Raw genomic sequence first — 72089 nt, 5'->3', positions numbered from 1 at the left:
ACGCAGGCGTTCGAAAAGTCGTTGGCTTGGAGAAGGCATTGGGGACATGAGGTGGGGAGTGTGGAGCCACCGCTATGAGGTCACCAACAACACACTCTGGGTCAAACACACTCACACCCACACACTTACAACCACACACACCCCCCTCCCCTCCACACACACAAACACGAGCAAACACACCCGTATACACAAGCACACTAAGCCCAGGCATTTGTCAGTTTGCCCAGGGTCAGGTGCCTGACAGTGTGTTGGACGCTTCCGTAAGCAGCCCGGCCAGCCACTCACCCTGGGAACAAGACAACTGTTGCGGAGGCAAGGCCACATTCAGACCTTCACTCACTCAGCTGTCTGCCAGGACCATGTGCTGTTATGGTGTGTGTGTGTGCGTGCACATGTAAATACGTGCACCAGTGTGTGTGTGTGCGCCAGCTTCTTTGGATGTGTAAGTGCCAGTGCGTGGCGTGTGTGTGTGTATGTGTGCCAGTGTGTGTGTGTGTGTGTGTGACAATGTGCATGAGTTTGTGCATGTCATTGTGTATGTGTGTGTGTGTGAGTGTGAGAGAGAGCCAGTCTGCCAGTGTGTGTCCCTGTTCGTCAGCCCTTGGCAGGGTGACCACCGCTGGGCTGGCAGAGCCTGGCAGCCCCTCGCTCCCAGGGGCGTCTTGAAAGGAGCGGGAGGGGGGGGGGGGTTGGCGCGATGGTGGCGGTGGAGACTTTTACAATGTGCTTGAGTTGTTTTCTTTATGAATTTCCCAGCTGCACGGAACACAATGAAATAAAGGCAAGGCACTAACAGTGCCCTCTGTTGCCTGAAGGGCTGTTCTAAAGGAGCCATGGGCCAGAGACCGACCAGGTGCATTTCAAACACCTGAGTGTGAAAAGGTTGAGAAATCCGTTTAATCCACTGATGCTTGACCTATCAGCGGGAGTACTGTCCTACCCATAATAACACTGCAACACGTCCTAGAAATACCCTACATTGGGCTTTGTTCATAACCTTTCTAACAATAATCTTCTCTTCTTCTTTCTGAACAAAGGAGAACACAGCATGTTGATCCAAACACAGCATGTGGATCCGAACGAAGAATGTGGATCCGAACGCAGCATGGTGATCCGAACGCAGCATGTTGATCCGAACGCAGCATGTGGATCCGAACACATAAATTGGATCTGAACACAGGAGGTTCAGCCGAACACTGGAGGCTTGACCTGCACCTGGATCAATCCCTGAAGGAGGCGGTGAGGCCATCTTCGATGAGAGGTTTTCTTTTCCAGGAGTACAGTCAGTCACTAAAACAAACATACACACTTCAGACTGGCCCCAAAACGTTCCTGTTGTGGCTGTGCCCGTTTCTTTGTCCATGTCATGCGGATAAAGCGGTGCTAGCCAGCCGGCCACAGCGTCTCTACTCCACCTCAGTTACAACCGAAGCGTGTCATGTGACAACCGCAGGCCTTTCCCGTAAGTTTGCAAAAAACTGCGAGTCCATGTGGGTCTAATCTCAAATGTGTTGAATGAAATCCAGGCTCCCCTGGCTGCTAACAGGCCCAGCCCAGTGACACGGAGTCTATGGAGGAGAATGGAAAACTCCATCAGTGGCTTAATCACCACCATGGGGCTAGTATACCGTGTATATATATATACATATATATGTTTATATATATATATATATATTTATATATATATATATATATATATATATTGATATATGTTTCTGCCCCCTCATCCCATCTACTTGTCTGGGTAAGAGACCACGATGTTGCCTGGCTGCTTGGACCCCAGTTCTTTTGACCAGGCGATTGGCCTCTTGTTGTCATCCTAACAAGGAGCGCTGCCAGTCACCTCAATTCAGAGGACATTCTCCGCATTCAGAGTGTGTGTGTGCGCCTAAGTGAGTGTGTGTGTGTTTAGGAGGGGGGCCCCCCCAGCCGTAAATCCTTGCTCACCCAGGGTGCTTCCTGAAAGTGTCAGTGTGCCCGTCTCCCGTTGCCGAGGTGACGGGATTTATGTTGAGACACATGCTGGTGCTGTCAGGCCTGAATGATGGGATGTCAGCCAGAGGGAGTCCACAGGCAGAGCAGGCATGGGACATACTTCAGGACGCAACATAGCCTGAGTGTTTGTCTGAGATGTGGAGGAGGTCGATATGGGTAATGGAAATGAAAAGCGCGAGAAAAGCTGGGAGAGAGAGAAGGAGAAAGAGGGGGGGAGACAGAGAAAACATGAGGGGGGAAAGAGAGCGACGTAGAGAAAGACAGAGAAAGAGACAGAGAGAGCCAAAGCACAATACGGGCCAAACGTCCTTTCTGCCGTCTCAAGCTATTCCCGGCTCTGAGATGCTGAGCAGACTGTGTTTTGGATGGCTGTAATATCTGGTGCTGTGAGGGGGACAAAGTGAAGGAGTTATGACTCACTGGGCTCTCTGTTGCTGCCGGGCCAGAGGCAGGCAGTACCACTCTTCACTCGGCTGGGGGCATGGCTGTGGATGAAGTACACACACACACACACACACACAGACACACACACACATAACACAAATAATACACCCCACGCACATACATGCACGGGCACACACGAATACACATTCAAAGTTGGGTTTAGAGTGGGCACGCACGCCAACCAAACACGGCCGCCGTTCGACGGAAAAAGGTGTGAGCAGGAAAGTGCTGCGCGTGGGAGAGTGCGAATTTGCGAGAGTGTGTGTGTGTGTTAAGTGTGTGTGTGTGCGTGAAGGGGCTTTTGCAGTTGTGACAGCTGGGCTGAAGGAGTGGAGGCGCTGTGTGTGACGAGCTGAGGTGCCAACAGAGCAAGTGTCTCTTTATTTTTGTCACACGTGAGTGTAACTCTGTGTGTGTGTGTGTGTGCCGAGGCTTATGGACATGAGAGCGTGTGCGTGTGCGATCGTCACTGTTCGGGGCTTCAGTCATGACGGGAAGGTATGTTTCAGCATTCCTACTGCACGTCACGGTGGGTTTGTGTTCACATGTTTGTGTATGTGAGCGCGTGTGCTCGTGCCCGCGTGCGCGTGGACACGTGTGGCTGCTCCGACGGCAGGGTGGCAGCCGGGTGAGGGATGATGAGGTCACTCAGCAAGGCGGGATTAGGGTGACAGCTGTTCGGTGGCCAGTGCCAGGGCAGCGGGCATGGCGGGTGCGCGGGTGTTCCAGGTCAGCCTCTCAGACCACTGTTGTCATTCGCTGGGTAGCTTCCCAAGATGCCTTGCGGCTTGCCCTCAAGCTACAATTGTTGCAGGGCTTTACGCTCTCTGTCTCTCTCTCTCTCTCTCTCTCTCTCTCTCTCTCTCTCTCTCTCTCTCTCTCTCTCTCTCTCTCTCTCTCTGTCTCTGTCTCTGTCTCTCTCTCTCTGTTTGTCTCTGTCTCTGTCTCTATCTCTGTCTCTCTCTCTCTCTGTCTCTCTCTTTCTCTCTCTTTCTCTGCTGTTGTTTCTATCCCCACCCCCTTCTCCTCTCTCCTTCTCCCTCTCATATCCTTCTCTGTGGCTCCTGTCTTCCAGTGAGATTCTGGGGTGAGGTTCGAACACACTCGTTAACTCAATGAAGATGGGGGGGGGGGGGCGACGTTGAGGTAGCAGAGCAGCCAGGACTTAGATGATCTGAGGATGGGAGCTGCAGGGGCCTGATAACAGCCTGACACCAGGGCAGCCCAGGGCTCTCCGGGGGGCCGGGGGGCCCCAGCAGGAACATGATACGGCTGAAGCAGCTCGCCGCAGGGGGGCCCTGTTGATGGACCTCCACGTCCACATCCCCTTCACTCCAAACAAGCGGCTAGCGGTCTGCTTTGAGTTACAGCCTCAACAGGTTTGATGGAGACGCGCACACAGCGGAGGGAGTCCACATGTGCCCGGTCCTTACTGGGTACCCTGACCCGGCAGACTCAGACTGCTCAATTAGGGGGACTTCAGTCTGGACAGGTTTTCTTTTTCTTTTCAGGGTTTTTTCATGCGGGGGTTGTTTTAATTTCTCCGTCTGTCGCGGAATTAATGAAAATGCATAAAACGAGGCAACGTATTGGTACCCACTTATTTTTCGACGGACGCTGGTCGTAAAAGTAAAACCATTAGTGGCTCCGTAGGGACCAATTAGCGAGACGCGGCTAAACAAACCACGCTCCCGCTTTTACGACATGCTCTCCGTTTCACCCCCCCCCCCCCCTCCCCTTTCCCCCCCGCCCCCCCGCCCTCCCCCATTCCATCTCCCGCTGGCAGAGTTGGGCTCAGAGCCGTATAGTTTTAGAGTGTGTTTGGCCTCGTCTGGGTAGGTAATATGTGATTACTCTGTCATACTCCCTACCCCCTACACACACACACCACACCCACACGCGCACACTGAGAGAAGGGATCCAGGGCCTTCTGTTTCGGAGGCCTGTCACCGTGGACTTACTTCCAGATGTGGGCTGATGGCTGGCAGGCTGGCAGGCTGGAAGTTTAAGACAGCGATGGAACAGCTCAGCAGAGTGTCTGCATCGCCTTTACATTGTCTAAGTGTCACACAGAGAGAGAGAGATAGAGAGAGACAGAGAGAAAGAGAGAGAGAGAGAGAGGGAGAGAGAGAGAGAGATGAGAAAGAGAGAGAGTCTACCCTCACATTATTCCAATCCAGCGGGAGAGAACAACGTCCCCATCCGCAAGAGTGGACAGTGGACCTCCGCGGCCACTAGGTGGCGGTAAAACTACAGACTGACCCCACACAGGAAGACAACAACAACCACCTGCAGTGTGCGTCTGTGTCGTGTTTACCTCCAGGCGACGTACTGTACTGTCGGCGCTCTCCTCTGACAGTCACCCACGTGATCCGAACCAAGGTGTGCGTTCAGAACCTGTTCTCCCGGTGTTGTGTCTGTCCTCTGACAGCACGGTGATTGGTGAGGAACCGACGGATCAGTTGTCGGGACTTGAGGGAATTAAGTGTTTTGACCAAAACATTCCAATCACACGTGTGTTTCCAAACAAACAGTAATGACCGACAACAGAGCTATCCTGACCTCCTGAACCTAACCCCCCCCCCCCCCCCTCCCCCCGGCCAGATCGTCTCTCCGACGGAACAGACTAAACGCGTTTGATGTGCCGCATGGCTGGAAGTCCCCTTCAGTCCTAACCACCGCCAAATGACAGACCTTAATCGTCAGTGTGCGCGTGCGCGTGTGCATTGCACGTCATTTCAGAACAGAATAAACCCAGAAGCCTGACCGTGAGGTTTCATCACCACACGAAGTGAGCCCAGGCCGTTCTGCCTTTGTCGAACACACGCTGTCAATAACGAGAGGAATACACAAACAAACAAACAAATCATGTCAGGGAGGGTCTGTGAACGAGGGGCCCGGGGGAGTAATAGTAATAGATGGAGAGTCTGTGGTCTGCCAGCGTCCACAATGTTTCCTCACGTCTCAGGAGGAGGGGAGAGAGGAAGCACGACAATGGAGCACGGAGCGGGAGAAGTGGGATTGAGAGATGAGGGAGAAAGGAGAGAGAGACAAAGACAGACAGACAAAGAGAGAGTGAGACAGACATACAGTTGGTGAGAGACAGTACAAGAGACAACGTGAGAGAGAGAAAGTGACAGAGAGACAAAGTAGTGAGAGAGACAAACATAGAGAGAAGGAAAAAGAGAGAAAGAGAGAGAGAGAGAGAGAGAGAGAGAGAGAGAGAGAGAGAGAGAGAGAGAGAGAGAGAGAGAGAGAGAGAGAGAAAGAGGGAGAGAGAATAAAGAGGGAGAGAAGGACAAAGAGTGAGCGAGAGGAGACAAGCCTGGAATCAATAATGGCGTTTTTCTTTAGTGAGGCTGAGGAGCGGCGCCTGAAGACAACAGACCGCATCCTTCCTTCCTGTAGGAGCAGCAGGGACAGGAAGAGACGCCAGGGGAGGTCACTCGGCCACAGACTCACTTCCTGCCAGCGGTCTCCAGGGGTCATGGCATAAGTACTTCCAGGTCACAGGAGGTGCCACCTGTCTCCGGTTTTTGTCCCCCCTAACTTCCCCACCCTCTCCACTCCCCTACTGCCCTCGTCCAACAACCGTCCCTTGGCTTTCGCCAGGTGGGAAATAGATGTTGTGGGAGTGGGGGATGAGGTGGGGGTGTGGGGTGTTGGCCCTGGGGGGTTCTGGGAATTGAAGAGGGGCTGGGGGATGGGTAGGTTACGTTATTCTGTGTCTCCTCCACCATCTGGGAGTCCTGTTAGTGGGGCACAAAGAAGGAGAGAGAGAGAAGGAGAGAGAGACAGAGAGCGAGACTGAGACAGCGAGGTAGAGAGACAGAGAAACAGAGTGACAGAGTGACATAGAGTGACAGAAAAAGAGAGAGAGAGAGAGAGAGAGAGAGAGAGAGAGAGAGAGAGAGAGAGAGAGAGCACCACTCTGACTTCTGAGGCAGCTCCGTCTCCCAGCCTGCCTGTCAGAGTCTTCTGGCCTCTGGTTGTGGCTCTGGTGTTTTCTCTGTAATCCACCGTAGCGGCTGTCTCCCCTCCCCAGCAGAGGCCTTGGGCTCCAGGCGGGAGACGAACCCACAGCAGCAGAGAGCTGCCTTGGACTGACACGCTTGTCTCTCAATGTGATGTCTTCCACAGCAAATTGTGGGTTTGACAGAGTGCATATGGAGCAGTGGATGGCACTGTGTGTGTGGTACTCAAGCTAGGCAGCAACGTGCACATTATCCTGTTCACATATGCTTATAATATTTTACGATGCTTTGAATGAAAATAGCTTTTTCGCCCCAAGCTACTGAGGGTTAGGGAGGTGAGAAGTGAGACTGGGACAATTTTAACCGTGAGGTCGGACGTGAAATGGTGTGTGTTTGTGTTTGTGTGTGTGTGTGTATGTGCGTGAGTGTACGTGTGAATGTGTTTCTAGGAGTGTGTGTGTGTGTGAGTGTGAGTGTTTGAGTGTGTGCCAAGCCGACCAGAGAGTGCTGGCAATTTCCCTGAGACGCAGAGCCTCACCGCATTCCCCAGAGGGAGACCAAATAAACCTCAGATGTGCAGCGAGGGTCTGTCCTCTTTAAGACTGCGCACACACACACACACACACGCACCAGCACACACACACATACAGAAAGTGGGGAGAGAGAGGGAGGGATTCATGTTTACCTCCTTGGCTGTTAGCTGTCATTGTCGTCAGACCAAGGATGAAGGCAGATGTTTATGGTGTACAAGCGGAAAGAAAAAATAAATCATAAATCGTTCTGCGATGCGCCCGAGGTCACAAGTTCACGTCCATAAAATACACGAATAACCCTGCCAAGCGTAATTGTAGAAGTAGTGGTTTGAGTAGCGGTCTGCTTGGTCTAAACTCCAGGAACCAATCTGCGTCCCACTGGAGAAAGGCTAAGTCTATAGACATGATGTACGGCAAGGACTCGCTCGCGCTGAGACACAAATGTAGATGCACAAATAACCGGACACAAAAGTGCTCAGACACACACTCACACACACACACACTCACACATACACATTTGAACACAAAAACACACACAGCCGGCCCCAGGGAGTCGTGACAGGCCGTGCTGACGACCAGTTAGCGAGGAGAGCATTTTAAAGATAGCAGTGTGTGGGGACATGGGGAGTCAACGCACTGCTGGGAGCAGTGGGGCTTTACACCACAGTGTAATCATGTTTGCATGATAGCTCAAATGAGTGTACAGCTGGTCCTGCCTCTTATCTGCTGGCGAGCTGGAAGTCCCATTCCCGATCCACTCATCTGTGCAGCTCATTGGTTTTGCATCGGGTCGAAGCGGAACATCGTCACTTCATTTGGCTAACCATGTACAGAACAAACACCCCGACGACATTTCCATACCCCCGTATTAAGTTTGCAAATTAATCAATTATGGTCTGCGCAATATGCAGAGAGAGAAGGGGGTGAGGGAGAGAGGGAGGGAAAGAGATTATTAGAAAAGTAGCGATCTGTCGTTAGCAGGGTGTACACACACCCTCTCCACCCTAAATGTGAGCCTTTGTGCCGTTGCCGTCGCATCACACCAATTCCAAAAAAGTATTTTTGTCCAAAGGGCAGGCGGGGCTGAGTCATGACCCCCCCCCCATCACCCTACCTCAAACCAGACGTCCCCTCTCTGTGTGAGCGTTCTTTCTGGACCTGCGCCCCCACCACACCCCCCTCTGACACCCCACCCTGCCTCAGCGGTTCCAAGCCCCCCCCCCCCCCATCGTCCACATCAACAGACCCTGACAGGTAAACAAACACACCGCACTGCAGTTTACCCAGAAGCCATCCTAATGATCTCCACTGGCCTCGCCCCCTGCATCCCACAATCCCTTGGGGCAGGACCTCGCTTACTGAATGGACACAGTGTGGATGGAGAAAGTGTGACGCACAGGGAGGTGTGGGCGGGGAGGGTGGAGGGTTTTGGGGGTGGAGAGAGGACAAGGGGGGGGGGGGTGTTGGTTGGCTGGGGGGGGTGTGTGGTTAGAACACTGTCTGCTGTAGCAGTCCCAGCAGAGCAGAACCACTCTGGAGAACCTCGGGAAGGAACACCACACGTCCTCCTCCATCCAGGGGAGACTCCCCGCGGGTCCCAAAACCGACAAACAAAAACCACGGCAGCACCTTTGCTGCGCTCCCCTCCCCCCGCTCCACCTCACCCCTCTCCGCACTCTGCTTTCTCCATCATCATTTAACGAGTCTGTAAGCGGCCGCCAGGGCAGCGTTGGGGGGGGGGGGGTTAAGGGGGGCGATGCGGGTCCGTGATGGACGTTCTACAGGGTTCCCTGCCACTGCCAGAACCCTGGTCCCGTCGAGGGGAAGTATCTGTTTACCTCCGCTCTCCCTCCCTCATTCTAATTCTGGAGAGAGACCTGTAAACGAAGAGAGAGAGAGAGAGAGAGAGAGAGGGGAGAGGGGGAGAGAGGAAGAAAAAAACACGAGCCCTTTGCTTGTGTGTTTCCATGACGAGTGTTCCACCCCTGTAACACTAGAAGTCTCATTTCGAGGATCCAGTTTTATTAAATCAACGGTGCGACGACGTCGGCCCGTTTCCACAACACGGGCAGGTACTGGGGCGCAGGGTGCGGGGCGCGCAGACAAAGTGCTCTTTGAGTGGTGCGGTCGGGCCGATCGCCAGGCGCCTCTCTGCACCTCGCGCTCTGGGAGCCCTTACGGAGGTGCAGGGGCTGTGCCTTCACCATTATTACACTCAACACATGGCCAAAACACCGTGATCGCTACGCACACTGCTGCTACCACGGAGTGTGTGTGTGCGCGCGTGCGCGTGCATGGAAGGGGTGGGGTTGCTGGTTGAATGGTTTGGCTCGCGTCAGGGCCATTGCCAGGCTCTGGTAGTCGGATGAAACTGCCGACTCTGTCGATGCATAAATACGGCAGCTCCAGTGTGTCCCTGCAGGAATGATTTAACTATCAAGAGATCCGACTCACAGATAGAGTGACAAAACAGGTGTGTGTTTTTGAACGTGTGTGTGATCATGCATACAGATACATGCGCCACTGGTAAATGTGTGCGTCTGATATAAGTCTGTACTGTATGCATTATGCAAAGCGAATGGGAATGTTTATCTGTGTGAGTGTGTGTGTGTGTGTGTGCATAGTGTGTGTGTGTGTATGTGCATGCACCATCAAAAAGCTTCTCAGGCCGATACAATAATTGGGGTGCTATAAATCCCATTGAGAGCCTAAGTAAATAAATCAAAAGTCACATGATTTATTTGGTTCTGGGAAGCCGGAGCTGTAAGTCATGTCTGGTTGCCGTTGGCGTGTGTTGCCGTGGCGTCCTACTCTCTGGGAGACTGGTCATTGCCAAGATGCTGATCTCAGGGTGTGACAACCACCAACACCCTTTACACACACACGCACACACACACACACACACACACCTAGACCCACGTCCTATGCTGAGGAGACAGCATGCTGTCATCACTGCTCCTGATGAAGCGGCTGTGGCGATGACGCACCGAGGGGACCAGCGGACACAGGCCCCATCAAGTAGCACAGCAGGAGTGGGGTTCCAGAGACGACAAACGGGTATTGGAAATCATGTGTTTGTTTGAAAACCAGTCGTGTCGATCCCCCACACACTCGATCTCTCCCTGCAACAGAAGGCCGGAGAGAGAAGCCGTTTGGCAAGCTCTCCCCAGCTCTTCATCCCTCCCAGCCTGTCTCCTAGCCAGCCCAACAGTGGAATGGATAGCTGCCATCTTGGCAGGCCCTGTCTTTTCCCTCACATACTTATTAAAGGTTGATTTTCCCCTGGCCCAGGCCTGTCGAAACAAGGTGTGCTCTCTGACTGGAGGAGCCTCTCCACAATCTGGGGCCAATTTAAGGGAGAATTAGGATGACTGCTTTCCAGAGTGTAAAGAAGTGCTTGGCCGCAAAAGCATGTCATGTCAAAGACAAATATGATGATGATAATCTGGATTAATCTGACCGCAAGTACATCAATACAGATTAGAGCAATCCACCTCTGGCATACACATACAATCTCACACACACACACACACACACACATGCACGTGCCCTTACACACACACACACACACACACACAAACACAGCAAACATCTGGAGATGCCTCTGCTGAGACAAAACTAATGATATGGTTGCTGTGGAGACAAGATGACAAATAGATGTCTGACATAGGCTGTTCCACGTGTCGAGGGTGAGTGTCGAACACACACACACACACACATCTAACACCCAGTGAGACAGCAGCACCCTCAGCTCTGGACTCTGGGGGCGGCCCTAACAATGGGCTCCATTCTACTCCTTCCCCTTCCCTTCACTTTCCTCCTCCACTCCGCTCTCCCCATATTCTCCCCCCTCTCCTGCCCACCTCTCCTCCCAGCCTCCCCTCCTCCTCCCAGCCTCCCCTCCTCCTCCCAGCCTCCCCTCCTCCTCCCAGCCTCCCCTCCTCCTCCCAGCCTCCCCTCCTCCTCCCAGCCTCCCCTGTCATGACTAATGACCACGGGGGTGTTGTCACGGAGGACACAGCACAGCCCTGTTCTCTTCTCTTCCCCCCCCTGAACACTACACTTTCTGACAACACATACATTCCCCTCACACGTCCTGATATTACAAGCATGTTCCAGGGTTCTACGATGGCAAACATGACAAATCAGTGTCTTATAAGAAGGACATGTGTAGCCTGAGGGATTTTGTTCCAAACTCTGAAACACATTTTAAAATCTGATAATAAATAAATTAATCAATAAATAAACTATGCAACCTGATTCTAAAGACAGATTCAGGAGCATAACAGGACAAATTGTTCCATTTGTTAACCTGAAAGACCCTCCATGAGATCGCCATTACTGTAACAGCCACCATAGACATTTGTCTCGGTGACAAATGTCAAGTAATGTTTTGCCGTAAGCCAAGATGATTCATTTAATAATGCTGACCTCAGATAGCCTTTGTGTTCTGTAGATAACGAGCAGGAAGTGGATTGTGTCTTACTGCAGTAACTTGGAAAGAAGGAGGGGCATGATGGGGCGAGGCAGGGGAGGGAGGAGAGAGGCCCAGCTGAGGAGGACGTGTGTGGGGTGAGCAGGCCAGAGCAGCAGCCTCTGCTGGAGCCCACAGATGTGGAGGAACTGATGGATATCTGGAACAGATGCACCTTTGACTGGCTCCTCAACAGCTGTGTTTGTGTGTGTGTGTGTGTGTGTGTGTTTGCATGTATGTGTGTATGTGTCCTGTGTGTGCTGTCTGTGTGTGTTTGTGCGTGCGTGTTTTGCATGTGTGTACAGTACATGCGTGTGTATATGTGTGGGTTTGTAGGCACGCTAAGTGTGTATACATGTGCATCGTAGGGTTTAACAAGTCCCTCAGACTTGAGTTATTTTGTTCCAGCCAAGAGCTTATCCCAGCTCGATATGAGGTCATCACCTCATGCCGTACGGAAGGGCATTGCTACAAAGTAACAGGTAGCAGATGAGAGGGTCAGCCAGGCATGTCCACTCTGAAGCCAGAACAGGTCTCGCTAGCCTGGGATTCAATCATGGGCCAGAAACAAGGGGTAGAAGGAGAGAGTTCACTGGTGTCTCAGCCCTGGGTCCATGGCCACAGTGTGTGTTTGTGTGTGTCAGCAGTGGCTTATGCTGTGCAGGGGGACAATAATGTAGGTTATGGAGGAAAGCACAGAGGGAGGTGTATCCAAACCCTTGTGTGTGTGTGTGTGTGTGTGTTTGTGTGAGTGCGCGCTGGTGGCAGTGGGTGAGCCCGGTGCATGTGTGGATAAGCGCGTGTTAGTGTGTGTGTGGTGGTGGATGACGCAAGGCTTGTAGCGCGCTGCCTCGGCTGGGGTCCTAATTGGGCTGCCCGCCTTTGTCGCCTGATTACAAACAGACCAAGGTGAGTGTGAGAGACTGTTGCCCCTCACTCCTCCCTGTCCTCCCTCCTCCCTCCTCCCTCTGTCCCCCTCCTCTCTCTCACACCCTTCTCTAGCCTCCTCCCTCCCTCCCCCACCTCCATCTCTCCCCCTCCTCCATCTCTCCTCCTCCTCTTTCTCCCCCACCTCCATCTGTAACCCCTCCTCCGTCTCCCCATCTCCTCTTTGTCTCCTCCTCCCATGGCTTCACAGCCCAGCCTAGTGGAGCTAACTCAGGCTAACTCAGGCTAGCTCAGGCTAACTCAGGCTAGCTCAGGCTAACTCAAGCTAACTCAGGCTAACTCAGGCTAACTCGGGCTCCAGTGGGTGTCCAGTGTCCCTCGTGCTCAATGATTACTTAATTTGCCCAGCGAGCCTGATGAAGGAAGTGGCGGTTGGACCTGTTGCACTCCCCTATCCCCCCACCCCCCCCCCCTCCCCCCCAGCCTGACCATCTCCCTCCCCCCTCCAGCTGGCGGCCCAAAGCTGTAAGGAGCGGCAGGGCAGGGAGGACGCGTCACACAGGAACAGCCCTCCCTTCCATCCCACCTTTAATGATGCTTAATAACGCGCACCACGTATGGGTTTTACTGCTGGGCAGCTCGCAGCAGAACCACAATTAGATGTAATATCACTCACGTGGAGCAGTAAAAATACATACAGATTTCAGGGAGGGGCTTGGGGGGCAAGCGTTGCCCCGCCAGACAGGAAACCAAGCTGTTTTTTACAGGGAAGGGGCACCCAGAAGTAATGACTTAGCCTTGGTAGGGGTCTGCAGTAATAAATAAAGCTGGATTACACAAGCAAAGTGGACCGTTAACACAGTGGTTGCAAACTACACCTGAGTTTTCACCCAGCCTGCACACTGGGCCAGGGAACGACCTCATACTGCAACCATGTGACCGGTGAGGGTGGTGGGGGGGGACTGAAAGAGGGAAGGAAAGAGAAAGAGAGTGATGAACAGACTGAGATCATGTATGAGACAGGGTAAGACGAAGAGAGAGAGAGAGAGAGAGAGAGAGAGAGAGAGAGAGAGAGAGAGAGAGAGAGAGAGAGAGAGAGAGAGAGAGAGAGAGAGAGAGAGAGAGAGAGAGAGAGAGAGAGAGAGAGAGAGAGATGAGGAGATAAAAAGAGAGAAAGAAAGAGAGAAAGGGAGAAATGGAAAAGGTAAGTCTGTATGGAGATAAGAAGATAAGTCAAAGAGTTAAGGTGACTCCAGGGCAGGTCATGATATGGTATGGTGCACTTTGGTTCATCCACCATCCAACAAAAACGTTCCGTTCCTTCTCCCGGGGGGCCAGCAAAACAAACAGCACGTTCTCTGCAAACAGAGCAGGACACTCCTACATTCTCCTGTAAAGTGCTTTCTACTCTTTAGTTCCTTCTTCCCCCCTCTCCTGTCTTTCAATAGAAAAACTGAAGATTTTCACATTGCCATGAAGGACTGTAACTAGAATACTCTCTCCTCTCCTCTCCTCTCCTCTCCTCTCCTCTCCTCTCCTCTCCTCTCCTCTCCTCTCCTCTCCTCTCCTCTCCTCTCCTCTCCTCTCCTCTCCTCTCCTCTCCTCTCCCCTCCCCTCCCCTCCCCTCCCCTCCCCTCCCCTCCCCTCCCCTCCCCTCCCCTCCCCTCCCCTCCCCTCCTCACCCAGCAGAGCCAGCAGTAAGAGAAGCTTAACAGGCCCCGGTCCTCTTCATGTTCTTCATGAGCCGTGACTAGCACAGCTTTTACAGCACCTGCAGCACACCCTCTGATCCCACTGACACCTCTGTCCCAATAACGCACGGCTAACGCACGGCTAACGCACGGCTAACGCACGGCTAACGCACGGCTAACGCACGGCTAACGCAGGCGCCCGCCCCTGCTACCTGCCTCCTCACGTCACACACACTTCACACTCGCATGCACAAACACAAACATGTACAGACGCAGACACACACGCCCAGGAGAAGGACAGTGTGACCCGAGTCGTCTTTCCGAGAGCAAAACCAGTCACTCAGTCCATCCCAATCCCTCACAGCAAGGACAACCACACCATTGACACCATTGATTGTTTACCTCCTTATTCCTCTATCTTCCCCCCACCCCCACCCCCATCACCCCTCCACCCACCACCAAGACACAGCACCAACTATGTTCTGCCCATCACTCATGACCAGGGCCAATCAGCAAGCAGAAATCCAATAAAGGTCCAAGCCAGGCCCCATGTCTGAATTACAGGAAGTGGAAACATTGGGATTGGAGACTACAACTGCCAACACGCATAGCAGACCCGGTACAGATGCATGGGCACTCTGGACTAATTGCACATACTGTGATTAAATCATTTGACTGTATTTAAGCGTATTAGTCTAATAGCCCATTTTCGAAGGACAGACGTATGCCAGAGGAGATGTACATAATTGAATGATTTGGGATTCGGTAGTGGGGACGAAGGAAGAAAAACCTCTGCAAATTTTCTAGAACAATTCCCTCCCATAGTTTGCTCATTATGCTTGGTCAATGAGAGCTTTGTCATGGCTATGGCCAGGGGGCTGGGACTAGCAGTCCCTGGTTACAGGAGTGATGTGTTTCCTGGAAGGGGGAGGACAGGAATGATGCATTTCCTGGGAGAAGGGGGAACAGGAGAAGTGCAATTCCCAGGGGCAGATGGGGTCATGGGGTCATAGATGAGGCAGGGAGATTCCTGTACCTGCCGTGTCCTCTGCCAGGGCCCTGGATGTACACTAGATAAGGAAGGAGGAGTGGCCTTTCACTGGAGGAGATGAACACAGTCCTGTCCAGAACAGTGCACTTGTAGTGTACTGTCAAACACTTGTAGGGTACTACTCTTCACATCAAATATTGTGGTTTTCTGAACGGAGGGGGGTTGAGACGGTTTTTACTCAGCGACGGCGATGATGCCAAGGATTGATGACGAGAAGGATGTCGACGCTCAAGAGAGTGGAAGAGGCGTGAGACAAGTGTGATGTTAAGCAGATACGGATGAAGGATGATGGATGACGTGCTGGGGCCTGGAGCCTGCGGCGGAAGTGCGGATGATCACCCAGCAGAACACATTGGGACATCCCGACATGTGGTGGGGTTCAAAGGTGGAGCAACCCCCGCCCCCCCCCCTCCTGAGCAGCACCCCCGCACTCCTGCACACAGGAAGTCCACACACACACACACACGTACAAACACACGTGGGCCAAGAAACACACTCACTGTCACTGCAACCGTCCCTTGGAAACAGCCGCGTTCTGGGCCCAGTGGTGAGCGTGCGCTCGTAAACACGACCACCCAGGGAGGTGCGGTAAGTCGGGGGCTGTTTCCCTCTGGAGAACGGTCACGTACTGTGACCTGACCTACGGACCTGGGGCTGTGGCTACGCACTCCTCACACACACACACACACACACAGGCACACACAGGCACAGAGCCAACACAGAGGGGAACTGGGATGATGCTATTTTGAACGGGGGGTTTTCATGTTATGAGATACAGTTTGAACACTGATGTACAGTATATACCACAGGATAGAATATCAGTCTTCAATTGTACAGGGTAACACGTAGAAAGTCAAAACCATTGCTAGCGCATGTATCCCATGATCAAAGAGATGGAAGTTAAAGACAAATACGGATTAAGTAAAAAAACAGACTGATTCAAAGCGCTCTCACTGGTGGCAGATTTGACCAGTCGTCATGGTGACAAGTATCATTGGAGTCACGGTTCCCCTTTATCTCATCCTGAGATGCAAATAAGCTGTGACAGGTAGAGGGAAAGGAGGAAGTGCACAGTAGCAGTAAACTAGCCCCAGGTGTGGGGCAGGGATGTTTACATCAGCACACAGTGTCCCTGATAAGTAAGTCAGGCCAGAAGGCAGGGTTGGTCTACACTGGGCTGGGCTTGTTGGACTGGAATAGACTAGACTAGGCTAGACTAGACTAGACTAGACTAGACTAGACTGGACTGGACTGGACTGGACTAGACTAGACTAGGTTAGGCTAGGCTAGGCTAGGCTAGGCTAGGCTAGGCTAGGCTAGGCTAGGCTAGGCTAGGCTAGGCTAGACTGGACTGGACTGGACTAGACTAGACTAGACTAGGTTAGGCTAGACTAGACTAGACTAGACTAGACTGGACTAGACTGGAATAGACTGGGCTGTGCTCGACGGCGCTGGGCTGAGACTGGGCTAGGTCTCTATCTAATTCTAGGTCTAGAAGTGGCGTGGGGTCTGAGGGTCAACATAGTGACTTTAGTGCCATGCAGCATGTCAGAGCACACCCATTATCTGAGACACGTGGAGCAGATAGAGAAGTACTTACGTGATTTATTTACACACTGCATGGAAGACCAGCCAGGGGAGAGTTTATTATTGTTTGTTGCGGCCCACATTTGTGTTCCGGATAGTCTTCAAACAGTAGACTCCCTCGTAAACAAACACAGCGAAACAGCCCCCGCAGCTGGGACTGGAACGTGGACCGTCCAAACACAGAAACCAAATATTCCGCTAGCCTACACGACTTTCCCCCAATGGCGGCTTTCAACCCAACCCACCAGCCGTCCAAAACGACGTGAAAGAGAAATGAGATGGACAGAGCGTCGATTATGTGTGCATGTGTGTGCAGGCGTCTGAGTGATGATGGCACACCATCAGATGGACCAACAGACAGGAGCCTGTTTGGGCTGCCGCGCTCCGACAGGCTGGCCTGTGAATGACCCCCCGTCTCTGGGTCTAGGTCAGCGCCCCAGCCAGCAGAGAGAAGACGTTCACACATCTGAGATGAACAACGTACTTTTGGGAAACGCGTCGATCTTTCGCTTGCGGTCCGAGCTGAAGAATCACCACGCCACTTTCGAGGGACAGGGTCCTGAATGCTGTTTGTGTCTGGATGCCCACAGCTTCAGGGAGATGGTCCAGTGCCAAGCGGGCAGACAGGGTGCCAGGGTCAGAACAGATGTGGGGGGCACCTGTAGCCTGCCGTCAGTGCCCGGGAGCTCTCTGGAGCAGCGGGACAGAAGGGTCTGTCTGGGGCAACACAGATGTGCAGGGGTGACACAGGCCAGCCATTGTGTGGATCGCTCCACTCACTCGCATGCGACACACACACGCACACGCACACGCACACGCACACACACACGCACACGCACACACACACGCACGCACACACACACACAAAGCCGCGAACACACTCACACTCCCTGACTTTCTATCTTGGTATCTCTCTCTCTCCCTCCCTGTCCCTCACACACACAGACATACACACGCCTAATATGAGACACTCTCAGTTTCAGGTTGAATGTCGTTCAGCGGGGACGTCAGCTGTTGTGTTCGAGAGAGGGAGGGTGCAGCCGATAACACTGGTGGTGACAGAGGCCACGGCACGGCTAGCGGTGCCTGCACACGGGCACCTTGACTTTGCATCCAGCTGTCATAACTCCAAAGATAAACAGCTTGCACGAATGGCGTTCATTTGCAAGGAAAATCCACTAAACCTATTCCCACAGCCTTTGCGTGGTTCACAGACTGACACCCCATTACTTTCGACGTTATTTTTGGCATTTATCACGAACATCTACACATTGCTCCACACAGCTGCCACAAGAAAGTTAGGAGAGTATTTCTGGTGAGATTCAATACAGCAAACTGATTTCACTCCCTTCTAAATGAATTTATGAATCACTGACGACAGCTGCTATTTTCAACATAATTATTTTTCAAATCAAATCATCAGAAATAGAAAGGCGTGTGTGGCCATGGTGCCAGTGATCTAAATGATACCCTCTGCACCACTGGCCAAAACACTGTTGATGTGGTGGGGAACAGAGATGTCAGCTGGCTTCAAATGGATGCAGATACAAAGTGATGGAATCTCGTCAGAAGGCTTGAAACTTTGCTCATCTGCCAAGACTTTCCCAGGCCACAGAACCCCTTAACTCAATTTCTGTCAATACCCAGGACAGCACCAGAGATGGAAGCTATTTTGCCTTGACTCCGCTGATTGATGTATCATATTACCAAGGAGCCCATTGAAGCAGGATGACCTTTGAGAGTCTTTTGCAAATGAGAGGGCCCGGGGGATTTGTATATTGGCAAAAAACACATGGAGAATGGAGGTTCAGGGAGGGAAAAACTTGAAAAACCGGAGAGGAAAGAAGTCACAGTGAGGAATAGAGAAGGTAGGGCAGGAGAAATTAAAAGACACATGAGAGAAATGGTGTCGGCAAGATGAAGTGATCCAGATCAGAACCGAGTCCGGAACATTCTCTGAAAGTCGGAGAACAAGGGTAAGGGGTGGGTAGTAACGGCATTCCTTCACCGCTCAGCATCCATTCTCAAAATGCAGATGTCAGATATCCCCTCCTCTCCTCCATCCCTCCATCCCTCCATCTCTGATCTACCCCACGGTCGATGTATTCATCTTGACATGCTGGGCTAACAATAGTGTCATTCATGTTCCTGGCCGTAGACCCCCCAGCCCTCTTGCCCTCTGTCCCGGCCCCCTCCTCCAGGCAGAAAGAGGGCCGCCTGAAGGCTGGGCTGGGGGGTGGGTTGAGAGGGGGGGGCATGGAGGAACCCACAGGAAGCCCAGACTTTGCACCAGACTACACAGAACAGGCAGCTCTCACGAAACACAATAAAAAGAGAAGAAGCCTCAGACAGGTCACACATGTGGCTCGCTACAGAGCGTGGCAGCCACTTGTGTGGGGCTTGTCTTGTCTCCAAGAGAGCTGGTGGTTCTGGCTGTGTTGTGTCTCTACGTTTGTCCCTGCTATGTTTCCTCACTGCCCTGAGGAAGTCCACACATAGCAGCCTGATCCAGAAACAGTTTGAGAAGCCGTGTATGATGCACCTCACCCAACACTTAATGTCCTTTACTTTGACCGTAAGCAATTCTTGTCAATAAAGTAGGGCTCAGCTTCAACTATAGCCGGATTGAAACAGCAGGCTGACTGAGATAGTGGGACAGAAAACTCAGAAAGCCTCCGTACGTCGCACACTTTAGAAGTCAGTGAGGTCACACGGTGTGGGGGAGTCAGCAACATCTGAAAGTAATCTTTGTAGGACCCCTGTGTCATATAAACTTATATCAGAACAAGACCAAACATGCTCTGCTCAATCTGTCACGGACTGATGTGAAGAAGTCACCTCATGTAACATATAATTTCCACGTGTCTTCTGGAGCAAGTACGCCTGGACCACTGTGTTTCAACCAGTAGCTGGCAGTTCAGTTGAAGTGTTCCGGCCTTGTTGGGTGGAGGAGAGTGAACTGCACACAGCGTGGTGCGGCTCAGAGTGTGGGAGGGGGAATGTGCTACGGAAAACGAGGGAAGGAACCAGAGGGAGCGAAGGAGGAGGAGAAGGGGAGGACAGCATGCACATGTGGAGGGGGCGCCCAGGGGTCAGGGCCCTCTGTCTTTTTTTTTTTCTCTCTCTCTCTCTCTCTCTCTCTCTCTCTCTCTCTCTCTCTCTCTCTCTCTCTCTCTCTCTCTCTCTCTCTGTCTCTCTCTATCTCTCTCTTTCTCTCCCTCTCTTTGTTTATCTTTTTATTTGCATTTCTGCTATTTGCTGCTGTGTACTGTATATCACATTCTCGTTTTTATGCTTATGTAAACCAGAGACATACAACTCCCCTCCCTCCCTCCCTCCCTCCCTCCCTCCCTCCCTCCCTCCCTCCCTCCCTCCCTCCCTCCCTCCCTCCCTCCCTCCCTCCCTCCCTCCCTCCCTCCCTCCCTCCCTCCCTCCCTCCCTCCCTCCCTCCCCTCCCTCCCTCCCTCCCTCCCTCCCTCCCTCTCTCTCTCTCTCTCTCTCTCTCTCTCTCACTCCTGCCTAGAAAGAGTTTCTTTCAGCTTGGCCCAGGCTAATGCAATTGAAATAAATTAGTGTAATTATGCTACATATTGGAGATTGAAGAGGCCAAAGTAGTTTGTGGGCCGAGGGGTGGAGGGTTGGAGGGGTGGAGGGTTGGAGGGGTGGAGGGGTGGAGGGGTGGAGGGCAAGAGCACAGCGGGACGTGGGGGGGACGTGGGAGGGACGTGGGAGGGACGTGGGGGCAGGGAAGCTCGAGGAGCGGGGGTATTTGCTGACGGGAATAACTAATTCATCAGCTACTTTTTGCTATTTATCAGAGTGCATTCTTGCATTTATGACATTATAAATAATCAAATAAGAGGGCTGCGGAATGTCGCTTCTGCTCTCAAAATGTAATTCTGCTAATGTGAAAATAACCCCTCTTCCCCATCCGTGCTGTCACCCTCACCCCACCTCCACCCCCCCAATCTCACCACCGACCGTCCACCATTGCCCACTGCCCCCAGCAGGGAGGAATCTGCCCAGAGACCCAACAGAGTGGTCTGGCCTGTGCCAACCTGCTCCTAGAGTTGTGTGCTAATCCAAAGCTATTGTCTTGTCACAACAGCAAGCTCTGCAGATGGGTTTAGACTTAGAACACATGGCAGATCAGACAGCAGATCGATCATCCCTACACAGACAGAGAGACAAGTCCCCCAACACTGACATATTTATGTTTAAAAAAGGAACGATACAAAACAAATCCATGTCAATAATATATTTCCACGCTTTGATGCTTTCCACTTCTGAGGGAATCTGGTGATGGGGGAGAGGGGGAGAGGGGGGTGTGGGAGGGGGTTGGGGGGGGGGGTTCTACAAAGGCCTGACCAGAAGTATGAGTTTGCTGACCACAGTTTTCCTGAACACGTTTGCTGGGCCCTGGTCCACTATTATGCACAGACAGGGGAGGGTTATTAAAGAGAGCTGTCGCATGGGGTCACCAGGAGGTGCAGAAAGGGACGGACCAGGAACACAAACATGCATCAGAAGGCAAACACCCAAAAAGCAATCCGTGCACGTGTGTGGGCCTGTGTGTGTGGACGTGTGCGTGGGATGCGGGCATGGGGGCGTATCGTTTTCCAGAGGGGTAGCACGAGAAAGGGGGTCAAGCCCCCAGGGGGTCAAGCACAGGTGCAGTGAGTTGACCTGCATCCCCCACCAACTACCCCCCCCCCCCCCTGCCCACCTACTCTGTCATCCTCTTCCTGCGATCTCTGTCTCTCCGTCCTCCTCCTTCTCCTGCACTTCCTCTTCCCAGGCCCGTTCATCCCGACCCCACCCTGTGGATAGGGGGGGGGGGGGGGGTGTGGAGAGGGGGGATGGTGTTGGGCCGGGGGGGGGGGGGATGCCTCCATTTGATCTCTGCTTAGGGGAGCACCAGACCTACTCATCATCTATATCCTGTTTGGGGAGGAAGGCGTTTGAAACCCATCTGTTCCCTGCTCCCAAAGGTCCCATCACGAGGCATGGATGAAGAGAGAGAGGGAGAGAGAGGAGGAAGAGATAGGACGCGAGAAGGGGTGAGAGTGAGAGAGAGAGGGAGGGAGACTCTCCTACTAACTCTCAGTGGAGTACGACTCAAAGAACAGGACTCTGTAATGTATCATTGAATACATTCTGATGAAAGAGAAATTTGATTCCTTTATTGATGTTTTCACAGGCTAAACATAGCAGACAATCCAACAGAAAAACCCACGCACTCATAAACACCTACAGCACACATCCATAGGCTCCCACACAGGTTTAGACGCTTCAGTGTAAATCAATAATTATGCATCTATATGAAAAGATTGTCCATCTCGATTGAAAGAACATTCTTTATGAGAACAGCAGGCCTCATAAGAAATGTTCCTTATGATGAAGTCTGTCAGGTAGTGTCATTTGGAAACTGGATCCAGAAGTTGATCAGCAGATGTATTTTGAATATAAAATGACCTTCTTCTAAACAAATCGTCATGAACAATGATAAAAATGATTATCATCTAACCATACAAAATGTGTAGTGTGTGTATTTCATTTTTTGGGAACCAAACAGGATTAAGTGTAAATTGAGTTGGATCATGTTTTTTCTTTTTCCAGACATACCTGTGGATCAGATGAGTTGTGACTGGCATGCGGTGCATTGACAGCACCAGCACGTCAATACTCAGACATCTGCTTGTCAGCCAGGAAGGAATGTGTGATAAATCTATTAGTCCCAATTACGCTCATAATTGGTAAAGTGTTGACCATCCCTCGTCCCAGCTGTGCACAATGGAAAAAATTGAGTCACACACTCGGAGGAGGAGGAGGAAGAGGAGGAGGAGGAGGGGAAGGAGGAGGAGAGGGTTGATGAGGAACAAGAGGAGCAGAAGCAGGAAGGAGGAAAGGAGGAAAGGAGGGATGGAGGAAGAGAAGCACACGAGGGAGATAAAGAAATTAAGGAGTTAAAGAAGGCGTTGGGGAACAAATAGGAGCATTAGGTGTAGGAAGAAGGGATTCAAGTGGATGGGGAAGCGAGAAGGAGGGGAGGGTGGATATGCAGGAGGAGGAGGAGGAGGAGCAAGCAAAATATTGGCTCAACCTTCTGGTCCATCTGTACTGTGCATTCAGTATTTTGTAATTGAATTTCAGGAGAACATCATGATGCAGTCATTCAATTAGTCATTCAGATTCAATCTTGGACACATGTTTTATTTGAGGGATGTTTAAATGAAGGCACTTGGATATTTTCATAAATGCTGCCGTTGCTGATGCACAGTCGGTTGGCGAGACATCAAAAAGGAAGCAGAATCTTGGAGAAAGAGATGATTCCCCCAAACCAGACCGCAAATACCAACAAACCAAAGCTGTACTTTTATGGAATCTAATATAAAATGAATATCACACTATGTGAGTCTGTGTAATCCTTCTCTCCCGGTTCAACATGAAACAAGCTAGGGCAGGGACACGGCACATTGATGCCAATGCAAAGTCATAAAAAACGTTTAGAAGAGAGGGCTGAAATTGTCTGAGCCCATAACCTGAGCAGGTTTAGTCAGTCACAGAGGAGAGGGCAGGGGGAGGGGTGGGGAGCGGGGGGGAGACTTGGGGAAGGGGTTGGGGGGTGCTGGAGGAGGGGTGGGGGGGGGCGCTGGGGGCTCCCTCAGGAAGTTATTAGCTGTGTCCAACCAGTGGCCAATAAAACATACAGATTACATGCTACCTCAAGCCTGGCCATGGTAGGGGACCTTGCTGTAATGAGACTGTGTGTGTGTCTGTGTCTGTATGCGTGTAGGTCTGTGTGTGTTTGTGTGCGTGTGTGTTTATGTGAATACGTGGTATGTGTGTGTGTGCATGTATCTACGTCTGTGTAGGTGTTTTTTTCGGGTGACAAATGAATATGTGGGATGTGTCTGAGTATGTGTTTGTGTGCGTGCGTGTATGGGGCCCAACAGGTTGCAGAGTGCCTCCCTAGTGAGGCCCAGTAGCAGCCCAGTGAGGTGTCAGCTTCACCCTCAACACTGCCAGGGCTAATCACACCTCTCCCCCCCTCCCTTGCCTCCCCAGGAAACACGAGTCATCAAAGGGGGGCTGAGCATTTTTACTCGACAGACAAGGAAAAAATCACCGCATAACACGGTATGTTCTCAACCAACCCTGATACCTGAAACACGAACCGCTGACCGAATTTTGTTTTTATGTAACATTTTTGTTAATGCCAAGAGGGGCAAAACATGCAAATAAAAAGCAGTTGTTTACATAAAACACAATAAGACACCCAGGGACACAGGAATAACATCCATCGTTCATTCCCCTGCAGCGTTATGGTCGTTAGATTTTAAACCAACGTTTCGGATGAAATAGTCTGATGTCTAAAAACCTCCACCAATGAGAAGAATGGTAGACTTCCTGACAGCCTGGAGGAAGGGATGGGGAGGAGGGGGGTTGAATCCCCTTGTCCCTAAGCAGGGAACCTGGTCCCAGACACAGAGAAACCTCAACCACCCCCCCCCCCCTCTACCCCCCTTGCCGCAGTCTCTGAAAGGAGCAAAGTAACCATGTCCTCCTGTGGTGTGCTGTGCTCAGCGTTCGATTCCGATTTCAGCCTCACATCCAGCCCTGCCAAGCTCCGACCTCCAGGCACAACAAGACCAGGCTGGAAACTCAAACGAGTCCAGGGAACACCACTTCAAACTCTTCCCTGGGGGTCTGCCGGGGCGAGAAGAGATAGAGGTAGAGGAGGGAAAGAGAAAGGGGGGGGGGAGGGGGGGGAGGGTTGAGGGTAGAGGGAGAAAGACAGAAGGAAAAAAAGCAGTTGTAGTGGATGTAAGTGGAAGCACATTGACAAGCTGCAGACAGGATCCAAGTTATGTACATTTAAAAAGCCCAGTTCAGTTCCAGTGCTTGGTAAGAACCTGTTGAAAAGTGGGTCTTTTGCGTTTCTCCGTCTAAACTCACCATGATAGCAATTAGTGTACACGTTTGTTTTACTCAAAATGTCAAGCTCCATGAAATTGGTTGAATGTGTAAAGTTGTGAGCACAGGAGGGTTAGCCACTTGGTACTGTATTGTTGCACCCTGGTATAATTTCTCTTTTGGCCCATTTCAGAAACCAAAATACATTTAATGTCATATATAACAGATATCAGATATGTACAAGGCTTTGCACAAATAATCAAAGACCTTTTTCTACTTGGCATCGTGTTACTTATTAAAACTGTTCCACAACATGAGCACGAGAAGAAAAAAATCAGCAGCTAACAAGTCTGGAGATCAAGTGTTAGAGGTGAAGAACGCAGGCAGGAGACTAATTGCTATCACATTCAGTCATGGGTGTTTAATTTGAGCCCTGAATTGATTTTAAAGCAACGAAAAAAGGCACACACTGGCCCATGTCCAGAGCTGTAGCAAGACAGTTGGCTAAGTTTAATCTTAAGGCGCTTATGAAGTCCACACTGTGGAGAGAAACGAGCGATGAACAGATAGAGGCCTTCGATTCTGAGATGCGAGACCCTGGGCTTGAATGTTTGCAGCGGTCAGGACTTAGGGACGAACAGTCCTAACAGACGTGATGTGTTTACATGTGCCTGACCATTCCCTGAATCTGTCATTAAGCGATGGTTAAAACCACTTGAAATCGACTGTCGGCATTTTCCACCGGCTAGTCTCGTGTTGAGAATGACGCACGATGGAATCATGAGGAGATCCTGGCTGTCAGCGACGGCTCGTTTCTCTGGGTAAGAGGGCGGACAGGACCGGCTGTGCATCTCCTCTCTGCTGAGCGCCGGGGCGTGAGGCTGTCTTTGTTTGTTGAGGGAAAACACCCATGTGTCATCAGACACACACACACACACACACAGTCCCAAAAGCACACACACACACCGATGCACACACACATGCACATGCACACGCACACGTACAGACCCACATGCGCGCACACACGCACGCGCTGGAAGAGAGGTGTGTCCGAGGGTCAGGTTTTCACACGCTGTGTGGTCCAGCCTCCAGAGCTGTGCTGAGAGCTCGACCTCACCCTTGGTCAACAGAACAGAACTCAGAGTGTGTTCCACGGAACCTCCACGGAACGCCTGTGTTCTTTCCCAGAGAATGACTCAAGTTCCGACCTGCAGCTCTTTCGGTTCCACAGCCGTGCCCGAGGAAGCCAATGGCAATCCTGGGTGCTTTCATGGAGGCGGGATTCTGACAGAGGGTGATGAGTCAGCAGAAAGAGAGAGTGTGTGTGTGTGTGTGTGGGTGTGCGACAGAGAGATAAATTCAGAAAGAGAGAGAAATAGAGAGAGAGAGAAATATATAGAGAGAGAAATATGGAGAGAGAGAGAGGATAGAAGGAGACAGAGAGGCCCAGAAGAGAATTCCCTTCAGAGCAGTTTCAGATTGAAGGCTGTCGAAAGGATATGGGCGTGGCCTAAGACAACATCATCCATCTCAAATGAAACAAGGATGGTCTCTCGCTCCCCCACCATGCGCACCCTGCCCTCCCCTGCTCACCCCTTCTCTTTTCCCCACTATTCCCTCCCCCCTCCCTTCCAGACCAAGGAGCCTCTCGTCGCAGACTGTGCCCTTCAGTGCACATGGCTGCTTCACGTCCAGCTTAGAGTGATTATCCAGGCCTTCCTCTCCGACAGGTGCACCGTCACGCTGCCTGTCTGCCTGCAGCATTCCCCCCTAACCCCTTCCCCCCTAACCCCTTCCCCCCTAACCCCTTCCCCCCTAACCCCTTCCCCCCTAACCTCTTACCCCTGCTCCGTAACCCTTGGCACTTACCACCTACCCCATACCCCCTTTTCACTGTTACTTGAACCCCCTTTCCCCCGACCACTACACCTTACTTCCAAGGCAGGCAGGCAGTGAGACAGGCAGACAGATCAAGCAGGCAGGCAAGCAGGCAAGCAGGCAAGCAGGCAAGCAGGCAAGCAGGCAAGCAGGCAGGCAGGCAGGCAGGCAGGCAGGCAGGCAGGCCATATTAACCACTGACTGGTAACTGTGAGTCTGGATAGGTGTGACAGAGACCAGATGACTGTGAGATGGCTGTCCTACTCCGGGTTATGCTTTCCCATAATGGTAATGATACAGAAATACAAGATGTCCGCTGTGATTCATGGTCTCCGGGTTAACCACAGGCAGTGGCGTACTCTCAAGAAGAATCACACATGGCCTACATAAATTATGAACTTGAAAGTTAAAACATTCAAATAAAACAAATATTAGACAGACCACATTAAGTATCTGGGGCTCTGCGAATACTAAGGGTCTAAGTCTTTTTCTGCAGTTGAAATTGGGCTGTAATTACTTTGAGTCTCAGGGAATCAACTTTGGGTTTTTACAGTTGTAAGCACTTAAGGAAAATTATATTCTTGGCACCTGCCTAGCTACAGCACTGTTGCTTGACTTCTTCCCAGGTCTACACCAGCCTGATGGAAATAACACCAGCAGCCACAGCCACAGCCACAGCACCAGCTTCAGTATTTGGCAGGAAACACAGCTCCAGTCTCAGTACCAGCCTCACTGTTTGGCATCAACACAGCCTTTGAGACCATAAAACAGCCAGACAAGCCGTCTGAAGGCTTTTATATTTGCATTCTAGATGTATATCATGTTCTTTTCTTTTATTCAAAGGAGGAGGGCGTAAAGGAGACGTTTTAAGGGGTAAAGACCTGAAACCAAAGAAAATGAATAATAGTGATTGCAAACCAGCCCGTGGTGATTCTGTTCTGGCGCCAGGTGATGACGTCACAAGAGCTGGGCAGAAAACAGAAAGTGAACGCACGGAGCCAGCTAGTGTTCAATAAGCAGAGCAGCTACTGCAGGCACGTTTGAGTGTGAAAGCCTGTCCTGCCTTGGACAGATCTGGGGGGTATTCCAGACAGCAGGTTATGCATTATAACCAGGTAAGTTAACCCACCAGCTGATTCAGAATGTTGCAGCAACCTACTGACAATGTTGCTACAACGCTGGGTGTCAGCTTGGGAGTTAACTTACCTGGGTATGTCACATAACCTGCTTTTTGGAATACCCCCCTGATAGACCAGTTGAGGAGGTCGTCAATAGGTTGGAGGTGGACATCGCTGTCATCTACCTATTGCTACAGGCAGTCAGTTAAACTTATAAAAACATTCACATGACTTTATGACCATGAGTGAAGAGAAATTCTTGGAGAGGTCATCTTTACAATGCATACTTATTTCACTCACCCTCCTTTCCCTCCATCACTATCACGCTAATGGCAAAAGTATTTTGTTATTTTTGTTTTTTTTACAGAAGTCATCCAAAATATCCTGTGGCTGCTTCATAAGACTACTTGTGGATAATTAATCAAACCCCAGGTGGTGTCTAACGGGTGAGTCTGAAAGGTGACAGGGAGATGCAAATGGGACTCTTTGCATGGGATTTTGCATTGGCAGACATGTTGGAGGGCTGAGGCAGCCGTGAGTGAGCGGGACCTGGCCGTGCTCGAACAGGGAGGGTGAAGAACCTTTGAATAACCAAATGAGCCAGGTTTTCCCATGTGCTCCTCTCTCTCCAAGCCGGGTCATTTGTCCATGCAAAGCAGGTCGCTCTGCTTCGATGCTTATCGCTGGCGTGTCACTGCCCCAGCGGCAAAATAGGGAAATGAACGCTGCTGGGCACTCATGACAGTTACTTCACAATCCGGACCGACATTTTTTACTTCCCTTTATTGTAGTTGCTTTTTTTTTCTCCTCTCCATTGATGATTAATTGAATGAATGACTCACTCGTGTGGCGTTGCAGTATGTTTTCTTTCTGTGATGACTATAGAACTGCCATCAAAGCCCATACGATTCAGCATACTCCATAAACACTATACAGACACGTGATGCTCATGCCCACGACACACGCGCACGCATGCTCACACAGACTCATGTACGTGCATGCAGACCCACTGCGGTGGGTTCTGTTGTTGAAAGAGAAACCCTCGTTGTGGTACCCCTCCCTCCCCCCCAAACCCTCAACCCCCCCCCCCCCTCCCACCCCCTCCTCCCCAGCTGTGTCCTGGGGTGGCGAAACCCAAACCAGAGAGCTCTCTCTGCTCCTCCACCTCTCAACACATCCTCAGCACGGCCCTTTGAAAACAAACCACGCTGGCCCCGAGACAACCCCCCCCACCCCTTCCTCCTCCTCTCCATCGCTCCATACCTCTTTTTTTTCCACTCTCCTCTCCTAGTCTCTCTCCCGGTCTCTCTCCCGGTCTCTCTTTCTCCGTCTCCTCTCCTCACCTCTCTCACCCCCCCTTCCCTACTTTGGAGTTCTCTCTGTCTTCTGTGCCCCCCCCTCCCCCCTCCCCCCCCCGCTCTCTCTTGCATGTACTGCATATCCCCCCTGTTCCTTCGTCTCTATCTCTCTCTCTCTCAGCCTTCCCGGTCGCTGTCTGCCCACTCTGTTGTCTATCTGAGCATGCATGCCCCACACTCCAGTGAGACGCACGAAGGAGGTTGTGAGGGAGGAGTATTAGAGAAAGGTAGGAAGTGAGAAGGGATGGAGGACGGGAGGGAGTGAGGAGGGGTATAGGAAGGGAGGGACTTGAGGGTGAGGTGTCTTGGAGTCAGGGAACCATAGAATTGGAATGATACATCGTGGGGAGATGAGCTCCAGCCTGAAGTAAGACAGAGTGCTGCGAATGTGGACTGAGGGGCAACGACAGCTATCTGACATGATGAGGATTCATAGTAAGGCCTGTGGCTGGGGACAATGGCTTCAGGAAACCACCACAAACCCTTGTGATATCCATCACTCTCTCACACACATGCACACACACACAACACACATACAGCATGCACACATAAATGCTTATTGAAACTGTTAGTGAATTGATGAAGCCCAGTCGTTCCGAGGCTTGCCACACTCTGACATGTGGAGACGTGGAGAACCAGATGTCTGGAAGGCAGAGGAACTCGGAGATGCACCTCCCTCTGACGCGCGTTGCACAGGACAGGCACACAGTCGCGCGCGCGCACGGAAACCAGCGCATGGAATCCGCATCGGAAAATGACCCAACGCTTCGTGTCTGTATCTGATGCATAAGAATGACAGATTAGCAAGGAATGACCTTCCCGAGCACGTGAAGAGTGGGTGCTCGGCCTAGACTCTGAGAATGAAACCCCCAGTCTGTCCAGACAACCAGACAGTCAGACAGCCAGTCAGCAAGGAAACCAGCAAGCCAACCAGCCAGGCATGCAGCATTAATGTAGTCAATCAGCCGGTAAGCAGACAGACAGACAGACAGCTACCCAGCCAGCAATGCTCTCAGATAGACGTAATAAACAACCAGGCCATCACCTATACAGCCCTCTCACACACACAACCTTTCACAACGCTAATCTCCACTGGCCTTGGGCAGAACTCATGAGGAGGTTGTCCAACGTCCCACCAACATCAAAGTGAAACTGCTGTCTTCGCAACTCAAGGCCCACGACCTCTTGAGATCTCAAATCATTTCCAAGAAAATAAATTGAAAAAAGGCATCAATACAGACAAGGTTCCTTGTGGAGGTTTTCCGATGGGCTGTGAGGACTGTAGCTGGGGGCCGGGGTCTGGCGGGCGGGCGAGGGGGGGCCGGGGGGTGGTGATAAGGATGTAGCCGAGGGTGGTGTGGCGAGGCTGGGCAGGAATACTAAGTGTCTGAGGGACACTGGGCTCTTTCAGGGGGAAGCAGGCCTGGCAGTGGAGCCGGCTGGCCAGGGAGCAGCAAGCAGTCTTTCTACAAGCACACTGAGGCTGTGACTGAAGACCTTGTTATCAACAGAGGACACAGCTAAATTAGAGCACGGGGAAGGAGTGTGTGTGTGTGTGGGCGGGGGGGGGGCAGTTATATGTGTGTAAGGGGGGGTGTTTGTGAGTGTATGTGTAGAACTCAGAGACAGTGTCATAGAAACACTCTGTCTGTCCATGTGTTGTCATGTGTGTGTGAGAGAAAGTGTGTGTGTGTGTGTGTGTTTGTGTATGTGCAAAATTTTGTGTGCGTGTGTGTGATGGTGTACTGTATGTGTGTGTGCAATAACAGGGGATTTCCTGACTATTAAGTACACCAGCCACAGACCAGTATTCTAAAATGAAGAGCAGTTCAGATATCCCAGACTCCTCCTCACCAAACTCCCCCGTTACTCATTTACATATTTCTTTTATGGTTATCAAAAGGATTGTTTATGAAACATGACGGCACTGAGAAAACATATGTAAAGTTCATTCAATATTCATCAGTGTTTTGGTCGTATGTTCGTGGAGACTGCATATATCATTTTAAACAGAGCACCCTCTGCAGATGATTCTGGGAGAGAATGGAGGCTTTGCAACATTATAATACAAATGCAAAAATGTCCCCCAACATCCGTTCTCAACTTCAAGGGCTCTTATCTCACGCAAGGTTGGAATTAAAGCCAGGCAAAGTATCGAGCAAATATTTTGAATCATCCTGTTTATTCATTATAATTTGAATCCCTAAAAAGTACCCCTAGCATGAGTTCAGCAACGTACAGACAAAGAAAGGGATGATATGAAAGCAGATATTCCAGCCCAACAACACTGTGCCCTCCGTTGCTTCCTCTCTCTTCGTTCCACCCGTCTCATCCAGTCCTTTCCTCTTTCCCTCTCCACTTCCTCCTTTCTCTGAGAGCTGAATGCGGGTCATCTTACCAGCGCCCCTGTGGTGATACAGTAAGCCCACATTCTGGCAGCAATTTAACCTGCAAAAATGTCAGTTTCACCGAGATAACGGCATCTTTCCTCCCTTGGCCTCTCCTGACCGCCCCACAACCCCCTCAGCTATCTGAGGTCTCGCCATCAGTGCTCATCTCCCTCTCTCCCATCCCTCTGGAGGGACACGGCTCCAAATGACAGGTTTCCAAGCAGTACATTCATGTTTATGCTTAGTGTGCTTCTAGCAAATACCAACCGTGTTCTAAATGGGGTTGAACATGGACTTGTGTGTGAGTCTGTTTTACTTGCATGGATTGTCAGTGTTGTTGTTTGTTTTTTAATCATGTGATGCACCATTGTCACGGCAATGGAAGTGTCGCTCACTTGTTAGAGTGTGGGCAGTCGTTTGGTGGAGGTCGAAGAGGTTTTTTAAATGTTTTCATTTGTTTGTTTGTTTGTTTGTATGATTTTAGTGGCAAAGGGGGGTTATGTCAGGGGTGTGTCTATGAGTGTGGGCTTGTGTTTGTGTGTGTCTCTGTGCCTGTGTGTGTGTGTATGTGTGCCTGTGTGTGCCTGTGTGTGTGTGTGTCAGCTCTGCAGCCTGATATTCTGGGAACGGAGGGGTCTGGTTGTTGACCCACCTGCTCCCTTCTCTCTTCAGCTGGATCTGGTGGGATTTCAGCAGCTGCATCCCCTCACAAAGCGCCTCTTTGTAATCTTCCCGGGGCGCACGAACGCAACTGCAACAAGAAGAGGAGAAGTGAGGGAGGGAGGGAGGGAGGGAGGGATGGAGGGGGGAGGGAGGGAGGGAGGGAGGGAGGGAGGGAGGGAGGGAGGGAGGGAGGGAGGGAGGGAGGGAGGGAGGGAGGGAGGGAGGGAGGGAGGGAGGGAGGGAGGGAGGGAGGGAGGGAGGGAGGGAGGGAAAAGGCAGTCATAGTTCTGCTTGGCTATATGCTGTGTCATGTGCGTCTTTCAGCAACGTTACATACAGTAGCGGGGGGGTCCTGCGAGGGAGTGGTGTTCTGGCACCCATACGAACCCCTCACACACACATACACACAAAATAGATACACATTACACTCACACACACTCCCTGCTAAGGACACGCCCAAACCTAGCTCAAGCATGCGTGAAGTATGGTAATAGAATGTTCTATATTATTCAAATGGTGGACTTGAAAGTTTATGCAAAGCAACTTTTGCAAATCAGACCTGACGTAGACCCGATAAGTGGGTCATATGGTCCAGATAGAGAGTGACAGTACTACAGATGCAGGCAGCCGTTTACATTAAGGTCACACTAGCTGCAGTATATGGTATAGTTACATTAGAATTGTTGTGTAGTTAGACTGCATTACAGTTTAGCAGTACTAATTATTACACATTAGTAGTGAAACTTGGTATGGGGTATTCAACCTTGGTATAAAGGTTAATGTCATGGCTGTTCCTATCTACATACACTGTTTTTACTAAAGGTGTTGCTTTCTAGCTAGTTGTGTGGTTGCTGTTGTCACAATAATGTAAAGTGTTGCAGAGAAGTAAGCCACTTTTGATTCTTATTAGCAAAGTTTGCAGGAACGTCTGTGCGCAGTCTGCCATGTCATATGTACCTCAATTTCCCAGTCACCCCCCATGTCCCCTGATACCACACAGTCACCCCCCATGTCCCCTGATACCACACAGTCACCCCCCATGTCCCCTGATACCACACAGTCACCCCCCATGTCCCCTGATACCACACAGTCACCCCCCATGTCCCCTGATACCACACAGTCACCCCCCATGTCCCCTGATACCACACAGTCACCCCCCATGTCCCCTGATACCACACAGTCACCCCCCATGTCCCCTGATACCACACAGTCACCCCCCATGTCCCCTGATACCACACAGTCACCCCCCATGTCCCCTGATACCACACAGTCACCCCCCATGTCCCCTGATACCACACAGTCGCCCCCCATGTCCCCTGATACCACACAGTCACCTTCATGTCCCCTGATACCACACAGTCACCCCCCATGTCCCCTGATACCACACAGTCACCCCCCATGTCCCCTGATACCACACAGTCACCCCCCATGTCCCCTGATACCACACAGTCACCCCCCATGTCCCCTGATACCACACAGTCACCCCCCATGTCCCCTGATACCACACAGTCAGTCATTTCATGTCCCTCCACCTCCTCATATCCCTCCACCTGTACCTCCTCCTCCACCTCATCCTCCTACTCCAGATTAACAACACAAGCACATTTGGTTGTCCTCATAAGTACATGATACCTAAGGAGGGGGATGGAGGAGCAGAGGGCAGGAAGATGGAGAGACTGATATGACCGAAAGCCAGAGCTACGGAAGCTGGAGGAACAGAGGAGACAGAAGGAGAGAGAAATGTACAGACTCAAGGCCACAGTGGAGGACAGACGGAGGGTAGGGGACATGGAGAGAGGCTAAATGTTTGAATCAAAGGGTTTTAAATCGCCCTCTTCCTTTCTTTCCTCCTCTTGCTGCCTCTCTCTGGCCTTCCCGCTCTCTCTTTCCTCCTCTCTCTGCGGCTCGCTCTCAGCAGGGGGGGAAGTTAGAGAGCCATATCATTGTCAAATTACCGATGATTGATTCCCAACAATAAGCGGGGGAGGGATGCCTGCAGTCTCGAGCACAGTGAGAGAGCCACAAACATCAGGCAAAGCAACAGTTCCATGTACAGCGCAGAGGCATGGTGGAACCTCAGTCGCCACTCTGGTCCATAAAGCAGAGTCGAGTTAAGTCTGGTGCCTAGCAGCCAGCTAGATTTACAGTGAATATTAAATGTGTTCTAAGCTGTCTCTGGGGCAGTCATTAGTAGACACCCGAGGTACCAGGAGGGCAGTACGCCACTCCTAATGTTCCATTAAATCAACCCAAACCACCAGATTAGCCCCAAAGCAGAGGCTGAGCAGTGAGAGGGGAAAGCACAGGAGCCTTCAGAAGACATCAGACATCAGTCTAAATTTGTGGGGCGGAAAAGGAGAGAGAGAGAGAGAGAGAGAGAGAGAGAGAGAGAGAGAGAGAGAGAGAGAGAGAGAGAGAGAGAGAAAGAGAGAGAGAGAGAGAAGATGGAGAGTGAGTGTGTGGGATGTGTGAGTGTTTTGGTAGGATATGTGTGTGCAGGACCTTGAGTCATGCGCACAGAAAATAGCTGCATAGTTTGTCACACACATGCAGATCGTGTTGTCTTGTATTCCGTGTTGGAAGAAACTTTGGGGGCACATGAATCCTGTGCGGTATTTGTGGCTTCTTTAATTTTTTATTTTTTATTTTTTCATTCAAGGAAAAATCCCTCATGGTGGCTTTATAGGTGATTAAGTATTTTTTTGAGAAAAGAGAGAGAAAGAGAAATAGAGAGATAAAGCAACAGAAAGCGCAAGAGAGAGAGAGAGAGAGAGAGAGAGAGAGAGAGAGAGAGAGAGAGAGAGAGAGAGAGAGAGAGAGAGAGAGAGAGAGAGAGAGAGAGCGAGACACACAGAGATAGTAAGAGAACGTTTTATTGAATTGGATTTATAACAGCACCATGTCCATTATCCACCACCTGTGGCCATCAGTTCCACTGTGAGTGCACGGCCCCAACACAGCTGAGCAGGGTGCGAAGCCGGCTGCAGTGACCTGCACAGGCCTGCTGGCACAGACACAGAACAGGAGACTGCAGTGGACCACTGTTTCTCTGTTTTCAGGATTACACACACACACGCACGTACACACGAGCAATGCAAAATTTGCACACACACAGAGAGACATGCAAATCGCACACAAACACAACACACACCCGGGATAGTTAGCTACAGTCAGGTGAGAGTGAGAGCTGGATCAGAGAGATGCTGATTTAATCATCAGTTTGTAATTCCATCCATGTGTTGACGGTGCAGAGGTCTAGACAGCATGCTAGAGGTCAAGCTGTCAACCCCCAGCCTTTCTCCCTGTGGGAAGACCTGTACCACTGAGAGGAAACCATTTCTCCTCCTCCACCTTCTTCAACCTTTTGACAATGGTGGCTCACCTCCCAGTCACCACAGTTTTGAAATTCCTCTCACACACACACCTGCATCTCCTTTACCTGATTAGATATTTCAGTCTATATACACCAGCTTAGCCTGTTTCTTCACTGCAAAGTCTTGTTAGTGATTCTTTACCTGCAATACCGAGCGTTACTTATCATCGAGATTTATGTGTACCCAACCTTTGTTTTTGTCTCGACCATTCTCCCGCTCTTCCCTGCTTGACATTTAGTCATTTAGCAGATGCTCTTATCCAGAGCGACTGACAGCCGTGCCGGCTCTGTGCCTAGCCTCTGATGCCCCTGCCAGCCCCTGTTCGACCCAAGCCTGTGACCCGACTATCTGTTGGTTTTGCCTGCCTTGCTCTGTTTGCATGTTGACGACCTGTGCCTGCTTGGCGACTCTAAACTACTGTTAAAAGCCCGGATCGCTGCTACTTCTCCTGAGTCCAATCATTACAATCCTCTACACCTCTTGAGGACAGGAAGTGACGTTTGTCAACCAAGCTTGGATGTCAAATACTGATGTAGCTGGCTCATCTGTTATGACAATATTGTTTTTCTCATGGTAGGATGGATCTCAAGATCAACCCCACACGACTGTTGGTCGCTCCACTGCTGTGATTTGCATGTTGGGGATTATGTGTGAGAAGAACTGTTGAAAATAATTAAACAGTGACACCAAGATCTACTTAAACACACGCTGTGGCTGGAACCAACTTCCTGTTTTACTGTGCCTGTGGCAGACTGGGGCGTAACAGAGTTGGTAACTTCAACAAAGGAAGAAACAGCAACGCCCTGGCACACACAAAAAACCTGACCTCGCCTTAGTTGACCTCGCCTTAGCATGGACAGGTGTGCAAGTGGAATGGTCTTTCAGATGTTTTAACTGGGTTACATCAATTCTATAAAGTCCAGGGAAATGTTGCTTTGTAAATGCAGTGGACCAACTTCTGGTGTGGTCACTTTTTGGCGTACTTAGAAACAATGTTTTTTACCGTATGGGCAGTCAGATGTCAGCTGCAGAGTTGACGTACAGTAACGTTTGTACAGTACATGCACTGTTTTTATGCACTGTGTTTTTGTTTTTTATTTATAAAGATCATCTGACGTGATCTCCGTCTCTCAAGTATGGCTGATAAATGCTAATCACATGATCATCGGCGCTGGGCCTTGTTAGCAGCTGGCCGTTAGCGTCACACAGAGCACCATCTTATTTACCCCACTCTCCCTTCTCCCTCGACCCCTCCACACCCACCCTCCCACTGCCAAAACCAGGCCATCCATTAACCAATCAGAAACAGAAAATTGACAGTTCAGAGAAGCCTCCTGAAATGGAAGCACATTCCTGTACTGTAAGGGCTATATTTACGCACACATCCCCCGACTGGCATCCAATGACTCGATTACAATTAACGGTGATTGGCTGGAAGGGGGGGATGAGGAGTTAGAGGAGTTGATTATAAGGTTGGGGGGGGGAAGCACATTCCCCCCGTGATGACATCTCATCTGAACGCCTCTTGATCCAATTACTGGTCTTTTAGGGAGCACATCTGAGGGCTTGCGGCTGACTGCGTATGTGTACGGGCTCTAATCTCCAGATAATATTGTAACGCTGTTTTCCACCGCGCGGTCATGCTGGCCCTGATGGGTGTTTATAGGCTTATGAGGTTACACATGAACTGAAGACGCCATTTATGAGCGCTTCTGGGTTGCCAACTGATTCTGTGGCTGCAAGGCGGCAACCCTCCCTCAACCTCAGCCCCCCCCCCCTCCCCTCAGCCCCCTCGTCCCCTTCCTTCTTGCTACGGTACTCCCAATACAGAATCCCTTGATCTGCTGTCGCAAGCGGCAAGAGGAGAAATCAACAACCATTCGATGATTTAGTTCATTAACTTTTGCGGGAACATGGGCTGAACGGCGCCCAGAAACAGAGCTCGAAGTGCGCTCCGTCTGTGCCACACCACCCACATAATCATCGAAACACACTGCTAACGAGACTGCTTTCGTTTATGGGTCACAATAGACTCCATATTACAGGAATAGGCTAGCCACAGTCATATTGGATAACACTTTCGTCAGTGTCCACGAGACATGCTTGAGGCTAATCGGGTTTATCGCCAGGTGTGCAGATGTGTTTTGGAGCACTGCTACTAAACTCTATTACTGTAAGGACCAAAAAGGGACATAGGCGTGAATCAGACTGTTAGCCATATAAATATCATATATAATATAATGGAGCATATGAGGGTAATAGGTATCTATCTTTGGTATGTCCCTCTCCAGTGACTCCAAGTGCAGATTTTTATGACTTCAGTTATAGTGCATGTTTGCCGCAGTATTTTAGTACGTGTTTGTGACTGTGTGTTTACGCTTGTGGCCTACAGTTTGTGTGTCCATGTTAGCTCGTGTGCACATCGTAAAAGGTTTGTGTGCGCGTGTTTGAGAGTGTGTGTGTGTGTGTGTGCGTGTTTGTGTGCGTGTGGTGGTGCTGTACACAGCGTTGTGACTGGGGCTCTTCCTTGGTTTAATTATCCTTAAGTAAAAACAACCCACAGGAGAGTTATGTTGGTGCACGGAGCCAAGCGCTGTGAGCCTGTCCCCGAGCCAGACGAACTCTGGCGGTCGCGCTATTGTGGAGGAGGCCTTCCTTTTCCCGTAAAGTCGAGGGGCGGTTCTCTTTTTTTTCATCCCCCCCCCCTCTTGCACACCCCCCCACCCCCACCACCACCAAAAAAGACTACATGTCTTGTACCATCTAATTCACAGGCAAATTAGGAAGATGATTTAGGAGAATCTGGGATCCAAAAAGCAGACAATCTGGAAGACTGAGCACACCACAAGTTTTATCTGGACCATCTGCAGAGGGACGAGAGAGAGAGAGAGACAGAGAGAGAGAGAGAGAGAGAGAGAGAGAGAGAGACAGAGAGAGAGAGAGAGAGAGAGAGAGAGAGAGAGAGAGAGAGAGAGAGAGAGAGAGAAAGAAAAATGAAGAGAGAGCGTGAGGGAAAAGACAAGGAAAAGGGGGAAGTACATCGAAAGAAAATAAGAAAGAACATACAGTATACCCCCTACTGTTCCCCCCTCCCACGGCTGTCTGGGGCTGGGACATGACACAGGATCAGGATGAGGAGTGATCCCCCCCCGCCCCGTGTTCCTGAGCACTTACCCTGTCACAGGGGAGGACTGAGCAGGGTTGATCATCACATGTGCACAGGGAAGCACAGATGACAAGACCTGGCCCTGGGCCTAAATTCCTGGTCCCCACCACAATCACCTTGGAGAAATAGGCTTTGTTGTGGCTGCCGCTAGTATCGTCATCCACTTCACATACGAGATGCATGGTACTGTTGGTTTCCATTGTGGAATGTCTGTTTCGTATCTGAATGCACATGAAGGACAGTGTATTGAGACCGATGTCTTTAAGACATACAATTCTGAAATCAAACCAATATAAAAGGAGAAGTAAAGAAAAACATTTCGAAAACATACGAAAGGTCAGGAAAAAAAAAGAAAACACTTGTCTCTCCCTCGCTTCCATCTAACTCTCGTCCCAAAGTCTCTGAGCCCTTCGATAGTAGGGATCAACACAACAAGCCTTACCACAGGACAGTTACGGGTCATGGAACAACACCCTCTAATCTGGAAGTACTGGAAGGCCAGTCAATGCTCCTGACATTCAAACCAAACTGGGCTTCAGGCCAAACACACCCTGATAGGTTGGGACTAATCGTTTCCTTCAGTCTCAAATAACCCCAACACATCAGCCGCCACCCACCGCCCCCTCCGCACACCGCCCTACCCCGAGCCACCCCCTCAACTCCCTCCACCCAACCACAGTCTCCCTGCGTCGCCTAATAGGTCGAAATAAAACCTGCGATTGGGCCTGTAAACCCCTCATTAAGGTGTTTTAATAGAACGTATTTTAGGAGAGCTAGGGGGTCAAGGGTCAATAGGAGGTCCCTAACGCATGGCAGCTGTCAGGGAGTGGGCGGCGGGGGGGTTATGTGATGTTGAGGGGGGGGGGGTGGCAGTGGTGATTAGAACCAGCCCCCGCCAGCTCCCACATCCTCCAGACCACGCCCACCTGACTAAGTAGACAACCTGGAGAACACATTTGGCAACGGGTCAACAAATGAAAACATCCAGCGTCCCCTCCCATCAGAGGGGCGGGGGGAGGGGGGAGGGAAGGGGGGGGGGGGGGAGCATATGTGATAGATGATTTGCTTTAATGTGTGTGAGAAGAACTTGGCCGAAGCACACGATACAGCCATGGACGGTTGAGGGTTTTCATGGCAGAAGACCTGATCTCTGTGTGAGCAGGGTTCCTGTGTTTTACAGAGATGTGTGAATGACCCCAGTCAGTAGCTGCTGGCTGCAGTACTGTGTGACTTCATCTCAAGTCAACCACGTCTCTCTCTCTTGTTCAACACATGGTGACGTTGGCTCATGGCGTTACATTGTCAGAACGAAATGTGCTCTGTATGGAAAGTTTGCTTGATAGAATGATCGATTGAATGATTGAAATGAGTTTACTGGATGCTGTTGTTTTTAAACTGACCACCATACAGTTTGTTCTGCAAGTGGGTTCTGTCTTCCTCCTGAGAGCTCATCGTAATGCCCCGACCCTGCCTACAACCAATCCTCTCACAAACCCCTCGACAGCATCACCAGCCTACTCTGGACAGAGAGAGCACATTCACACACGGCTCTTGCAACCTGTTGATCACACGCAACGTTTAGGCTATGATATATGCTTGTGCCCGGGCCCATGCATCCCCACAGGCCTTCTTCAAATGGATTGGTCAGAGCACAGAGCGTGCTTAAGTGTATTGCAAAAACAGCGAGGCCACACTAAAGATGTAAGTTTCCTGTGGGTGATTGCGTAATTGAATTTCGTATGCGCATCACTTAAGCAGGAGGGTATTATTTGCGCGTGGGGCAGAGCCGAGCGGCGCCCTGGAGACTTGGGAAAGCACGGGGCCCGAGCCCTGGCTCCAAAGAAGGCAATCCTGACCCCCCCCCCACTTCCCCCACTTCTGGAAGATAACTCCAGAAGGACGAAAATGAAAACCTTCCGTCTCTCTTTGGGACGCTCAAGGTTCACGCGCAGTCGCCCCTTTGCCCTCGCTTTTGTCTCCTCCCTCCTTCCCCCCTTCCTCTTCCTCCCCCGCTGTCCTCATCAAGGCAGAGCAGAACAGAGCGCGCTCCCCACAACACAGAGCCGTGAAGGCAGCACTCGCCGGTCCCTCTTGGCCACCTCTCTCTCACTCTCTCGCTTCAGCTCTCCCTCGCTCCGTTTCTGGCTTTCCACCTACCGCTCTCTCTATTTATGTTTTTTCTCTCCTTCTGCCTCGCCCTCTCTCTCTCTCGCTCTTTCTCGTTCTACCTTTCTTTCTCCTTCCCCCTTTCTTTCTCTATTATCTCTCTCTCTCTCCCTCTCCCTCTCCCTCTCTCTCTCTCTCTCTCTCTCTCTCTCTCTCTCTCTCTCTCTCTCTCTCTCTCTCTCTCTCTCTTCTCTCTCTCTCCCTCTCCCTCTCCCTCTCTCTCTCTCTCTCTCTCTCTCTCTCTCTCTCTCTCTCTCTCTCTCTCTCTCTCTCTCTCTCTCTCTCTCTCTCTCTCTCTCTCTCTCTCTCTCTCTCTCTCTCTCTCTCTCTCTCTCTCTCTCTCTCTCTCTCTCCTCTCTCTCTCTCTCTCTCTCTCTCTCTCTCTCTCTGCCCAGTTCCACCTCTCCTGACACCAGACCCCGGTGAAACCTCAGGGCCAGCCCCACCACTTGGCAGCGCCTGAAAGCAGCTGTCGGATGATATTTCCCTTCCTACCAGCCTTCCCTGAGCGGTCATGCTTCCTCACAATGGGTGAGGGGTGGGGGACTGAGCACCCCCCCTGGTTATCTGAGCTGACCTCTGGTTTCTCTACACTGGTTAGTCCTGTCGTGGCCATATGCTGTTGTACCAACACGCACCCACAGTCAGGTAGCCTGGTCCTGGCCAGGGTAGCGACCCACACACTTTGGCTAGTATGTGTCGCTCCTGTCCTGCTCTACACAACACACTTGATCCATCTGGGTTGTGTACCCTCTGACCTTTAAGGTGACCATCATTCAGTCCTTGGTGGATGAAACACATGCACACTCATCACGCACACACACAAACACGCACACACACAAAGCGCTCCAGCATGTGTGTAAAGAGTGGAAGCAGGTCTTAGAATGCAGCCAAAGACCATCAGACATGTTTGACAGCAAGGATCTTGGCTTTCTATCCATTCTGTAACATGCACTGGAGTTGACTCCAGCCATCCTTCATGAAGCCTCAAAGCACAACCACAGAAATGTGGAATCTACATTGCATCACTTGTGTGGTACAATAGAATGCACTACAGCAAAAAAGGAAACGATCCACATAGCTAACAGATTAAGAGCATTAAGGCTTATGTACATTCTCTTGAAATGAAGAATTAGCATCGAGGTTTGTTCATGTTTATGTGTACGGCCCATCATTATGTTATAGAATACCCAAATGCTTTCATCCACATGCTTTATCTAAGAGTCCAGTCCCTCTCTTGAGCTCTCCAGACTGCATACCATCTTGGTACTGGTAATCTCAGTAAACGTACAAGCTGTTTCTTACCTCCCGGCAGCACAATACGATTCCTCTCTCAGAAGCGCTAGTTAACCACCAACATATTCCACATTGGCAAGGATCTCTCCCGTCACATGAAACAGTCCTTGCTTTCCAATCCACAGGTGGACCTGCAGTGAACACAGTTTAGAGTGAACTAAACTGTCCGCCAACTGAAATATATCTGCTCTCTTCCCGGGAAGGCCAGGGATAAAAATGAAACTATACTGTACACTGACACAAAGACTCCTTTAACAAAGGTTGTGATTCCATCTCTCCTCTTCTTATCTGCCCTGCTCTCTCTGTGCTACACTCAACATCATAAAGGGCCTGGTTCATTTTTTAAGTCACATCTGTTATTTTCCTTCCTCCTGGATAACAAACAGACTTCTGTGGGAGTTTATTAACTTCCTCCTCGCTGTTTGGAGTGTGTAGAAGTGCCTTTAACAAAAGAACCTTTGCCAGAGTACCTGGGCTCACTGGCTGTCATGGGCCCTTGTTATTGAGCCACCAACAGAGACCTTTGTTTTAGTGCAAGTACGCTTGACTGTCTGAATGTTTGAACAAGAGTCCTGAACATTTGTTTACATTCAAATTCAGGCTGTATTTGTCATTGCATACTGTATGGTACACAACTTATTTGGTACTTTCTGGAATGGAGAGAGAGAAAGAGAGAGAGAGAGAGAGAGAGAGAGAGAGAGAGAGAGAGAGAGAGAGAGAGAGAGAGAGAGAGAGAGAGAGAGAGAGAGAGAGAGAGAGAGAGAGAGACAGAGAGAGAGAGAGAGAGAGAGAGAGAGAGAGAGAGAGAGAGAGAGAGAAGAGAGAGAGAGAGAGAGAGAGAGAGAGAGAGAGAGAGAGAGAGAGAGAGAGAGAGAGAGAGAGAGAGAGGTCACACTATTCATATATTGAATGGAGAATTCAATTTTAAACATAATAAATATGCATTATATATATAATGGGAGATGAACTATATCACTATAGGACTTAAAATATTGACTTCCTCTTCTGGCATGTTGACTAGACTGATGTGAAAAAAGTGACTGCGGCGCGCCGACTTGCCAGTCCACGTCTAATTGGTCGACAGCAAGGGGCATGGGATGCCTTCAGTGCGCATGCAGATCGGAGCACAACTCCCCATATAAGTCAGACTTTCCGAGTTATCGTACTTGTCAACAATGAAGTATTAGGTAAGACATACGAGATGCATCTTAACAATAATTCTTAATTATTTGGTTAAGAGCTCTTTAGGTTTCCAGCGAATTCTAACTTTTGAAAACATGAGCAAACAGAGCAGCAGTAATTTAACGTTTTAGTATCCTTCACCATACTATTGAACAAAAACGTACTTTGTTGACAAATAACTACGTGGATGCTGAATACAACATTGTAATAATACGATACTCGAACGAAATAAACGAATTTTATGCATCGTGACATTTTTTTTCTTCTCATACAGCTCTTACGATTCCCGTATAAAACAAAACTTGTTCTCTGTTAATAAATACTAGGTTATTCCACTTCGCATTTTCCCTGCTTCAAACTTTATTGTTGGTCTGGAATCCCTCGACCTACTTGATTTAAAATCATTCTACTTTACTTGGCCAGATTAAAGAGAAGCATCCTGCCAGCATTGGCATATTATACGACATATGGGAATTGGTTCAAACTTTGACCTAACTTTGGAAGGAATATACTTTTGTCATGTGACATGCCTACAAAACGTCCCATAAAACAAAATGACATAAAACTGAAAGACCCTCCAATATTGGATGACATATGTCATCAAACCTGACTAACATTACTGTTGCTCACAAAATTGTGCGTTGACCAACAGCACAACCATGGCCTGCACCAGACATCACCAATGTATCAAAACGTCACCATATACACAGTAATCCTGCTATGCTCTTTATGAAACAACGAATAGCCAAGACATAAAATATTTGAAAACTTTTTTCAATTATATTATTACATTAATTTGTGCAGCTAATGAGATAGTATATTGTAATCACTGTCTTAAGATATTCGCTGTCACAAGGTAATGGTAACTTGTTTTGATGCTTTGTTTTGAACATTATTCCATAACATTTGTGCATCAAATGTTTTGTGCAGGCCTGATAACTTTGTTTCTACATATTTCCGAAGCGTTTCATTGTTGTAAAGGAAGGATTGTCGAAGTAAAGCGTAACCTACGGTTTCTGACACATTAACTATGTCTGCTCTCTTATCATTCGCTTTAAAAGGCTAGTCTTGCTATTAACACCAAGACATCCTACAGTGTAAAGCGATGGGACACAGTATTTGTGTGTTAAATTGGTACTTTCTGCAATTGTTCATTGTGTCAAATAACGACCAAGTGTTGTACATGATAATCAAGCAGGTCTACGGCACACTACATAGATAAACACTCTAGCCATGAAACTGTAGACTATATTAAAATAAGAGGGGAACTGTTACTGAAATATTTCACCTCCGAGGAAAAAGGCATCAAATGGCCTGTCAATCCAAAAAGTGAAACCAATGAGATTCGACATTGGTGAAGCCGTCGAGCCAATCAGAGAAAGAAGGTGGAGTGAAGGCTTTAAACTTCCAGTAAACTTCTTCTATCACTCAGCGTCTGGACTCACATCTCAGACTTCCATCTCCTGAAGTACCCATGACAACTTAGAAAAAAAGAACGAGGAAAAACAAACAAATCAAATAACAAAAACAACGGACCCCTACTTCATGTTCATGTTGTGAAGGGATTTACCATGGTTCACTGTGCGTAAATGCGCAATTTATTTGGCTGCAAGCGCTTTTATTTGCTTGACTCTTTTCTGAAGTACTTTTGACTTGACATATTTACAAGGATTTCATCTTCCTAAGATTAATCAATGTTGAAAATGACGGATGAACAAGACAAGTCTATCAGCGACCCGCCGTGCAGTCCAGCCGGCACAACAAGCTCCATGTCCCAGGATGAATCTGACTCAGATGCACCATCCTCGCCGACTGGATCCGACGGGCACGGATCTCTGCTGTCTGGCTTGGGAAAGAAACTGGACGGTGAGGATGATGATCGCTTTCCTGCGTGCATACGAGACGCAGTGTCGCAGGTTCTCAAGGGATACGACTGGTCCCTCGTGCCCATGCCTGTGAGGGGGAACGGATCGTTGAAAAATAAACCGCACGTCAAAAGACCGATGAACGCGTTCATGGTCTGGGCGCAAGCGGCGCGCAGAAAGCTTGCTGACCAATATCCTCATCTGCACAATGCCGAACTCAGCAAGACTTTGGGAAAACTTTGGCGGTATGTATCTATGAATTAAATAAACTGTTAATATTATTCGTCTGACATTTTAAAATTACTTGATTTTGAACTTCATAATTTCTCAAGAAACGGACAAAAATGAACAAAATAATACTTTGGCGACCCTGTCACATTTAGATATGTGCATGAATAAAGAATTTAGGATTTAGTAGGTTTACACAATTTGAAATCACATAGGAAAATAATAATTGCTTTCTATTTTTTTTGCATGTCTAAACTGCTGCATAACACAACTAAAAGTCACAAATCTAATTTAAGCCAAGACCTTAAAAAAATACATCATTTTCTGTGTGATAACCTTGAGTAATGTTTTATTTTATTCATATATATTTTTGTTACCATAACTGACATCATATCATTTTAGAGCCGGTACATTATTCAAACATATTCAAAATTCTACATTCATTAATGGTGTGCTAACCATTTGCATAGGCTGCTCTCGGAGAGTGAGAAGAGGCCGTTTGTGGAGGAGGCGGAGAGGCTCCGTGTGCAGCACAAGAAAGATCACCCGGACTACAAGTACCAGCCACGCCGGAGGAAGAACGTGAAACCGGGACAGAGTGACTCTGACTCTGGAGCAGAGCTGGGCCATCAGATGTACAAGGCTGAGCCAGGGATGGTAGGACTGGCTGGTCTGGACGGACACCACCACCATGAACACACAGGTGAGAGGAGCACAACTTCACTGCTGATACAGTATCATGGAACAGCATCGGGTTGTTTTTTGCATATGGAATGTGGAAGCTTTGTTACTAGTTCAATGTTTTTTCCAAAGCACCTTCTCACCCCCCTCTCCCTGTTCTCTGCAGGCCAACCTCATGGGCCACCCACACCCCCGACCACCCCCAAAACAGACTTGCACAACGGGGGCAAGCAGGACCTGAAGCACGAGGGCAGGCGTCTCCTGGACAACGGCCGGCAAAACATCGACTTCAGCAACGTGGACATCTCGGAGCTGAGCACGGACGTCATCAGCAACATGGAGGCCTTCGACGTGCACGAGTTTGACCAGTACCTCCCCCTCAACGGTCACTCCGCCTCCGGCTCCGCCCTGCCCTCAGACCACCATGGCCACGGGCAGAACCCAGGTGCATCCTACCCGTCTCCCTACGGCCACACCGGTGCCGGCGGGCCCTCCTGGAACCGCAAGGCCGCCGCCGGCATGTCCTCCTCCTCCTCATCGGCCGGCGACGCAGCCCAGCACCGACCTCACATCAAGACGGAGCAGCTGAGCCCTTCCCACTACAGCGAGCACTCCCACGGCTCGCCCTCCCACTCCGACTACGGCGGCTCCTACAGCGGCCAGTCCTGCGTGACCTCCGCCGCCGCCGCCGCCTCCTTCCCCAGCTCCCAGTGTGACTATACAGACCTGCAGAGCTCCAACTATTACAGCCCCTACTCAGGCTACCCCTCCAGCCTCTACCAGTACCCCTACTTCCACTCCTCCAGACGGCCCTACGGCAGCCCCATCCTCAACAGTCTGTCCATCCCCCCCACCCACAGCCCCTCTGCGCCCAACTGGGAGCAGCCCGTCTACACCACCCTCTCCAGGCCCTAGGGGCCACCTGGACGCACTGACCCGGCTAACCAGGCAGGTACCCTGGAGTCCAGGGGCCTCCCACTGATGCACTGCTAATGAAGGAAGGATGGAAGGGAGGAGGGAGGGAGGGAGGGAATGTCAGGGAGTGAGGCAGAACGGGGGAAAGTTCTAGATGTTTTGTGGTAGGTCACCTGTGCCCATTTGAGACACGAGACAAACGTTCAAGAAGGAAAAAAAAAAGTGCCTGCTGATTTTATACACCGTTTTTAACCTTTCACCCCTCCGAGGACTAACCTTGAATTGGATAGGGATTGCTGTGGACGGAGAACCAAATTCCTCTGTGAGGACATTTTTGAGGACCCCCACCCCCAAAGACTGCTCCTCCCCAGAGTCCCTCAATCCTCCCATCCCCCCCAAACCCCATCTCTCACAAAGCCCCCTTCCAGTTCAGCACTGCTCGTGAGGATGTGTGCCCGCTTGACACAAAGCCGGAAGAGGAGAGACGTTTCAATCAGACAGAAGGATCTAGAGATCCATTTATCAATGTGCTTGTGGACCAGAATGGTGTTTTCATTTTAGGAGGTTGAGCTTTATCACCGAATATGCACACATTCAACCCCACGGACCAGTCTTAATTCAATTAGTTTGAATCTTAAATGTTGTCGTTTTATTTGGGGATTCGAAAAGTCTTATATATTTATGTTTATTACATTATTTCTCTTTTGTTGTGTTCTGTTGTTATACACTTAATGTGGGAGGGGTGTAGGCCTAACGTTTATTCCCCTTAATGAAAACCAGTGGATCAAGTAAGATACAATTCCTCACACATTCTTTCTTTCTTTACTTTTGACGTCATTCCGTAGAAGATCAATACCAGAAATGTCCATTCCAAGGAAGAGGAACGAAAGCGTAGTTTCTGTGGAAGACCATGTGACCAGACAGGTGTTCCACCGCTATGCTTGCCAAATTGCGATTAGTCATGATCTTGGGTGAAAGGAAGTGGGGTAAGAGAATACCATGGCCACCGAGTGACATGTCAGCTGGACCTATGCATCGACGCAGACAGGACGATACAGAGATGTGTGTGTGTGTGTGTGTGTGTGTGTGTGCTTGTTTAACATCCGCTGTCCATTTGATTGACCCTTGGGGACCAAACACTCAAGACGGGGTAAGCTAGACTGTTACTCGACACAAACAGTAGAGAAAATTACAGTTTGAGGAAGATCTTTGCCGTGACCATGATCGACAGATGTGTTACATGTGTGTGTGTGTGTATGTGTGTGTGTATGTGTGTATGTGTGTGTGTATGTGTGTGTGTGTGTGTATGTGTGTGTGTGTGTGTATGGTTTGTGTGTGCATGTATGCCTGTGTGTATGACTATAAATGACAAAAGGTTTTATTTGTGTATATCTTCCTCACAAGCTACAATCAGGTGCCAAGTCACTGTAACCCATGTCTACACTTGCAAAATGTATTTGTGCCTTCTTCTAATGCTCATTTGTTACATTTTAAATGTTACGTTTTCAATGGAATCATTAACAAAACGTCACGCAGCCTGCAATCAGTAACCCACCACATCAAATCAAAGAGATAAAATGTTCATAATCTTCATTGGGTGCCATTTTGTGACTGCCTCGGTTTTCTGTTTCCTGTTTCTCTGTGTGAGCAGAAGTCTCTGCCACACCACGTCCAGAGAGAGCAGGATTATTTTGAATATTATTACAGTTTACCATTTTCTAGGCTGTATAATATATTGTTGTCCATATTAACTACATCATTTACACATGCACAGCTAACCCATTTGCTGGCCATTTCTGTGGAAAAAATGAAATAAAAGATACTTTTTTTTCTTCACGTTTTCGTTGTCGTCTTTTATGGAAATTATGTAAATTACATTCTTATCTGAGTTATAACTGTTGAAGCGAAAGGAGGGAGCAGAACACCTCTGTTTTGTGCAAACTTTGAAGGAGTTCGCAACAGATATTGAACAGCTTGGAATACCAAAACCCAAAATCCTCTGCTACATCTGCATGGTGGGCGGCTCCCTCCTAACAAGACTTCATATTAGACATGACTGTGTTGTGGACTCTAATTTATCCACCGAAAAGATGATTGGACAATTATTTACAGTTCAGCTATGAGGAGGGCCAGATGGAGGACGATCAACTCTGAACGACACCACAGGAGAAAGTTAGCAGGACATAGTCACGTTCTCTGCTTGAGACTAATGTGGTATGAGGTATGTGCAGTGTTTTTAGACAAATTGGCTCATAGAAGAATAGAACATGCTGTCACTTTAGTGGATAAGAACTGACAAGACAAAGTGAACAAAAAGTGTTCTCTTGAGAGTTTTATAATGTACTAAACAAAAAGTTATACTATATATTTATATATATATATATCAAAAATATGGAGAAGGGAATAATATACATACAATCCTTTCACCAGCACCATGCTCTAGGCATACAAACATTACTCCGCTCTTAAAGAAGCTGGCCAGATTAAGAAACGCACATACGTCAAATAAAGAAATACTGTAACCTTACAAGCTCAAAGCAGCAGTCAAATCCCTAAAAGAGTGGTTCATAGAGTGAATACAGTTAACACTCCACCAGTGAAGTAGAGGAGAAATGGTGGCCAGTACACTGGTCAGTGGGCAGGATTTTTAAGTTGGCACTGGCGTGCATGCCAAGCAGTCGAGCCCAACCGGGCCTGGTAAGGGTGCCAAGTGCCAGCCCGAAGCTGCTGAATTTTAATGATTCATTATGCTGTGGAGGGGCAGCATTGTCTCTTTTTATCCGGAGAGCAAGAAAAGAATTAATTGGACAGAAAATGGAAGGGCAGGGGGAACTGACAAGTCATTAAGGAGGCCGCGAACGGACGATTAGATGCACATGGGGGAGGAATTTTTCCCCCCATCTCAACTCGCAGCACTCGATTTTTTGTTGTTTTTATGTATGGCCGACGTCAACGCACTGCCACGACTGATGAACAGAAAAACCTAATCGACGCACTCGATGCTGGTAATAAAATAAGAGAATTGCGCGGCAGATGGGGAGTGGGTGGCTCAATAACGACTTGTTGTTCTCCTCCCTCGGAGTCTCTTTTTTTTTCACTATTGTTTGCCAAATAGTTTCAGGAGGAACTCTCAAGAAAGAACAGAAGGGGAGAGAAGTAGGGGAGAAGGGCTCTTCTGGGTGCTTGGGTCCTGTTTCAGACGACCACCATCACAGGGCCTAAGTCCTGTAAATGACCATGACAACGAGGATGAAGTGGAGCAACGTCGCCTGAAGCAGCCAAGATCCCGCAACCCGAGGAGAAAAAGCTAGCTGGTCCCCGTGATTCAACTGAGAACATGAGGCTCTGACCCCAGAGCAAGCGTAGAGTTGATAACATCGAAATGACAAACTGGAGGCCATACTTGGTTACTGCACACACACACACACACATGCGAGCACAGAGGCACACGGCCACGCAGCGTCACTTAGCTTAGCCCCAAAAATTGAACATCCAGTTCTAGTCACGTCAGTATTTTGTGAGGCATGCAAAGTCGAACATTCTTGCTGTCACAGACGTGCTTGATAGAGGGGAGACTTTACTGGCCGATGGAGGGACTTGGCCCAGGGGAGACTAGACGAGTCCAGAGAGCAGTGTCCTCCATCACTCGACCACATCCTATTGCTAGGAGCAGGAGAGCTCCCAGAGTAATAGTCTCATACACTAATGAGTTGGAGTGACTTGGGGACCACTTGTTTTGCGGAAATGGGTAAGGGGGGGGGGGGGTGTCGAGAGCCTGAGAGCTTAGAGAACTTGGCTGATTTGCAAGGGAAATGAAGTGGATGAAAACGAAAGTGTGGGTATTGGCTGCCATTGAACGGACCCTGCCCGACCCCACTTGATGCGGCAAGTCTGCCCCCTGATACAGAGGGGCGTCAGGGCCTCTCCATCCTGTCCAGCTCCAGCACATTGTCCTCCAGGAGCTCATGTTAGCCTTTACGGCCTTCACCACACAAAGGGTCTGAGCTGCTCGGCCTCACACACATCCACTTCCTGAGTGGGTGAGGAGTGTGACGTCATGGACACAGATGTTCTTGGAAGCGACCTGGACACAGCCACCCTAAGTCAACAACGCTACAGACCGTGTTCCAGCCCAAGTACGCTTGATTGAAACTGTCGCAACAGTGAAATCTTGACTTGATAAACTGGGATGTGAGGCCGCAGATTTCATGAAGCACTATCTCATTCTGGTTCCACAGGGTTTAGCAACAGGCCCCAGTAAAGTATCTTGCATGACCCATCCCCTCTACCCAGCCAGGGCCCTCCCACTCCTACCACTTCTTGTTTGCTATCTGCCCCTGGCCTCCAAAGCAAACATGTTAAAGTAAACTTTAGTCGTTCCGCCCCTGAGTTAATGACTTCCTGAATAAATCACCCTCGTACGGCCACCTCTTCCTGTTCATCTTGCTAAATAAAAGGGTGCGTTTTACCATCTCTGTGTCCTGACTTCGCTGGCACAGCCGGGCCAAGGAAAACAGGCTGGCAGACAGAACCAACATTGACTTCCCCAGCTCCTCGAGAACCCTGCCTGGCAGAGAGGTCGTCCCAGTGCCAGCTCACTGGCCCTCAACACAACACTAAATTGGGTCCGTCTCCTCCATGGGTGCCAATGCCTGGGCAATTACCCGGGTCCTGGGTGGACCTTGAGTTTATGTCAACCAAATAGGACATGAAACTGGAAAATAAAGTACACATCCCATCAAACCATGCTGCTGATAGTGTTTACCTTCTGCATGTCCGACAGTAACAAAATAAATCTTGTCCGTTCACACCAAGAAGTGTTTATTTGCACAACAAAATAAACGAAACAAGAAATGCGACGTGTCTTAATATATCATCACAAAATGAAATTGAACCTGACGAAAGCTGAATGCCAAATAAACACACCCAAAGGTTTACAGTTGGTGGACAAGGCTGAATTGACAGACAGTTCTTTTCGCACATTTAAAAACACGTTGGTGTGAAAAGGGATTTTTAAAACAATGAATTCATGGAAATAACTGTAAGGTGGTGCATACAAGTACATTTCAAAACAATTACATTTAAGTACATTTCACCTTCGTACATTCCTTTGTTTGCTTTTCACTTTCTCCTGACACATTGTGGCCGTGTGACTGCCTCCATGCTGCCTCTCTGCTCTGCTCAGCAGCTTACAGACTTGTTGATTGGTAACTATGGGGATGTTTTCTCAGTTCTTCTAGTACCGGCACTCTGTGCTGCTGTGTGCTGTAGCTGTTGAAAATGGCAATTTGTTCAATTTTCTTTATTGCTAGTCCTAGTTATCTATCGATAACTCCTTGAACCATAACCCTAACTCTCTACCAACCTTCTTATTCTAATCAGATTGTGTCCATGTGGTTCATCATACACACATACACATACGCACACACACAAACACACACATACACACACACATTATATAGTACATCGTATGCCATTAGCAGAGAGGAATTGTTCATTAACTCACGTACATCTCGTTAGGCTGGCTCATTGACATTTAAATAAATAAACATTAACCCGGTCAAATGACTTGAAATTGTCTCCTTATTCTATTAAAGAGGAGCAGACAGTGCCCCGAGACCATCTGAATGGGTAGAACCCGGGCATTGTTCACATCCCTGCACTGCGCGGGGAGAAAGGAGACCTTTGTGTGGGTTATTGGGGCGGTCATTATAGTAAAAAGGTTACGTGAAGGAGGGGATCTCTCTTTACAGGCGTGGTCTGATGTGATTACGGCTGGATACGGTGGTTAGTTCGCCGTAATATTAACGCGCGCGCACAAACACACTCGCGGAATCACACACTCCACACACACACACACATACACAGAAGTACGCCTGCACATGCATGCCTTCCCGCATGCACACACACACCCGCACACACACATGCAAACACACACCTTCTGGCGCCCACGTACACTCTCTCGGTGCGCCACCAGAATGTTGGGTCCTGCGGGACCCTGGACCGAGGAGTGTGGGAGGTACATACTTCAGAAATATACTCCCTACAAAGAGCAGTCTCGGTAGATCCAAATAGGGAGGCAAAACGACAAAGCGAGAGAGTGAGACAGGGAAAGGGAGAGACAGAAAGAGACCAAAAGAGAGAGACAGAGAGGTGGGAGAGAGAGGGGGAATATTAAAAGTAAGGGGACCATGAAAGAAAGCAGCACATGAAAAAGGAAGGTCAGAACGAGAAAGAAAGAAAGAAAGAAAGAAATAAGGTAACAAAGACAGAAAGAAAGAAATAAGGTAACAAAGACAGAAAGAAAGAACGACAGAAAGAAAGAAAGAAAGAAAGAAAGAAAGAAAGAAAGAAAGAAAGAAAGAAAGAAAGAAAAGAAAAGCAACAGCCTCCTCCTCTCAGCTTGGCACATGGATCCAGGGACAGCAGGGACCGAGTTTTAAATGTAGCCCTGCCTTGGCACGCACGCCTGTGTGTGAGCGCGCTCAACAGGGAGCTCCAAATCCTGCCACCCAGCGCAACATGGCAACTGTGATGAAACAGCAGAGCCATCAGTACTCATGTCTCCCTGGTGAGCCTCGCTGTGCGCAAAGCCCCACCAGCTACCAGTCTCCTTGCTCACAGCTCCCCATCCACGCTTCACTGCTCCGTCAGCCATAAGGAAGGCATTTGGAAGCCATGTCAGAGATGAGCCTCTCCCTGAGGAGGGGTCACGGGAGTGAGCTGGGAGCAGACGGCACACCGCAGCATATTAGGTGTCCGTCGCGAGGCGTCTCCGATACGCGTCTGATCAGCCCCACATGTCCCCCTGTCCCCACACTTGATATCGTCTGTGGTATGACAAAGAACAGGGACGGAGAGAGGGGAGGGAGAAGGGAAGAGAGCGAGGAGTTTGTTCTGCCGTGTGGTTTTGGCCTGTGCTGTGAGGGGCCTGGAGGGGAGCCAGAACCAGACAGGCCCAGCTTTGATATGGATTGGGTTCATAATGAAAGTGAATCTATTGTCAGTGAATGAAACAATGTGTAGCCTGCAGTGGGAATGTAAATGTTTGCACATATGTGAGAGGTTTGTGTGTGAAGTTGTTAGTGTACGTATATATAAATGTAGCTGTGTGTGAGAGTGGGTTTGTACGGACATTGAGTGTGTGTGTCTACCGCGTGTCATACCTGACAACAGTAACGACCACAGGAGCGTGAAGAGAAACAAACAGCAAGAAGGCTCCTCTCTCCTCTGAATCCCCTGGATGATGAGAAACCAGTCTTCTCTCCTTCTCTCGGCCTCCCTCCCACTCTCTAGTCTACCTCTCTCCTCTTTACTTCTCTGCCTTCTTTCCCCCTCTACCTCTCCACTTCTCCACCTCTCTACCCCTCACCCTTTCTGCCCCAGGACCAGTACCATTCAGCCGACACACAGACCCAACACCAACCAAAGTATCTGTTGGTGCAGCAACCTCTGTATGACCTTGCTCTGCACCGTCACCCCTCCTCAACTTCCTGATCCCATCCCGCTTCACCCCCCCAGTGCGACCCCCCTGGCTTTGGTTACATCCCCCCATGGACTGGTGAGGTCTGGAGAAGAGAAGCAGTGAAGGGGGGGGGGGGGGGGGAGGCAGAGGTTAGGGTTAGAGGAAGCGTTTGCCTTTTAGTGGTCTAGCGGGGTCCATTACGGTCGAGCCGTGGCGAGGATGGCTAACCACAGGGTAGTTCCAGAGGTTGGCTTTTGCAAGTCGCCACAGCGCCTCGGGCTTTCAGAACCCGGCCCTCTGCTCTCACAGACAAGGAGCAGGGGGTTGTGGGACAAGAGAGCCAGGGGACTAGTGGACCAGGGGAATAGTGAACCAGGGGACTAGTGAACCAGGGGAATAGTGGTGTCAAATCCTCCCAGACACTTTAGAGCTCGTTCAATTATGCCCTGTCTCAACAGAACCAATTATCACGTCTTTATAATTCTGGACCCTCCCACCTGACAGAATGATGCAAACCCAAAAATGTAGCTCTGCTCAACAGGTGAAGTGACTAGTGACAAAAGTTATAGGGTCATAAGGTCAAAGGGACAGTATGGACAGTGGAAGGGAAACATTGATCACAGCCTGCCAATCACATACTCAAGACAAGAGATCATGTGGTGTCTGAGGTTTTGTCCTCTCCTCTCACAGTGAAGAAAACGTTTTGCTTGGTGGGAATCCACCATTTTCTCAGAATATATTCATGATATTTGACAGTTGTGTGATTTTCAGAAAACCCAGGAGTAAGTGTGTGTGTGTGAGGTTGTAGCGAAAGCAGCCCAAACAAACTAGCTGTTCAGAGACCAGCCTCTATAAATCACTTGATAAAGGCCCTCACCAGTTGTGTACTCATCTCAAACTGGATTGTGTTACACAACACGCTGGCCCTTCACGCGTGTTCAAAAGGAACACGCTGACTTTTCCATTTAAAAGCAGCTCACATTTTCAAGATGAAAGAACTCTCAACGGCTCTCTTCTTCATCCAACAGTCAGAGGCCAGGGAGCAGGGAGGATATTAAGCAACGACCCAACTCCTACTCCTCCAATTGTCCACTTTCAACCAATCGCGTTGTCCACAGTAAAAAACGATGTGGGGACAGAGGGAGAAGTTTCTCCTTTTTCATACGAAGAGAGCCGTGATGTCACATTCTGTGATGTCACTCCAACCGGGAGTTTTAATGGGCTCTGATATGAATTGTTGTGGAGCAAAAGGGGGACAGAGAGAGGTAGAGAGAGGTAGAGAGGGAGACAGAGAGACAGAGGAAGACATAAACAGAAGGAGAGAAAGAGAAAGAGAGAAACAGGAGAGAAACAGAGAGACAGAGACAGAGAGAAAGAGATGAGGTACTTTAGTCCAGTAGGCTCTCTCTGTTCCAACAGGGCCAGCAGTTGGCTCTGACTGCTAATGAGCTTGACCTCTAACCCAGGCTGGGGGTCTGGTGGCAGGCTGCCCCTGGTACTACCGGACTGTTCCAATGCATCGAGAGAGAGAGATAATAATAAAGCAGTAAAGAGAGAGAGAGCGATACGGTTGAAAGAGAGAGAGAGAGAGAGAGAGAGAGAGAGAGAGAGAGAGAGAGAGAGAGAGAGAGAGAGAGAGAGAGAGAGAGAGAGAGAGAGAGAGAGAGAGAGAGAGAGAGAGAGAGCAGACCGAGGTAGAAAAACATGTTTGAATGAAAATGTTGAGAGATGTTAGAGGTAAAGAAAGTGGATAGTGGCACAGATAAAATGTAATATAGTATTTGTTTCCAGACTAGGATATATATCCTCTTTCTTCACTGTTTATCTTTGCCCTAATTTGATTTGGATCCCTTTTCATTCAGCTATACAAGCTATCATTATCCCCATCTCTTTGGTTTGAACCTGCAGATGCCAAAGTGGCTGGATGAATAAACACACACACACACACACGCACACACACACACACACACACACACACACAAACACAGGCACGCACACACACTGGCCAGGTAACATTTCACTTCCTGGCAGAGTGTCCTGCAGTTGGGTGGGGCTGTGGGGATTATATGATTGAATGTGAAAAGGGATCTGCTTCTGGGGTGGGTGGCTTTTTAATAAAACAGACCTTTCACTGCTCTGGCGTGTGATATCCCTGAGAAGAGCAGCTCGCACTCCTGCAGGACGACAAGAGCCGCCCGTACGAGTCCTGTGTGTGTGGGGGGGGGGGGGGCGAATAAGGCCTGGAGGGGGAAGGGGGTACGAGGCCAGCTGATGGGATGATAGTCTCGTGGATGAGAATGTAGCCAAATTCAGGTCAGTTCATCGGAGATTGTTAGAGAATCCCATTAAGGAGCAGGTCTATAATGTGGAGCGAGACAACTAATGATGTTGTGTTGGGGCCTCTGATTCTCCCTGGTACCCTGACTCTATGGTCCAATGACCCTTTGGGATCCGAACTCTCTCTGGTTCTCCAAGCTCTCTGGTCCAATGACCCTTTGGGATCCGAACTCTCTCTGGTACTCAAAGCCCTCTGGTCCAATGACCCTTTGGGGTCCGAACTCTCTCTGGTTCTCCAAGCCCTCTGGTCCAATGACCCTTTGGGATCCGAACTCTCTCTGGTTCTCCAAGCCCTCTGGTCCAATGACCCTTTGGGATCCGAACTCTCTCTGGTTCTCCAAGCCCTCTGGTCCAATGACCCTTTGGGATCCGAACTCTCTCTGGTTCTCCAAGCCCTCTGGTCCCATGACCCTTTGGGACCCGATCCCTCTCTGGTACTCCAAGCCCTCTGGTCCAATGACCCTTTGGGATCCGAACTCTCTCTGGTTCTCCAAGCCCTCTAGTCCAATGACCCTTTGGGATCCGAACTCTCTCTGGTTCTCCAAGCCCTCTGGTCCAATGACCCTTTGGGATCCGAACTCTCTCTGGTTCTCCAAGCCCTCTGGTCCAATGACCCTTTGGGATCCGAACTCTCTCTGGTTCTCCAAGCCCTCTGGTCCAATGACCCTTTGGGATCCGATCCCTCTCTGGTCCTCCAGGCCCTCTGGTCCCCTCACGCTCCCTGGTCCTCCCAGACTCCTCGGTCTTCTGGCTCTCTGGATGAATCAGAGCCCCTGGCACCTGCAGCGGGCGTGGGCCCCGGCGGTGCAGACAGGATATTTGCGGTGTGCTGGGATGCCAGAACATGGGGGACACAGAGCAAGCAGCCTGACTGTGGAGCAGCCTGTTATGTCTGCCAGGCCTGTGGAAGAACCCTGGGGAGTGAGACAGCTTTGGATATGGTCATGGTGCTATTAGACAACCCCGGCTAGAAAACATCCAGAGTGGAGTGTCTGGTTTCAGGGCAACGGCTGGCGATCGCTGACTAAACAAAGGATCGCCCAATGAGAATTGAAAGCAGAAACTGGATTGCTCTGTTTCTTTTCTTCCTAGCAACCGTTGCCCAGGACCTTGGGCCTTTTCCTGGTTATTGGTTATTCCTCTTGGTTTCCTGGTCACTTCCTTTCATCCTCTGTCTTGTCTTCCTTTTCTCTCTCTCTCTCTCTCTCTCTCTCTCTCTCTCTCTCTCTCTCTCTCTCTCTCTCTCTCTCTCTCTCTCTCTCTCTCTCTCTCTCTCTCTCTGTCCCATCTCTCCCTCGCTTTCTCCTTTCAGCTTTATGTGTGTATGTACAATGTGTGCGTGTGTATCCATGCCTGTGCGCGTGCCGGCATGCATGCATGCACATGGACAGGACAGGCCTACAGCACTCCCAACCAGAAGAGAGTGAGGGCAGCACATGTGCAGATCTCTCGTGTGGTTTGCCGTGTTTAGTCTTGCTTCGTCAGCACTTCTTGAACCCAGTCCAGAAAAGCTTTTAATCTCCCATGATTCCAGTCCCTAACCCCCCTTTACCCCCCACCTCCCCAACCTCCTCTCCAGTGTTCGAGCTCCAGGACTTTCCCCTCCGCCACCAGCAACACCACACACGAAAACAATGTCACCCAAATCAAACTGTGATAGACATGGATCTTCTGAAAGGTGGATAAGGGAGTTGTCTCCAAGCCCTGAGCCTGGCTGTTGGAGTCTGGGAGGGAGGGTCTAGGAGGGTGTAGTCTGGATGATGAAGCCTGGGAGGGAGGGAGGGAGGGAGGGAGGGAGGGAGGGAGGGAGGGAGGGAGGGAGGGAGGGAGGGAGGGAGGGAGGGAGGGAGGGAGGGAGGGAGGGAGGGAGGGAGGGAGGGAGGGAGGGAGGGAGGGAGGGAGGGCGTAGGAGAACTGGAGGGTTTCCCCTCCTGTCCAATTATCACACGGCAGGTTAGAACACCTCTGGCGGAATGACAGAGCAAATGTTTCTGTACCATGATCACTCCTCTCACTTCTTTTTTTTTCTTTCTGCTCACCCTTTCTCTGTCTCCCTTCCTCCCATTCACTCTCTCTGTCTCTCTCTCTGTTTTGGTCTCTTTTTTTGCTCTCTTTTCCCCTCTTTCTTCATCGGCCTCACCCCGTTCACCCCTCGCCACACCTCTTTCTCTCCCTCTCCTTCTCTCTCTTCCCTCTTTCTACCCTCCCTTTCTTTCTCTGTCCCCACCTCTCCTTCTCTCTCTTTCTCTTCCCTCTCCTACTTTCTCAGTGACCTGCCGTCCAGCTGATTTGACTGGAAAAACATGTGAAGATGTGCCAGGAAACCCGTCCGGGGATTCCCCCTGGGCTTGTGGGCCAGGTCTATGGCGCCTCTGTCTGAACACACAACTCACATTCATACTTCTAACCACGTCTGATAGCATGTGAGATGAACCAAAGAAAAGGATGAATCTCGCATGCTTCCACTAATCCAGTAAACTCAAGATCAAGGCTGGTTTCTAAAGTTGGATATGTCATGGCAGGGCCCTCGTCTGTGGCCCCCCGTGGACAGTGTTTGTGAGTATGTGTGCCGGTTGTTCCCCCAGCGCGGCACGGCAGAGTGTGCATCCTCCGCTAAGCAAACACAGCTCCGTCTGACAGGAGACAACTGCCTGGCAGGGTGATCACTTTGGCTTTCTCTGCCCTCGCAGCTGTCTGGTCAGTTAGGTCTTCACCCCCTCCTTCTCCGTCCATAACAACAGCTGAGCCCCCCCCCCCCCCCACACACATCCCCGATGACCCCTCCCCCCCCCACACCCCCTGCCTACACTGGTGACAACAACCCCCACAACCCCAACCTCTCAAGCTCCACCAGTGCAGCCCTTTGACCCTATCCACACACACACACACACACACACACACATGCCAGCACACACAAACAACAACTCGCAAGTAGGTTTTGGCGACATCCACATCTCTCATACGAACTCTTCCCCACCCTTACATACAGGTACAAATGAAAATAGCAAACACAGAAACTCTGACACATACACACCATCCCCCGCCCAGCCCCATGTCCCCTTCTTCAACAGGAACTTGGCCTAACCTGCAGTAGAGGAGAGAGAAGCAGTGAAGCCTCACAGAGCTGCCCCCCCCCCCTACATCTACTCTAAAACCACACGCTAATCTGATACCCTTACCCACCAAAGGAAACCCCCCTGACCCACCTTCACCCCCTTCTCCCCAAAGCATTTCCTGGGTGTACACACACCTTAAAATGAGCCCTCACTTCCTCCCTGAGAATAACCAAGGAAGAAGGAAAGGGAGGGGAAAAGGAGGGTGAAAGAAAGATATACTCGGTGTTTTCTAAACATTATTCCTCCTCTCCCTATAACTATCCTTGTTATCATTACAATTTCATTGCAGCTTTCGCAATATTTACAAATGCATTTCATGCCAAGAAACCTTTTTCGGAACTGGACTGACTGACTAATGGAGGGAGAGAGAGAGGGGGAGAGAAAGGGAGAGGCAGAGAGAAAGGAGGGAGGGAGAGCAGCGAGGGGGGGGGAGCCGATTCTAACGGATGAAATGATCATCTTACAAGTGAAAGTGGGAATTCCTCGTGTCGTCTTCTCCATCCCGCGGAAGACAGATGTTCCACAGGTGGAAGAGGAGAACTCCCAGCGGAACGTGTTCCATGTTCCACCTGCTCTCCCGCTGCCCACGGAAAACCAGCCCAACACCAGTTTGACGACACGTGTACTAGGTGCTTTACTTTGACGCTCCGCCTGTCTTGATCAAAACCAATGCTAAAGTATACATGGTGGTGACCTATGTTATTGCGTCACTTGTCGGTATCACGTGCCCACTCCGAAGTTGTGTCCTCCGATTCACCTCTCAGAAACACGCTTTTGCAAGCTGTGCCACAGAAAAACTTGCAGGTCAATGGTGCGGTAATCGATGTTTATACTAAGGAGTGAGATTATTTACTTCAACTCAGTTATGCATGAGGTTCTATTTGGTGAAGGTCTACTTCATGGAACTCTTGAATCAAATGTCAAATGGAATGCAATAACTGATGTAAACACATGAGGGTGCTAAAATACTAGTAGTTTTTAGTTTTTCTAAAATATCTGTTTTGGGGACCTGTTACTCCATCTAGTGTATGGGAAAGAATACTGCAAATATCTGATTAACAGTTTCTGTGTGCTCAGTAATCAACTTAGCCTGGTCCTAACCAGACCCTCGTACATTTCATTTGTACAGAGGGTCTGGGATCGCTCCATTGACAAACGTTAACTTCCTTGAAGGCGGGTCCTCTGTTGAAGTTTAAAACTATTGGATCTGCCCAGAGCCACTCTGATTTGCCATAACCAATCGCAAGTGTTCGCTTTAGCCAACTCCTTCACCACTACTGTAACGGAGCTAGCTGCCGTAGCTGGAAAATCAAACTTCCCGAACCCCGTGGGGAGGAGGGCCACAACATCATGGCCACCAACAAAACTCAGCAAGGAATGTTCTTGTTCCGGCTTTAACCTATGGATATTCAGCAGCGTTGCCGCAACCGCAGAATAGTTTCGCTCACATCTTTCTCCGCTTTCTCTTTAACCCTAACCCTAACCCTTGTTTATGAGGATAAACAAATGAATCATTCTGTGATGGTCAACTTTTAATATAAGAGCCAATCTTTGTTTCCTATAAAGTTCTATGGAGTTCTACGTCAACACAATTTCTTCTGCCGGACTTAGTGACTTAGCGACACTTTAGTGAATTAAGTGCTCAGAACGTTTCTGTGTTGTTCTTGTTCATAAGTGAGTCACTTTCCTTCCGGTGTACTATAAGTAATTGATCCGTGCTTGCTACTCTGTCCTCCTAAATCCACTGAGAGTTACGTATAATCTCATGCTCACTTCGAGTAAACTCTGTTTTTCTTTCCAGTTTGAGATCACTTCCTGCTTCAACCTTGTTTGTGTCTGTGTCGTCTTTGTTTGGGTTTTCTCGTTGCCCATGTCTATCGATTTGTCCAAGTCTTTATATTGAAAATCAATGGCCTCGCTTGTTTCTCTGCTCTGGGGTCTCAGGTCTGGGGGTACTCCGCACCATTTGATCTCAGCTCCTAACCATCTCTTCCGTCACCTGTTCACCTTGTCTGGCTTTGCCTGTCACATCCATAAGGAAGACAATCAGCTTCAGTATTCCCGTGGAAACAAGGATGATATTTAGGATTCCCCACTCGCTGGAGCATACAACTGCCGTGACAGTCAGATTAGAAACCTCACAGATGGTGCTTGCAGGTGTTGGTGACCCCATGCATCAGCAAGGACCCACACACTGCCTGAGTGTTGCCAGGAGTGGTCAGGCTTAGTGCATGTAATGGCTCAACAGAGTAGCTTTCAGGTCTGCCTATCAGTCTGTCTGTATATCTGTCTATCTGAGAGATAACCATGTCCAGGGATACATGAAGATGAGACAGCCTCTATTCCTCTGGTCCTCAGGACAGAAGTGGGTCTGGTGGTTGTCAACGTCATGTCCATAAGGTCTTCAGCTGACTCAAGTGCCTCTCACAATCCTTCTCATAATGACATGCTTCCACTTATCAAAAATGGTGTAATCATTGAAATGCTTCCTTTTAATTTGATTTAGGCTGATCTCATTGGCTGGAAGATTTGAGTGTCTGTTACCATACATGGGTTTTTTTTGCACGTTCAAATACATGTTCAAACGTTCAAATAAAAAGGTTGGCATTATCATTCTACTGCGACAATGGCCTTCCTCATGACAACATACTGTATCAGAAGGTAATATTGAAAAACCATGATTCAAGTTCCTCACATCAAACAACAAACATCTCTCTTAGGTCCTCCTCCATGAGAAGGGTTGCCCTGCATGACAACACCATCTTTTTAAGGTCTGTAGATAAGGGTTGATATTGAGTTGCCCTGCGTTATGTTTGCCAGCAGGAATAGAACAAGAAACAGGATGACACAACACCATCACAGCATGATGATGTGTTTCCTGTGCCCTCCTCCTCGTTCCTGCCATGTTACGGTGGCCTGATGTCCCTAAAGATTGTGTCCCTGTCAGAAGCAGCAGACAGACCGCGGTGGGTGTCTGGAGGGTCGCTGTCTTGGAGGTCTGCCTGATCCCACAACATTGCAGTAGATAGGAGCTCTACTCACTGTTGGTACAGCTGTGCTATCAGACTGAGCACTCATAGGCAGACAGACAGAGAGACAGAGAGACAGACAGACAGAAACAGCTAGACAGACAGACAGGTCACTCAGAGAGACAGAAATATGTATTTCTGTAAAGTGTAGTTTAATTTTTTGAACCGACCAATCACTCTCACCAGAAAATCAGAGAGCCTGTCAGTCCACGACATGGTGCACTCAAGGTCCAGTCCTTGGACCCCTCCTTGTTCTCTTTGTGTGAATGACATGTTTTCAATACTCATCTCTATCTATCTTACCCCTTTTTTAGGACAGACCAGTGAGTCAATACTTCATCTCTCAGACTCAGTCTGTACACAATAAAGCCGCTGTTCCCTTCTTGGAGTCTTCTTCACCAGTGTGAACACCACTGTGTTTAGCCTTTAAGTCGTCATGGATCTGTCCTGTGCAGCCAGCCAGTTCCAGCCAGTTCTGACCAGAGTGTCTGGCTTCACAATTGGACCTCAGTAATACATCTACAACTGTGCTGTAACGTACCCAGAGCTCTGTTCACACTACATACATTCTTTAACTCCTCTCCTCACCTCTACTCCGGCTTTCAAATCCAGCTCGCACCAGATTCTAGACTAAGACAGCAAATAATAAACTAAGTATATAAGGTACAAAACAGGTTTATTGTTGTTTAATATCCATTATGATTAATATTTTACAAAATATAAATTATTTATATCACCAACAGGTGGCACTTTTGTACCACTGTACTGAATTTGTTAGCTGTTAGACAGCTAATGTCTCTTTCCTGGATTTATTTTTTGACAGAAGGGTTGATTAGTCTAATTGATGTTTGTACAAGATTGACCAATTATTATAGATTTTTGACAATTTTACGTTCAATTATTTAGATTTTTTATTCAGCCCAGACTTGTATTTTATGTTGCAATAACTTCTCTGAAACACCAAGAGTATTATAGTTTTACAGTAAATCTACAGTAAAAGGACACAAACACACACACACACACACACAAATACACACATACTACCCTTATCTATCATAAAACGTACAGTGAAAAATGTAGTACTTCAAGATGGCGCCGATGAAGGCAGCCTCGGTCGCTAGGTGCACTCTTTTTTGTCTCGTTTTGTCTGTTAATTCAGTGTTCTGCCCTGGCAGAAGGCTGCGGTCCATCAGGACCAATACTTCACACCACAAAAACTGTTGTTTCCCTTCTGCTGTTGGCTTCTTCAACAAGGCCAAGGGTCCACACTGACTCTAAATGACTTCCTGCTTAAAACACGTTGCATTTACACAATTCTATCTTGTACATTTGTATCTTTTGTAATATTTGTATTTTTTGTATTCTCATATTGTAATTGTCAATTTATATTTTATGGCAACTTATATTGTATTTTATTGTACATGTTATTTAATTATAATTCCACTTAGTACTGCTAGTTTATTTACCCTTAGTATAGATAGTCCACATATTTTAATTTTAGGTTCCTATATGGTTATTGTATGCTCCTTCCTGCCGAATCAAATTCCTTGTCTGTGCAAACTTTCATGGCGAATAAATCCCTTTCGGATTCTGATTCTGATTCTGATTAGTGCAGTTGATGCAATCGGATAACTGCCCCTGTTTATATTAAAATGAAAAGGGATTCTCGGTAATGTGTAAAAAAGAAGGAGTAGTGAGTACTGGTGACTCACTACCAATCGGAAAAAAGTCTGAATTCAAAGAAACAGACAGAATAATTTGATCACCTTGAAGTAGGAAAGGTTAGGTAAAAGCACTCATGACCTATGTATGTGTTATATGGGCTTTGAAGTGAATCACGGATGATAATATATTGCATTAAATTTCACAATTAAAGACATTCATGGTGGTGTCTACCCCTCTGCCAGTATGCTGGGATCCTGAACGCGTGATGTGCATGTCCAGTACTGCTTTGAAGCTACAGTCTGCTTTGTAATTCCTAGAATGGTAGCTGGTTGATCTATTCCCAGTACTCCCATCAGTCTCTGTGGTCGCTTACCTCATGTGTTTTTAGTGTTTTACATTTAGTATGGATCGTTCTTGTTTTTTATAATCATAGTTTTGCTGCGGCTTCCTGTGTTGGGAAGGTTTTTTCCACAATGAACAGATTCTTATTCTCCAGGTTTGCCCAGACTCTTGTAACAATAAATATTCCATGAAATGTGAGAAGCTTTATTGATTTCTCCGGCTCTCAGTACTTTACGTTGAAATGAAGGCCAGTATTTCAGGATACAAACAACCTTGGCGATATTGTTAGCGAGCTTTGTGCATAATGTTTGAAACTACAAAGAAGCAGTTGGTAATCACAGCTCATGTCTAATGGACTTCTAGAGAAGAGGCACTGCCCTCTGACACTGAGAACCTTTCTTAGAAACAACATCTAAAGAGAGCATTAATGCAAAAAGAGAGCGGGAACACATACACATGGGCACCCTCACACTCTTTTCTCATTTCTGTCTCTCCTTTTCATTTGAGCTGTTCTCAACTCTCTCTCTTTTCTATCTCTACATTCAAACTATTTATATTCCTGTGTCTCATTCTGTCTGTCTGTCTGTCTGTCTGTCTGTCTGTCTGTCTGTCTGTCTGTCTGTCTGTCTCTCTCTCTCTCTCTCTCTCTCTCTCTCTCTCTCTCTCTCTCTCTCTCTCTCTCTCTCTCTCTCTCTCTCTCTCTCTTCTCTCTCTCTCTCTCAACCATATCGCTCTTTCTGTCTCTTTACTGCTTTATTATTCCACAACCAGAGTGTGCGACTACCACCGACGCCGTCCTATCACATCGTCCTGACCCCCCATGCACACCCCAACCTAGCAACCTGGCCCTCACACTGCACCACCCTAGCAACCTGGCCCACACAACAGTTGAACACCACTGTCTCCACAGCCAATCGCAGACATTAGTCTCATTTCCTCCAAACCCGCTGTGCTTATCATGACCAATTAGTAAAGAGAGGACACGGCGTGGAGCAGTAAACCTCCACTGTGACCTTCTGTGAAAATATACGGTCGCTTTCAGACTTAGTCATGAAAACACAGGCAGCTTATCTTCTGAAATCAGCCACACACCTGCTGTGTTTTGATGATCTGTTTTCTGCATGATCTGTTTACAGTCACACACACACACACACACACACACACACACACACACACACACACACACACACATGCAAACAGATGTGCACATATCTAGTGTACAAAGTGTGTGAATACATGTAAAATGAATAAATGTAAAGTAAACACACATGCACACGCAAACATACGCGCACATTCACGATGAAAATAAACACATACACACACACACACACGTAGGTGTTTACAACCAGTTACAAAACAGGCTTCTTGTAAACAAGGTTAGCAATTTTGCCATCTTGTATAAAGTCAAAGGCTCCTTCTTGTGACTGGGGGCGCCTGTTCTCACCTTATTAGATCATAACCTTCTAGTGGTGTCTGACGCAGCCAAGCCAGGTCAGACATCAACACCTGGTCAAGGCTGACCTATGAAACATCAGCTTGTTTAAGTAAGACGCTCCATTTCTTTTTATACGCCTTGGAACCTCATCCGTAATGAAGGGGGCTATGCGCATGCCTGGATGAAACAACAGATAGTTTCCCCCCCATCCCAAGGTTTTCTCCTCTCAGTGATATGCAGAAGCCCTGCGTGTGGGACACTTCCTCCCCTCATCCTAGTCGCTTTCACCTCTCCTCAAGTCCCCTCCGAGAACTGCTCCATCACGCTAAGGGTCCTGCACGTGCTAATTGATCGAATGTTATTCCGGAGGGCAAGCTTTACCTTGGGCCCGGTAACAAGCCGAAGACCGCGGCCTGTGTTGGATGACTCACCGTGCCCCTGAGCTGCTCTCACGAGGCGCGCAGCGGGTGGGACGCGTGCCTCGGGGCCAAGTTCAGACTCAGGTGGATCCAGACGGAGATGAGAAGCTATAGTAGGAGGAGAACTTGGTGCTGTGCATCATCGCACATCCCGTCAGAGACCGACGAAGGTCATCTCAACCTTACACAAACCTTCTCGGTAGATGATGACGAAGAAAAGGTGCGTCAGTGCTGCACTCTGGGGTTCCTCCAAACGGAATCTGGAGCAGGGTGAGAGAGAGAGAGAGAGAGAGAGAGAGAGAGAGAGAGAGAGAGAGAGAGAGAGAGAGAGAGAGAGAGATAGAGAGACAGACACACAGAAACACAGACAGATGAGCAGTGCAAATGAGCAACCCCAGAACCCACTGTGGCCCAGCCCTTTGTGGTGACAGCCCTTTAGGGCTTGGTTCTTTGGTTGTGGTCCTCCTGTGGTTGTTGACGCACAAACATGAACAAAAATGCACACTCACACAAACACTCGGCTGTCAACAGATAGAGTAGAGATAACCTAAAGGTGCTTGCAGATAGTGAACATGTGTGTGTTTGGAGAATGTTCAAATGAGCGTGTCTGCAGATTGTTGAATGTTTGTTTGTTTGCAAGATGGTTAAACGTATGTGTGTGGAGATGGTTAAACTCGCGTGTGTGTGTGTGTGGAGATGGTTAAACGTGTGTGTGGGTTTGTGTGGAGATGGTAAAACCCGCGTGTGTGTGTGTGCCATGCCTGGTGGTCCAGCTCTGGCGTGCGAGCCAGGTGACTTGCGTGTGAGAGGGGACCTGGTGGCAAGAGGACTGTTGAATGAAGCATGCGCGCTTCTGAGACCTTCTACGCAAGTGTCGGCTTCCCCACCAATCAGAGGACGGCGTTCAGTCTGGCTGTGGCTGCATGTTTTGACAAAAATAAAAAGTGTCAACACGCTCGATTGAGGCCTGTGTCACGCAACGATCTCCGATAAGCTCTTATTTATTTATTTTTGTTTTCGGCCCTAATGAATCAGGAAGTCGAACAGGGGAATATGAATGTTCAAAAGTTGTTTGAGATAAAGCCTGACTGCTTAACCCTCAAATGTTGTTCAGGGAACCGAGTGAGCCAGACTCACTCACAGGTTTATTTTACCGACATTGTGTTTTCTCTCTGTTACCAGAAACCATCCGTCACATCCCAAACACACTGGATGGATCGATCCACATGTAACTACTTGTCCAGGGTTCAACAAGTTCTTCCCCAAAAGGTGGCCTTAAGGCTGGGGTCCTGTGGGCTGGAAGCCCCCTGTCTGGGTGGGAGTGCTGTTCAGACACAACAAGTCATTCTGGAGGCCTCTGTGGAAGCCTGCTGATTGGCTCAATAACCTGGTAATTGTTCAGGTACCAGGAAGCAGATTTGTCATTGGCAGAGTTTAGTGTTAAATGGTTGTACCAGATTTGTATTTTATTTTTAATAATATTCAATTCGATTTTTTTTCTTCCAATATCACAGTTATGAGACTATATGGTAGACTATGGGGAATACAAGAGTAAACCTTCTATTTTTTAAGTAAAAAAAATGTGTTTTGTATAATTGTAGATAATATAAAGTAACCATTACAATAAACCACATTTGCATTTGAAAAGTCATTTGGTAGAATTAAAAACATGATGATGATGATTTTTGATCCATCATGTTTTTCGAAGAGATGCTACCAAAATGGTCTTGTACAGCATCAAGACTGACATGGGAGGAAGGTTCTAGCTGAGTCACTGGTTCTGTCTCTCGTCCGCTGCGTCGGTCTTGGCCAGCATGCAGAAGTGGCTCGCTCCCTCAGCATCCTGGTGTTACAAGGCTGGACCAAGACGATAGACAACGTTTTTGCTAGTACAGCGTAAATGATCTTATAAAAACACAGTATCAACAGGCTGCAGCCTTTTCTTGTGACCTTACAGCAACTGACATGAAGTGGACTCACACACACAAACACAATTACTTTGGAAAGCTTCTCTTTCTGTGCACACGTTTGCCCATAAACTTAACCTGAACACTAAACCTGAATTTAACTAGTTCCTAAACCTATACCTAACTCCAAATCCCAACTCAATCTCTAAACCCCCTACAATCCTCTGTAAATAGCACCTGAACTTGTAGAAGCAGGAAGAGAAGATGGTTATTCTTTAGAAGCAACCTTGCCAGTGTGAGAGTGTGTGGGTGTGTCTGTGTGTGTGTGTGTGCGAGGCGTGTGAGTGAGTGAGTGAGTGAGTGAGTGAGTGAGTGAGTGAGTGAATAGGCCGTGCTGTCTTTATTGACTAGTCCATGTGACAATTTCCTGTTTACATTCTTCACATCCTTCCTTCGTCATACACTAGCTAATTCAAAAAGAGGACGAAAACACACAGCCCAACAACAATCACAACAAACAACCTACAGACACAGCAGCGCGCACGCGCACTAGCGTACGGGCGCCCTAGCACACCGCCTGTCTGAACTCTGGCACACACCAGATCCGAGCACATCGTAACCTTGCTATGTGTCTACCCTGCTGTCGGATGTTCTGTTCGTGCCCATGCATACATCCTGAGTCATCCACGAGATGGGATGTGCATACAGAGCCAGTCCAATGAGCGGCGTGAGGGTGAGTGTTAGCCGCCGCTCGCTAATTCCCGCAGCGGTGGCGGCGTGGGCTCCACGGGGAGAGGAGAACGCGGCGGACACACGGCGCAGACATCAACAATAACACGCAGGAGGTAACGGGAGGGAGAGGCCACGGGCGTGCGCCTGCTTCCGCGTGCCTCATTCACGGTTATGAAACAGAGCCTCCGCTGATCTCGTACTGCGAGGCGGACAGAGACCGGCCCAAAGACACATCGTGTGTTTGTAGCCCCCCCCCCCCCCCCCCCCCCACGCACAAACACACGCACGCCCCATAAGCAGAAGCGGCGTCGGCATCAAGTCCTATGCTTTTGGGGACCAGAAGTCAAATGTGAATTTGTGGTGACATCTTCTTGGTCCTTGGACATGGGTTAGGGGGTTGCTGTCATACAACTATGACAATGATTTTTTTTTTCTCCCAAATGCTTCATTCAGACCCTATTGTCCATCTGTTAAGCCATGCATGGTGATGTATTTCTGTCTCATTTTCATTCCAAACACGTTCCAGCTTCTGAGCATGTGCGTGCATGTGTGTGAGTGCTTCTGAGTGTTTGAATGCTTGTGTGTGTGTGTGTGTGCTTTTGTGGGTGTTGGTTTGAGCGGTGAGTATTGATACGGTATGGCTGGATCTGCAAGCCTCTCTTTCATCACCCTGCTACACGTTCTGGAAGTGTTGCTGTGGGCCACTCCAGGTTTAATGATGATGATAGCCCCTTTGGCTAGCGTGGTGCTTCTCAACCCCCACAGACTAGAGCCCAGCCCAGCGGAACAATCTGTCGATACACAGGGCTACTGAGACGACTGACTGTCAAAGAAAATCTACAACACTGACGTCCATGTCCTGCAAGGGCTCACGCTTGGCGACACGTGCACTGCAGAGGCACACGCGCACAGAAACAGTCAGGGAAACGCACAAACCAAATGACAATGCAAGAACACACGTGACAAAACCCGCCGTGACAACGTTTCTTTTGAATACCAATGAATACACACACGCACACGCATGCGCACGCCCGCAAACACAGCCAGTCGTGTGAACACAGCCTCTGAAATGAAGGAGGCCATGTGCTGTGTTAGCTCCTTTAAAAGAGAGCCGTGTCACAAAAGTTTCAATCATGCCTTCCTGCCGCGCTCATTAAACCGCTGAATGGGATCCGCGCTTTCACAGGTCGCTGTCACCATATAGTAGACTTTCTCATGTTTGCTGAGATGATGATATATTTAAACAATTCAGGCGGAGAAAAGAGCTCATCTCGTGTTGTCCCTTGTGCAGAGTGACGCTGTTCCACGTGGGCCAGTGCATGTGGAGATCTAGTCCTTAATTGAGACAGTCGTTCAAGCATTGCGTCCCAGTGCAACCCATTCAGTCACACTCTGTCAATGAATTATCATTATCATGTGGTACAAGTAAAAATAGTGTAGCAAAACAAAAATAGTATATATATAATTTTTGAAATGCTGTTGTGTGTTGTGTGCATGCCAAATTAATCTTACAAATAACTCTTCTCAAGTCTAGACTGTAGGGCCCTCTAGTGTGGACTGTTTACTATTTTTACTACTAAACATTTTAACCTATGAGCCATCAATAGCCAGTACTGCCCCATGGATTCATCCTTTGGTTTATGGGTCAGTCTGAGACAGACAGCTCCTCACAGTGAACCAAGACCAAGTTTTAGAGAAATAACAAATCATCTTTTGGACCTACAGTATATCATGCCGAGTTTGGAAATGTGACCCGATACATGATTGACAGGACACTGTTGGAGTCTGTGAGTGGAGAGTGAATCTGAGAGTTACCTGCTGGCTGGACAGAATACAAGTCCTACCACAGTTACTGCTTTTGTAGTTGGTGTCTTGTCTCAGGGTGAAGGGTAATGTGTGGGGATAAGAGTGCCAAGGAAAGAGATTATGATAGGGTGGTGCAACCCTAGTGGCTGTAGTAGGCTCCTCACATTGTGTGTGTGTGTGTGTGTGTGTATGGGTTTGTGTGCGTTTGGAGACTTTGGAAACAGACTCAGTCTGTTTCCGTGAAGAGCCACTCTGTGCCCCTCCACATCCCATACGAGATGACGGTTGACCCTCTGAGGAGGGTGACCTTGTCTGTTTCACATGAGTCACCACCAGATTCAGATCCTCAGGGGAGAGAGACATGGGGGGGGGGGTGCTGGTGAATTTAAGTTTCTTCATTTCTCTTCTCTCCTCTCTTCATCACTTGTCTTCTAATCTTTTCATCTTCTCACTTCTCTCCTGTATGATATGCGTCATCAAATAACATCCTTGACACGGCCAGGATTCCACTATGAGAGAATCCCAATTGCCACTAGTTTTTTCTGTATACCAGCTACTTGTTTCATAGAGAGACTTTGCAACATAAATCAATCATATTGGTGTGTTGTTACTTCTCTCTCCTAAGTAGCAGAACGTGGATGAGCCACAACCTTCCAGATTGTGTTTTCCCACAATGGATGAAGGTGATACATCCGCCCCCAGTAGGTCTTCAGGTGGGTGATGGGACCTGCACGCGCACACACACACACACACAGAGAAAGAAAGGGAAAAACACAAGCCAAACACAGGGAAGCTGGTGAGGTGGTTATTACTCCTCCTCGTCCTCTGTGTGTTATCAGGCTATGAATCAGCACTTGGACCACTCAGCACCACCCCGTTGTTTCTTAAAGACACACCACTCTGGTCACCTCCCAGCTTCCCAGTGACACATGTTTTTTTTTCCCCAGCCTGCTATTGGTCAGAGAGGTATGTCTTCCTGAGGACAGTATAGTACTCAGATGA

The 72089-nt window shown here is 49.1% G+C and overlaps 1 protein-coding gene across 1 annotated transcript; it reads left to right on the top strand.

Annotated features, from left to right (window-relative positions):
• Positions 1–44591: 44591 nt before the first annotated feature.
• LOC146253174 (transcription factor Sox-8-like) lies at positions 44592–46927 on the top strand. The gene is made up of 3 exons (XM_084676936.1): positions 44592–45255; positions 45709–45941; positions 46086–46927. Exons 1-3 carry the CDS (start codon positions 44840–44842, stop codon positions 46832–46834), a joined length of 1398 nt encoding a protein of 465 aa, XP_084533062.1. The 5' UTR covers positions 44592–44839; the 3' UTR covers positions 46835–46927.
• The last annotated feature ends 25162 nt before the right edge of the window (positions 46928–72089 follow it).

The sequence above is a fragment of the Hypomesus nipponensis genome, chromosome 17, assembly GCF_054491055.1.
Source record: "Hypomesus nipponensis isolate SF chromosome 17, ASM5449105v1, whole genome shotgun sequence".
Classification (NCBI taxonomy): Eukaryota; Metazoa; Chordata; class Actinopteri; order Osmeriformes; family Osmeridae; genus Hypomesus; species Hypomesus nipponensis.
Note: the sequence above shows the minus strand (reverse complement) of the source record. Positions and strands in the feature narration are given on the sequence as shown.

Bases quoted from the DNA above. Each gene is read 5' to 3' on its own strand.
- LOC146253174 (XM_084676936.1), top strand. From the start codon at position 44,840: ATGTTGAAAATGACGGATGAACAAGACAAGTCTATCAGCGACCCGCCG. The intron at 45,256-45,708 runs GTATGTATCTAT...CCATTTGCATAG, and splicing joins ACTTTGGGAAAACTTTGGCG to GCTGCTCTCGGAGAGTGAGA. The intron at 45,942-46,085 runs GTGAGAGGAGCA...TGTTCTCTGCAG, and splicing joins CCACCACCATGAACACACAG to GCCAACCTCATGGGCCACCC.